We start from the raw sequence: 72089 nt of genomic DNA on the forward strand, positions 1-72089 counted from the left end.
ATTAAATATGCAATTAAAAAAAAGGTCCTTCGGTATTCTTGAAAAAGCCTAATTTAAGGATAACAAAACAACACCATTAATTAGCATGCAATACATATTCACTTTTTTACTTTTTTACCTTTTTAGTTGAAAAAAATCTCGAATATCTTATTATTTTCTACAAATAAAATCTGAAGTAACTCAAATGATTTATTTCCATTTGAATTAGTCAAAGATAATCTATTTAAGAAATTAAACAAAACTTTTTGGTAACAAATATACAACATTTTAATTATCATTTAAAAATAAATATTGCAATAACTTAAATGCTTTGTGTGATGCAAATTATTCAAAATGATACAAAATTTATAAGATAAATTAATAAATATCCATCACACATTTAATGTAAAATCGCGCTAAATAATATAATGATAAAACAATAATTAATCCAAGATAACACGAATTCATAATATAAATATAAAACTGCCCTCTAAAATGCATATATAATCTTACATATGTTGTCTAACTTTGAATTGTTTATAATTTGTTGCATACTCAAATATGTAATACGTAATATATACCTAATTATGCTATATAACATAACGTATGAATATTATGCATTGTCACAAAGTAAAGAAGTAGACATAAATATCTATAATAATAATTATTATGTATAATAATGCGTATTTAGTAACATTGAGGAAATCAACGAAGAGATCAAATAACTTCTAAACTTGCGCAATTAATAAGTCAACTTTATAATCACCTTTTCTCTCCTATATAAAGTGTTCCTTTGAGATTAACACAAACAAAACAACCAAAACAAATAACAAAATGAAACCCTCCTTCATCTTCATCCATCTCATTCCCTTGTTGCTATCCGTCACTAGCGTTGCATACAGAAACCCGATTCCACCAAAGTTCAACGTCTTACATTTCGGTGCAGTTCCTAACCGAATCACTGATAACACCAAGGTACATTCTTCTAGTCATTTTTTTTTCTTTTTGAACAACTAATATTCTACTCTTAAGTATTTTATTAATATATTATTCGGGTTTTACCAGGCGTTCATTTCAGCATGGAATAATGCGTGTAGTCATAGGGGTGGAGGTAGGGTTGTGGTCCCGAGAGGGACATATATGCTCGATGCGGTTATGTTCATCGGACCGTGTAGGGGACCTATGGAGTTTATTATAAGGGGTTCATTAGAAGCTTCAAATAATCCAGCAAACTTTTTTGTTGATCACTGGATTACTTTCAAATATATAGATCAACTGACAATCGGAGGCGGTGGTTCGTTGCTTGGTCACGGTGGTGCTGCCTGGCATTACAATGACTGTAACCACAATTCTCGTTGCAAGACTCTTCCGGTTGTAAGTTCATTTTTCTTAACTGAAAAACGTAATAATTTGGTAAAAAACAAAAATTGGATACGGAGAATATGGAAGGTGTGCATATTAATGTATTTTTAATAATTATTTTAATTTTAATTTTGTAGTTATTACGCAAGATTGTAACGGTTTTTGAAAAGTTAATGTAGTAATGATTAAAGGAATCAAACACACTTATAAAGAGATTTTTTTTACTATTTTTAGAGCATTTATGTTCTAGTAAATATAATTTAATAATAGAATAATTTGTATCTTAAATATTGTTCTCTCTTCTTATATTTATCTATATTCAATTAAAAACTTTTAATAATTATTTTACAATTATTACTGTTTTTCGTTCACTAGAAAGTATAAGAAACTTATAATAAATTTATAAATATAACAAAGTCATTATTCGACTATGGGTAACTAAATATTTAAATAAAAAATTGGGTGAGTTTCTTTATCCATATTTTTCTTATATTTTAAAGATTATAAAGAATATAAATGAATTTATAAATATAACAAAGTCATTATTCGACTATGGGTAACTAATATTTAAATAAAAAATTGGGTGAGTTTCTTTATCCATAGTTAAATAAAGATTATTATAAAGAATATGAATGAATTCCTTAAAATATTAAAAAAATTACTTTTGTTTGTTTTCTAACATATATTTTGTTTTAATTGGTATATTGTTTCTTAATTGGAATTAGACTATGCGGCTTGATTTTGTTACCAATTCAAGAATAAGCCACATTCGATCGATCAACAGCAAGAATGCTCATTTCAACCTTTTTGCATGCCGCAACTTGAACATGTCCAACATTCGGATCAATGCCCCTAAGGATAGCCCGAACACCGATGGTATCCACATCGGTGGCTCGCAGCAGATCCGGATCCAAGACTCAACCATAATGACCGGTGATGATTGTGTGTCAATTCTAGCGGGCAGTCACGATATCACGGTGACAGGAGTGCATTGTGGGCCAGGACACGGGTTTAGCATCGGTAGCTTGGGTGGGTCCCACAACAAAGAGTTTGTAACCGGTATAACTATACGTAACTCAACATTATACGGGACCCAAAATGGACTTCGGATTAAAACATGGGCACCCTCTAATCCTAGCCTTGCTTCGGATATTATGTTCGATGATATCACGATGGTTAACGTGAATAACCCGATTTTTATCGACCAACAATATTGCCCAAACGCCCCTTGCAATTATAAGGTAACTCTCCACCTATTATACTATCTCGTATTTATAATATAATTAATAATTTAATTTAACATTCGTGTTTTTAGGCACAATCAAATGTTCAAATAAGAAACGTGACATTTAGAAAAGTGCGTGGTACGTCGAGTTCTAAGATTGCAGTAAAGATCCAATGTAGCAAAACCGTGCCTTGTGAAGGGATCAAACTCGTGGACATTAACTTGGCTTATCACGGGCGAGAACAAGGACGCGCGGTGTCATCTTGCTGGAACGTCGAAGGAGAGTCGTATGGCCCGCAATTTCCCTCTGGTTGTCTATAGAACAAGAACTTTTACTTCTCTTTCTTATTTCAACCTGAGAAGGTTTTTAATGTTCTTTCCGGTTGTTTTTGTAAATGGAAGTTTATAGAACTAAGTAATGGGGCTCTATGAATCTCCATAAGGATTGGGAGTATAATGTCAATCCTTTTTAATTTGCATCGTAACTTTTATGTTATTGTTGAATTTCTTATTTAAATGTTTAAATTTAAGTTATCTTTACTTAAATTAATAAAAAAAAGCAATAACATTGTAAGGTTTGTTTAGGAAAAAAAAGTAATGTGGTTACATCGTACTTAAAGTTTTAAACGTGTTTCATACATAGTGGAACTCCCTTAAAACGCTCATATCTTTCTCTCAATGGCTCAAAATCCTCCTTGGTCCCGGGCCACCTAAGACCGAGAGACTTTTCGAAGGCCAATATGCCCAAAAAGCCCCCAAGGGCAGTGAACCCGGGCGATTTGAAGGAATATGACCCATTGAAAATGCCAACTGCGAAGGGCCTAATAATGCATTAAAATGATGATCCCCATTGTTATAATCATCACATTTTCCTTATGATGCTACCTTTAAAGTGATTTAATAATCACATTTTTATCAGTTTTACCTTTACTGATTTTTTTTTAATTTAATTCGTGCTGTTTTTCATTACTAATTAAAAAATCAATAGCCACTTCTCATGACATTTTAAGAAAAGTTTAAAACCTTCTATTACACTATAAGACTATAATAGCAAAATCACCGGTAACGAATAGAAATTTGAAATGATAAATAAAACGGATATAACAACGGATCGATAGAAATACAGACACACCACTCGATCAAACCGTAGGGCGTCTAACACGTGTTTAGGATACAGAAGTCACCACCTAAACTTGTGATTAGATTCCAAAGGTCACCATTTAAGTTGCCAAACTTGAACTAGCATTGGAGAATTAATTTCAACTCAAAAATTCATGGAGAGAAAATTAACACATTTTTTTAATCAAACTTCAACTGCTTTCATTACTTAAAATTATCGTACATATAGGAAAACACAAAAGGAAACTAACTAGAACATTGCCCATGTAATTGGCTAATAACTGACACAATGAAACATGCATGAAATTAAAAATAAGAAACTAGAAATATGTGACAAAATAAAAGAAAACAAAGCTGGATGTTGCATGGGAATTTAAATGTGGCATTATCTTGCCACCGGACAACAACATTGAGCATGGGTATCCGGTCTGACCCGATAGACCAAAATTAATGTCGACCCGTCTTTTGAATCCGATCCGGCCATATGACTATCCCTGAACCTATTGCACAAACGACTTGCGAATGTCAAATTGTGATGCTTTGCTAGGTCGTCATTGCTATCAGACTGTGTTATAAGGTGTGAGATGGGTGATGTGGAAGGGGCATTTTACGATATCCAAGTGTCACCTTGGCAAAAGGGACTTTCATATTTCACATCCAAAAACATGTGTTATGGTGAGTGAAATGTGATTGTGTTTGTGGAGTTTCGTGGATTGAAATAATTGATTTTATTATCAAATTAAAAAGAAAAAAAACTATTATGCCCTCAGCCTTGGCAAGCTACTCATCGCCAATGACGTCTTCGAGAATCGTTAAAAATTTTTAGCCAAGAGCGTATAAAATTCTGCCCTCTTAGTAAGTAAATAAATAAAAAATCATTTTTTATTATGTTTAAACAATTAAATTTGTAAATGGACTTTAATTGGGTAACCGGGTTATGGTATGAGCGACGCTTAACTTTTTTTTTAATCTTTCTTTTTAACAAAAATTTGGGCCTTCCGGCCTAGGAAGGTCACCTTCCCTAGGGTCAACGCTTCTCACAGCTACGGCCTTGCACCCAATTTGGCGCGTGTTCGTGGTGGTTTCACGCCCAGTCTTGCGCCCATTCTGCAACAATGGCGGGTTTCATGCTCCCTCTCAGTGGCATACATAACACATTCCCTAAAGGCAAATTCAATTTCAAGTATCGATCTGTCCTTTGTCCACTACACTATTAGTGTTAGGACTTATAGGATTCTAAAATAATGGTTCAGTTGTAGTATATTGTTTTTTTTTTTTTGCTTATGGTGAATGATCGAATGAATGATCTCTACTTTTAAAAAAGTAAATAAAATAAATATCATTCCATCACTTATTCAAGGCCTCAAGGAAACGTGTAACGAAGTTTAATCAAACGTTGTGCAATAGAATTTTGTAAACAATCAATTTTTAAGATACATTGAAGCAATGCATGCAAAATGTCTTATCAACAGTTCAACACTACACATTATACTATTATAGTGAAGCCATTTAATATTTTATGTTATCAAGGACTTCAAGCAACTAAAGAATCATGCTAGGATCCTAATGTGGTTGTTTAGCAGTATTGTATTCAAGAGAAAATGATTTATAGCGAAAATCGGTTACTCGTGACACCAAAACAAACAAGAACAAATTAACTATTGTAAGGAAAAACAACCAAATGATTTTATTGAATGATAAACTTCAAAATTTCAATGAGTACCTGCTTTCATTATGAAACCAGGTTCAACCACAAACACGATTAAAACAGAATTTAGATCATAATTGTGATGATCCAGAAACAATATCAAATCGCTCTTAACCAAGCAAAAACGAATCAACTTGTAAATCCTAATATAGAGATACCCAACAAGAGAGAGAAAGTAAGAATAGTATTGACCAAATTAGGGCCGTTCAAACTGCTCGTCACTCGAACTCGTTTGCCGCTCGTTAGGAAATTGCTCGGAAAATGTTCGCTCTTTTTTCGCTTGATTGAAAATAAGCCGCTCTACTCGGTTCGGTTTGTAAACGAGCCAAGCAACGAGCAAAGGTCTGCTCGGTTCGGTTCGGCTCGAATATTTTAAATTTATCTTATATATTAACAAATATATAAATATATAGACAAAACACATAAATATAAGCTTACAATTATTTTTACCTCTTTAAATTTTTCATACTCTGCCAATTTTATAGTTTTATTGTTCGTTTCAAGTTTTTAGAATAGTGGAAGTTTGTTTACATGATTATTATCTCACTTCAAACTTATTTTTAATAAAAATTTATAATCTATTACACGTTTGTCTAAAACTACCAATTTATTTTTAGAATATATTATTTACATCCTTTAAATTTGTTTCTTATTGAAAATTTTCAAGTGAAAAAGAAATAAATAATGCTCGAAATCGCTTGATGTTCGATCGAAAATTGCTCGATTTGATTTTGGCTCGTTTTGTTTCCGTTCGGTTCAGTTCGGTTGTAAACGAGCCAAGCAACGAGCAAGCCTTCGCTCAGTTTGGCTCGGCTCGTGAACAGCTCTACATCAAATAATCTGATGGGCCACCCTTGGACCAGCCTCCATCTTCTAGAAAGGCCCATATCTCCAAAGAAGCTTCTGGCCCAAATCTCCTGACCCAAAGCCACTCCGAATGAACACAAGGATTAAAAACACCAACAAAAACAAAAGGATTAAAAACATATCTAATTTAAACTAAAAACAAAGTAATGAATTGTAGGCAAATATTACCTTTTTAACAAATGTATATGCTTTGTTTGATATAACAATAATGACACAATCTGTGAATACTCGAACTATTGTTAAATTTTAATCAAGCCACAAATTTAAAGTGTGTGAACTTTCTTCATTTTTCTTTTTTACATAACTTTATTTATTTTTTTATGTGAGGGAGAATGGGAGGACTCAAGTTTGACAACCACCCTTGGAATAGTCATGAATCAAAATGCTAGGACATGCATGGATATGGATCATTATTATAAGTTGACAATTTTTGTATGATGATAAAATAAGAACATGTGATACCTATTAGTTAAAAATAATCATATGCTCATAGATTATCCCTGTATGCTGTAAACGAAATGCCGTACAAAAATGAAGAGAAATTAACTAACAACAATGGAATGATCAAAGAGATTTAAGAAAACTCATAAGAAAGGCACATAAGGCCCACGATCGATGGGAGGATCAACCGAATCGTTCATAACAGCTTGTAAGTCCCATAATAAACCGGATCTAACAACGTTTTTGGATCTAACGTGATTTGGGAGAAAGAAATACAACCAAAGTACCAAACCACGAACACGACGAAACTAAACACGATAGAAATAGTTGAAGAAAGTCTTGATCTTGAACGGGTAATAGATGACACATGTAGAGAGGTTGATGATCCAAATACATCTTAATGTGTGTGGTTTGTATAAATTATATGGAATCCACACTAGTTCATATACATCATGGCCATAGTCTAAGGTCTAATTACGTACTTTAGCCCCCTAACTATCCTTGTGCAACACTTCAACCCGCTAAGTCTTATTGTTATCTAGATGTAAGGCCCCGTTACCGGTAGCCCTACTTTAGTGTTGGATTTACTCATAAACGCGGTTCTAAATACCAGAGTTAATAAAAACTTTCGGGGAATAATATAAAAGTCAACCATTCATTACAACATCCATAACGTGTCTTTCAAAAACATAACATAAAACATAGCATTTCAAACATCATGACAATCTCCAGATGCCAGCCTCTTCAGATCTTGCCATGTGTCTTCCTCAAGCCAACTGCCTCAGTCGATTAGCCTGCGTGCATACTAAAAGTCAGCTACGCTGAGTGAGTTCTAATTAATCATACAACATACAATACATTCACATACTAGCATATGCACCCAGAGGTTCATACCTTCATATCTTCTTACACACTTACTTACATTCGTACTTTCATTCTTTCTTTCGTACTTACTTACATACTTTCATTCATACATATACGTTTTAAAGAGCATTCCGCCCTATAACCTTCGCCGATATTATTAGGGTCGGTTCCCTACGTTCGCCGATATTATTAGGGTCGATTCCCTACATTCGCCGATACTATTAGGGTCGGTTCCCTTCATTCGCCGACATTATTAGGGTCGGTTCCCTACATTCGCGCTACTATAACATACCTGTCATTTACATACTTTCCTTGACGATAAGTGCAATCTCCGAAGAGCGTTCACGTACCATCAACATTTCATACATATATTGTTCATACATCATGCATATTCATACATACGTCATTCATACATCATACATATCAATCATACCTTTAACTAACACTTGACGGCACATGCAATATCTGAAGATCGTTCACGCACCGTCAAACGATCGTCATACATAAATCATACAAGGCATACACTTACCACCTAAGGCAAGTGTATTGACTACCACATCGAGTATGCACACAACCCCGAAAACATAACAAGGAAGTTGGGCTAGAAACTCACCTCAATGCGGTTGCGTTCACCGTTTACGATTATTCCCTTCTTGAGCTGTGCACGACTAACTGTATAATAATTATACGTATCAATAAACTATCACTACACATATCGTCTTTCTAGTTTAATTATCACCCTCAACGAACGGGGTCCGGGGGCAGCGCCCCTGGTAGCAGGGTTCTAGGGGCGGCAGCCCCTAGCGGGGTCCAAGGGGCAGAGCCCCTGGCTGGCTGGGGTCCAGGTCAGCTTGGAAAAAATTTATTTTCATTAACTGTCTTAACACATTTTTCATTAGGATTTTAATTTATTTTTCTAATTCGCTATCTCATTCGCTATAACGAATTAAGACTAATTCGTTACTGATTCGTCACCTTACATGCCTGATTCGTTAGTTGATTCGTCCTTCTAGTTCGTTAGCTTAACATAGCGAATGAGGAGTAACGAATCAACTCTAAATATAACGAATTGGTCATTAACGAATCTCCTGATCCGCTGTCTGGTTCGCTGTCTTATTATAACGAGTTGACCAGTAGCGAATGACCTAGTTTGCTGTTGTAATCACAACGAATTGCGAATCACCTGATTCGTTATGTTAGCGTAACGAATTGGCTCCGTCTTATCCAACCTTGACGAATTAGCCTATATACTTATCCAGACTTTGACTCAAGGGTCAAAGTCAAAATCGTCAAGAACAATAACAGTCAACAGACCTTAGATATGTGATTAAACCTTCGTTTCTTAACCAAATAACATGATTTTGGTATCAACGGATTCGGAATTACAGCGCCTACAAACCCTAACCCTTAGTTCATCCAAATACTCATGTTTAAAGGGTGCGATTTAGGCATATAGGTTACGGGTTCTTTTAGGTTATCGATTAACATATCAAACGTTAATGGATTTCAGTATTACTTGTTGTATTTGATTCTTTTTCAACATACAAGAACAGATCTGTGATTTCCCAAGCCAATCTGAACCTAAACAAACGATTTCTAATTATAAACGTACCTTAAACGAGTCGAACTACGAGCACGGTTAAGCCTTGACGTTGTTTTGGTTCTTCACGACGATCTAGCACCAACGGGATCGGGTTTCCACCTTCGAATCTCGGCTCGGGTTATAGGATAGTGTTTTTGTGTGTGTTTTCCAAGGTGTAGGCTATGGTGTAGAGAATGGATAAAAATGGAAAGGTTTAGGGTTTAAGGGTATTTATACTCCCTTAAGCCCATGGACCTAAGGCCCATTCCATTTCTTATTTTCCATCTTCTAAAGTCAAAGCCCAACCGTGTACAGTTTGTTAACTAAACTGATAAACGACACAATATAAAATAAACGACATTTATTTTATTATTATAATCAAAAGTAGGATGTTACACTAGATCATGTTGTAGCTTGTTTGATACGCATCCGTCTCACTAATGTTAGACTTTCACAACTCTACTCAATAAGTTGCACAAGTTAAAGAAATGAAGTTCACAATCTAGGCTAAGATCGGACCATACATCTACCGTCAAAAGATCAGCTAAGGTCAATAGCATGAACGCAACAGAATACCACTATTGATACAACAATTAGCGTGCAACGACCATCCTATGATCAGACAACATTACTGGCAATGAACAAATCAACAACTTACGGTCTATGTCGCAGCCAACCATTTAACTTCTAAATAGTTTTAACAAAATAATGGCCCAACTCTAATATGCACCTTCAAGATCAAATAAAGCTAAGAACGTTGAAAGGTATATAATGAAAGATCACCTTGAGATTTTTAAACAAAGTTTTTATAAGCTTTAAAAAAAGTAGGGATTAAAGGGTGGACATAATTACAAAAGCTTTTTGGACAAGGTGATTTCAACAGATTGTAGGAGGTGATTGGAGTTGGCTCAATCTAGCTTATGGAGAGTAAAAAACAAATTAGATTTAATATAATTAAGTGCATGTTTTATATCATTAGTGTATTGATTAGTAACCAACACAATGCTTGGGATGGTAGTTACTCACATAGTCACATAACTGTTGCATGACAGTTATATATATGTATGTATAATGCCAGTAGAAATTATCTTGTTCTTATTTATTTAAAGCGTTTTTTAAACGGCAAATTACTCTATTGCTAAATACCCTATAAACCACTAAACCTGCACCTTGCAAAATTTGAAACATCCAACCTCTAGGATAGAAGAGAGACACCTTACCATGATTGCATGGCGGGTATATGACACCATGTCCCTTGGACAATTATCATGTTCTTATTACCAATAACATGCTACTTTAAATTAATTAAACCCTAATGCTAATACTAATACCTAATATGCATATTTAAGAATACGTAATCGTATTTGCTAGATCTAACTTTTTCTTGCTAACATATGTTCATGTATGATGACCATTCACTACACCAACATATCAGCAAACAGCAAATAACTCCTACCATTACATTCAAGCAACGTACAGTACTCAATCCTTCATGCCTTTTTGTTTCTTCAGGTCTTGGAGAAAAAGACTGCTAATCAACACACAAATTGATATGAAAAGATATAAATATAAGAGGCAATTAAGTTCTAACAATCCATCCCAATTCGTGAGGTTCATCAATGACTGATAATTACTAGCTAGTTGAATATATACAAAACGTTTTACTTCAAAATAAAAAATTGCTACTACCACAAAAGCAAGGAGTCACAATCATATTACTTGAACTTACAAGAATTGCAGAAGTAGAAGTTCTTGCAGATGATGAAAGCCGGATATTAATTTCAATATATATTCAATAATAGAAATTTAAAGTTCATATCCCTTTATGGAAATCAAGATACCAAGACAAATAACTCATACATTTAGGGTACTAAAAACAGTCTGCATATATATACACTACACACACTTGATATCTATTACAAGAATTCATATATTTATGTATCAGGTAATGAAAAATATAAGCATATGCGAAGTGATGTCTTTGCCGTCTCTGTTGAAGTGATTACTTATATTCATTTTTATGCGACGGAACCTTACAATGAGCACCCATAGCAAAGGGTACTTTCTCTTGAGAATCACTCATGTTAAACAGTGGCATGCGCGAGTTTGGTGGTACATGTTGGGAACTTGAGCTTAACAAATGGAAGTGATTATTTTGTGTAATAAAATCATGGTTCTCTCCCAAACTAGGCATGAAATATGGTGTCATGGCAGAAGGAGGATACAAAGAAAACTGGGAGGCAGATGGTAGGGTCATTGAAGATTCGGTTTGAGATGAAACTTGTACTTGGTTTCCAAATTGGGATATTGCTAGATTTGGAGAATGTTCCCAATTATTGTAAGGATTATATGAAAACAATCTTGGATAAGAATATTGAGGTATGGGGAAAAAGTTCAAACCTCCATTTCCGTCTCCATCTTCGTGTTCGCTCCATTTGTTTTCGACTAGTGCTTCCTTCCCTTTCTTTCTTTGATGATCTCCATTGATATCATTGTTGTTGTCAAGCTTGATTCCTTGTTTGGTATAGAGCGAGGTTCGATTTCCTACATCTTTCACAAATGTGGCATTCGGAGAACTAAGGAACTGCGAGAAAGAAACTTGAGATGAATTAAGATCTTGTGGCATTAAAGATGGTGGCTGCATAAATGGATGGAACTGATTGAAATCTCCAGGTAGCATTTGGAGTGGTGGAAGCTGATCGATATCATCTTTAGTTGAATCAAGTAACCAATCTATGACCTTGCTAGGCTGGTTTAATCCGAGCCTATCTTGAAGATCATACAATTGAATAGCTGTAGGAACTGAAAGCCTAATTCTTCGGTCTCTCAATCCTTTTACAGTGCAAACCTTGCTATGCCTGTCTTTACCTCCGAAAGCCTTAGATACCCTTACAATTCTTGGGTTCTTAAAACCAGCCCACTGTCTTGAAGATGATGTATACCTTGGTAACATCGGCTCATCGCCATCGCCTTCTTGCTTCGCTTGAAAGTCTTTTCCTCCTGAAGTATTGTTGAGCATCTTATTTCTTGCATCATAGGTTACTTATCTTCATCTGGGATGTACAAGATTCTTGTGTTTTATAACTTTCTGAAATATCAGGGTTTACCTAGGTTAATAAGTAACTAATTAAACTAGATAAATTGCTTCTCATGACTATCTTGATACGAAATACGAGTTGAATATTTTTCTTGAACATATCAACCGAAAACTAGGGTTTTTTCCAGATCTAAAACATGCAATTTTTTGTTATTATAAATTTATAACTTTATAAGTAGCAACTGATTATAGTTGACAAGATGAAAATGAACAAGAAAGTAAAACTAAGATCATTTGCATGTGATGGCTGATAAAAACCTGCAAATAATCAAATATCAATCTGTGGCCGTACTTTGATCAAAAGGTATTGATGGCCTTAAAAACTTACTGATCACAGAGAGTAAAGCTGTCATGTGCTTTTGGAACTGCAGATCAGACAGCATTCAATTGCAAAATATCTTATGTAGAGAGAGAAAAAGCTCCAGTCTCCAAATGGAATTGGATTGATGAAGAATCTGTATGCAAGTTCTTTGGAAGCTGTACTGATTCCTGTTATCTGCAAATAAAAGGAAGCACTATATATGTATATATGTCACATACTCATCTCTATATATTTATAATTCTTGAAACTTTCAACAAATAACTATTACTTTATTTTGCTTAATGTGAAAGGATAACATTTCAAAGAATCTTTACCATGTTGCACGCGAAAGTAAAGGAAAAGGAATGGTGAAATTGCAACCATGTGATGTCTTTGTCAACCGACACGTCTCAAGTTAGATAAGCGCAGCATACCACAACAATCTGGTTAGTGTAGAAACTTCTACTAGTCTTTCCATTAGTAATCACATAGTTATATATCAATGATATATGATGCAAACCAATCAGCCAAATATGTAGACAGTAGAAAAACTTCAATTATAAGGTGGACCATTCTAGCCTACTAAGAAAAAAGAGGCTTATTGGTTTATTGACAACCACATATATATAAACTAGCTTTGCTGGTCAATTCTAAGGTATACCTTGATTACCCACACTCAAAATACATAATGCAAAAAAGATGAATACATCTAGAGAAAAAGAAAGTGTGTTTGAACACTACACTATATTTTTGTGTAATTACATTCATTTCTTATTATTAGTGTCGCACTGTCGTGTGTGTTCCTTCTATACATTTCCACCACATTATATCCCTGCGCATTTTTGACAAAATAATTATTTCTTACATATTTCCTAAAAATGTTTGAGTTCTTAATTTCCTACCCATTTCCCTCAAAAGCATTTCTACACAATTGGCCTTAACCGTGTGATCACGTTCGATACATATCATTTAGGGTCATTTATGTATTTAAGTTTAGCCAAAGGGTCTTTGTGTTATATATGGCGGTGTTAGGTAGTTAGCGACGTTAGTTAGCTGGTTAACTTAGATATCTATCAAGTAGTTATAATTAGTAGTTATAAAACGTACCGACTGGTAGTTATTATCCACCATTCATGTTGTATATATAGGTGTCGATGTAAACTAATTACAAGTGTGTCTCTTGTTCGATCATTACACATATAGTTCATTTCGGGTTATTAATCCCGTCTTCTTCTTGTTCTTAAATTTAATTAATTCTTGATGGTTGATTCGTGATCCCCGGGTCCTATAAGGTCTTCTTCTGTTGTTACAAAATAATGTATCTCATGAATTTTCATTGGAATATGTTTGTTCATATATAAGCTAGCTAGCGTTTTTAGTGATATTTTTTTATTCGATATTTACATTCAAATAATCAATTCTAATTAAATGACGAGTTTTGCAGGATATGGATCTTGGAGAAAGCTGTGGTGTGAACCACAAAAGTATTGCAACGTATAGATAAAGCCAGCTACTGTATGTATAGAAGAGGGACCAAAGGAATAAGAAATTATAAAGATATCTCAGTACTGTTACATTGCTTATTGCTCTTGGGACCACCCAAGAGTGAGACAACCACATATCATATATATTGCAATATATAGGAGCTAAAGCTATAGAATTGAAGATATATTTGTTCAAATTTTGTTAATGTTAAAAGAGTAGGTGTGTGATCATGGCTGCTACAACACTTAAGTTCTGATGTTAATTATACATAATATTATATATCCTAATTAACAACTAATCAATTTTTTAGTTAGACTTGCTTGTTTAGGTCTTGTATAGACTGAGATAACACTCGACACTTATCGAAGAAGAAGGTCAAGCATGAAACCCTACATAGATAAGAATATTAATCTCAGAAAGAAGAAGATCCAACCCTTCAAACCTTGAAACAATACATACTAGAAAGAATTTGGTGTTTTAAATATTATTATTTTCAATCACCATGAAATCCTATAAAGATAAAAACAAAAAAATAGTTTCAGTAAAGAAGAACCCTGGAATTGATAAAATGTAAAGTTAGCATTCAATACGCCGGTGATACTTTTGTACATTGTAACGTAATTACGCTATTAAAATAATTACGAAAATGTCGTGCTTTTTTTCCTCCTTCACTTCGCATGCTTTGTACATTAATTCGATTTGTATTTGATCCAAACACTATATATATATAAATATATATACTAGTTTTTATCCCCCGTATTACAGGGGTTGTTTTATATTGTTTGTTCTAATATTTATTTATTTTTGAATTTATATCTTTTTTATTATATGAAAGTTAATAATGTACTTATGGTTTGATAATAAATTGTTTCACAAATAAATGAGATATTAAAACCCGGTTTAAAAGCTATATGGTTTTGATGAGACCAAATACCCGTTTATTTTTTTACTATAAAATTGGTTTTTTAATTATAAATAACATTTATGAAAGTTAATAATATACTTATGGTTTGATGAGACCCAATACCCGTTTATCTTTTTACTATCAAATTGGTTTTCTAATTTAAATAATATATATATATATATATATATATATATATATATATATATATATCTTTTTTTAAAATAAATAAGATATTAATTTTTATTATATCATATTTTATAGGATTTTTACATCAATAATTTGATGAGAATAATTTTTAATTTAATGAGATGTTATAACCCGTTTAAGGAATATCTGGGTTTGGTAAGACCCATACCCATGAATTCGGGTCAAATGCATGAGAAACCTCCATTTAAAAATCAAGCAAATCTGGTGACTCCAAAAAAAGGGGGAGCGACCACATCGCGACACATGGGATTTTTATATCTTCGTTTATATATATTATAGATATATATATATAGGGAATGATTCAAGAGAGAAATGATATTATTACGAGAAATGCGAGAAGTGAATATTAACCATTGATTAGTTGTAATCAATGGTCTAGATTTAAGATGACAAACTAAATAAGGAAAAAAGTTATGGAAGGTTTTAATAACAAGGGCATCATGGACTTTTTTGCTTGGACAACAAGCATTTATTCAAAGTTCAGTTTCTATAATCTCATTAATATATTCCTATTTTTAGTAAATTCTCCTGCTCAACAAATCAATCTTTTTTTGAGTTGGATTTTCATTACTAGTATATGCTTTTTGGTTAGCAGTAAAAACATACTAGAAAACAAGCGTTTGATTGCCCTACACAATACTATAAAATCAAACCCATTTACTAATCACAGTCTCATGTTCTTCTCGTTTGCTTTTTCCAAAAACAAGATCAACTATTTAAATCAAATTGGTGGAGAAAGGCAAGGGTTTTTGTCAAAAGCTAAGCACTTTATTCAATGTTTTATTATGAATGATTTCGGTATATCGTTGAAATGGATTTTAGAAAGAATCATTTTGTGTATGTTCTCATTTTGCCATTCAACACATCATTGAAAGTTAGATTATAGGGATTATTGTGTCTTTGCTTTGTGATTATTAATCCAAATTTTACATAAAGTTTTCATTTCTTTTTTGTGTGTAGGTTATGTAGGGAATATTTCATTATAGTGAGTAGTATTAATACTAATATTGGATTGTGTAGGAATTATTTCAACTCAATGAATAATATTAATATTAATATTAATATTAGACTATGTAGGGATTATTTCAATATGTTGGAGTGTATGGATAATTTCATTGTGTAGGGATTATTGCCCAGCTGATGAATGGTAATAACTTCACCTACACAAGTGACATAATTCAATTAAAAAAGAGAAAATAGGAAGTGGAGATAAAAAATAATATTAGTGTAGGTTATCATTATGATCCGTGTAGGTTAATACGAATCATGTGTAGGTTATTATTATGATCGGTGTAGGTTATTATTAATTATGTGTAGGTTGTTATTATGATCGGTTAATAGGAATAATGTGTAAGTTATTATTATGGTCGGTTAATATGAATAATGGTTTGTTTTTCAAATACTTAGTGATTTGATGATGTCCAAGAAAGCTGATTGTTTGTTTTATGTGAAATCGATGAGCTGACAGTAAACAAAAACATAAAAAAAAAATTGAACACAATGATTTTAATTGTGATTAAAGAATCGACGGATTTTATTACATTTTTAAATGCATAAAGCTTTCAAAATAAATAAAAAAAAGTATAGTTATGATCTGATAAATGTGAAATGGGATTCTTTGAATCCATAATAAAATTAACGTTTTTTATTTACAAATTAACAAAGATATAAAATAGTAATTTAGTGAAACTGAAACTTCAGAAAATATTAATAGTTACCAAAATAACGAAATTGAATTGATTACCATTATACCCTTGTATTTAATTAAATGAGAAAAAGGAAAAGAATAAATTTGATTGGTTGGTTTGACTTCTTGCATTTCTTGCAATATGATGACTTCTCTTATGAACTTAAACATATATATATATATATATATATATATATATATATATATATATAGCATATTTGTGTTACAAACCATCTTTGTGTCTTGTAAATTTTTGCTGGCACTAGTCTTTAGACATCTTAACTTCTATGTCTGAGTGAGATGCAGGTAGTATTGGATAGATAGAGACATGACACAAGAGAGAGAGAAATGACTTAAGTGTTCTGGGATACTGCACAATTTAATTCTAGCAGACAAAATAATAGAAGGTTAAGAAGAAATATAACGAGTCCAAAAGGATCTCAGTCATATGCATGCTACTATTCTCAATGAATTAGAAACCAGTTTTTAAATCATATCGGATTGAGCTGATCAGAAATGGTATAACCGGTTGAACTGGTTTGTGGTTTGTACCTGAATGTTCAACCGAGTGACCAGTTAAGTCAATAATTACAAAAAAATACAACTTCAATTTAAATATAATCGTACACGATTCATAATAAAAAAATTAATCCAGAAACACTAAATAATCCAAAAGTACATGTTTCCATAATAAAAAGTAGTTCGAGAATATATTCATTTAGAAACTTTCAGTTTTTTGCAATTTAGCCAGGTTAAAACTTTTAATCGCATGCTAAAAGTAAAAATTGGCCACAATTTTTATAAGAAAATCAAGACTTGGGCTTAAAACGGTTTGATAGTCAGTATTTAAGGAAAAACCAGTGGTTCAATGAACATACCTAAAAGTAAAAATTGGCCACAATTTTTATAAGAAAATCAAGACTTGGGCTTAAAACGGTTTGATAGTCAGTATTTAAGGAAAACCAGTGGTTCAATGAACATACCTAAAAGTAAAAATTGGCCCCAATTTTTATAAGAAAATCAAGACTTGGGCTTAAAACGGTTTGATAGTCAGTATTTAAGGAAAAACTAGTGGTTCAATGAACATACCTAAAAGTAAAAATTGGCCACAATTTTTATAAGAAAATCAAGACTTGGGCTTAAAACGGTTTGATAGTCGGTATTTAAGGAAAAACTAGTGGTTCAATGAACATACCGTATGCCCAAAAGACCGGGCTCAAAATTACCGGGAATCCGGTTTAACTGGTTTTTAAAACATTGACTATTCTTCAAGCCAAGAAACACAAACTATGACAATAAATTAACCCTTTAGAAAGGTGAATCCAAAAGTTTTACTCAAATTATATAGTTGATATCGCTCAAAAAAACAAAATTAATCTAAACAGTAAACACACAATCAAGTTATTCAAATAATGCTGAAACTGATTAAGTTGAAGGCAGTAAATTTTAGCCATAATGTGTTAAGATTGAAAGCTGGTAAAAATGTGTCAGAAAAAAATAATATGAGATTTAAGCATCAAGTAGTTTCAGTTAGTAGACAGTACCCACATATGCAGCAGCTAACAATAACTAACACCATCCATATTGAGAAAATTAAAATCATGAGAAAAATGATTACTGACATGATCCCCAAAAATGATGACGGTAAAAAAAAAGAAGAAAATGTAAAGTCATTTTCATGGTCAGAAGAAGACCTAAATAATCATATCTCCTTTTGTTGTTTTGCTTTGGCATGCTGCTTATATTCTTGGCAGGCGCAATGATCATAAATAAAAGGTTCACTGCTATAGATCATCCATGCGAACAAAAACACATAAACAAATACAACCACGCTAACAAAACAGAAAGTTGAGTGTATATAAAACCGTTAAAATGTGTGCTTTTGTCGGTTTTTGAAAAAGATGGCCGTACTCCCTGACAATCATTAATTTTTTTTGGGTCGAATGTTAAGTAAATGGTGTTTTCATCGGGTTTAAAAAAATTAAATTTTTAAATGATCTTATTGAGTTATGGTTTTGGCTGTTCAAATATTTTTTTTCTATATTAATGGGCTTAAATCAATTGTGTAATTGATTTAAACATTAATAATACATATTTATTTATTTTTTTCAAACAAATATACATATAAAACATAACTTATTTATTTTTTTAATTGCGGACCGTCGCACTCTAAGCCGTCCCTGTTAAAAATCTTATTAATTGGTCCAAAGAATTTTCTTATGTGAATTTACCACCTAAAGAACCTTTCTTAATGGTGTAATATGCATGTTCATATGTGCATGCAGGATTTAGCTGGTTTCTAGTCTGCATCGCTGCATTTGAGACTAGTTGACCAGATGTAGGTTATGAACAGTGGAGTACACTGCAGTGTACATACGAGGCTGATCTTGCAGTTGGTTGGTCACTAAACATGTGTGTGATGTCGCAATCTTTGGGATGCGTTTGCGCGAATTTAAAATTTAGTGATTGAGGGTGAACTGATGATAAAAGAACATATAAAAGAAATAACATAATTTAGTATAAATGCAACTATGCATGTCTTTATTTTGTTTTCAATGGTAAATGTTATACGTGTGTTTGCTGTAAAAACGACCACCTAGCCACGAACGGTAAACAAAAATGCAGAATTAATCTTTGTTTGGCTAAACGTTCGTGGAGGCCTAAAACGAATTTAAATGTTGAGGACTTTTTCAAAAATCTATTTGATGTAAACCCTCTTCCTTTTCCCGGGCTTGGGACCGACAATAAAAAACTAATAAGTTTAGTTGGCGGAGTTATAATTTTATTGTTTCTGTAACCTTTTAGAATGACCCGATTCAAACTTTTGAATTCTATTTGACATTATAAAATATTTAACTATAAATGATCTAAGATTCTAACTATCGGCCACCATTAGCTTATGTCCTTGTTTTATTTTAATTTTTATACCATAACACAAGGATGAATCATTTATCTCATGGGTCTCACTCTTAACTAGTGGCTCATCAACAAGTTCTTAATAATAAAGCTAGTTTTAAAAGATATAGTATATAACATATAATTGAGGCCCAAAGCCACTGCCTTATTTGGCTGGCCCACGGGCCTGGCCTGAAATGCATGTCTTTATTTTGTTTTCAATGATAAATGTAATACGTGTGTTATGACTTTTAGGACCTACAACGTTGCCTGAACAATAGTAGAGTTGTAAATGAACCAGGCGTTTAGCAACCCGCTCGACGAGAAGTTCTTTTATTTATTAACATGAACAAGATTTTTCATTTGCGTTTAGTCAAAGGAATGCATATATACAAAGCTTTTCGTTCATTCATTTAAATTAAACAATATTACATAAAGTCATAAACGTAAAAAAGACTTAAACCAAATAACCAATAGCTTCAGTTGTTGGTGTTTCGGCTGTATAAATGAACGGAACTAAACTGTTAGCTAGTGTCGCCTGAGGCTTTATGTTCAACACGGATCCTTTCAAATAGATTTTGTGTCTCGCTCAATATGAATGCGTTCCAATATTGGTACAATTGGAGTAGTAGTTGTACTGTTAAAGATGACTCACACACCCAAGATAACACCTGAACTTTGGTGTTTTGTAATTAATTTGGCGAAAGAAGGTAGTAGCGCATGATACATAAAATTTAGGTGATTTAGGATCTAGGAAGGTGTTTACATACGGTGTGGAAAATGGAACCACACGTGTTTCTTTGCGAAAAGAGTGTGGAAATGACATGGTGCCTACGTAACAGTTTTCACACCCTATTTCCATACCACGACATGCCTTATGGCTAGCCTTTACTACCTTCTAATTAATCGATTTTCAACATGATCTGAATCACTTGATCTTGCTTCTATGGGAGTTATATATTCACTATATATAAACAGAAGAATTTTGCATTGTAGAGATATGTAATATCCTTTTTAAGGGGTTAATTTGAGTTCACATTCATACATTACCACCAGAGATAGTGGTAGTAGAGGGAAGGTTAACGTACAGATGAAATTAACGTGCTAAACGTGAGAATCAAGTAGAGTAATTATATATACAAGTAGAGTAATTATGTAATTACATCATAGAGTAATTATCATAGAGTAATTACATAATTACTGTACTTGTATATATAAATACTCTACTTGATTCTCATGTTTAGCACGTTAATTTCATTTGTATTTGATCTAAACCCTTGGTAGTAGTTTGTGCTTGTTATCTTGTAGAATAGAAGGAATGCATATATCTGAGATCCTTTTGGTCCCATTCGTTTTCTTCTTAACCATCTATTATTTTGTCTGCTAAATATAATTTCTGCATTATCCCAGCACAGTCATAAGTCTTGAAACACTTTCTCTTCATAAAAGTTACGGGATCTAAAGACTAGTACCAGCAAGAATTGATGGACTAAACCAATACCTACTTTGTAACAGAAACATATATATAGATATAGGGTGAAAATGTACCAGGCATAGTTTTCTGAAAAAAACCGCTTAAACAAATTCGAACCATTGATCTGTTACATTAATTAGATCTATTAGATCATTTTATTATCACTGTTAGCAGATGTTAGATCTTTAATTAATTATTATGATCGACGTGAGAAACAACGCATAAATTTACGTTTATTCTGACAAACTTTTACAACTAAACAAAATTATGCATAACTTTTCACGCTTTTATATTGTTAACTGTTCATGAACAGTATACTGAACACTTTGTTCGTTTATAATTAACTTAGTTTTATGAAAAAATTATAAAATAAAATAATATAATATAATAATAATAATAGTAAATAAGTTACAATGTGAAGAGTTTAAAAGCCTAAAACTAAACTTCAAAGTGCTTTTAATCAGATTTTAAACTGTTACTTAATGTTACTTTAATTAAAAATTTCAAACATATATAACACATTATATATAAAGAACTGAAATTAAATTATAAAATTTTGAATGAAAAACACATTGCATAAATAAGAGAACAGGGGTGGCAATCTTGACCCAAACCCTTTCAAATGGATCAATTTAAGTTGTTTTAAAAATTAAATGAGTTGATTTGGGTAAAAGGTTTTAACTAAATGGGTCATTTTAAATTCCATCCTTTTATTTTTGAGTCAAAATGGGTCTACAAGTTCAAAGAATTGGGTCGATGTGGGTTAGCGTCCTAAGGAAATGTGACAGTCAGACAGGTCTCAGATCGGAACGGGTTTTCATACAAGACAGGTTTCAACACGAAACGGGTTTCAGATTGGAACGTGTTCGGTTCATGTTTCAAGCCAACGCGAGTTTTCACTCGTGACGGGTTGGGTTTTGGTTTCTTTTTGGTCGACTCGGGACTCGTTTTTGTCCGCTTTTTCGGTTTCGGTTCGATTCTCGGGGTTTTTTTTTATGGAATGAGGTCAACGTAGGAAACATTTTAGTGTTTTTACTTTTTTTGTTTATACTTAATATTTTGAGTTATAATTTTTTTATTATTATTTTTGAATATTTTTTTGAGGGTTTTTTATTTTAATAGAAAACCCCTCAAAAAAATTCAAAAAAAATAATAAAAAAAATCATAACTTAAAATATAAATAAAAAACAAAAATTTAAAAAAAAAAACTAAAATGCTTCCGCCATTATTCCCGTTCATAAAAATAAAAAAAAATAAAAAAACTCGAAACCCGGTTCGACCCTAACCTATTCTGGCCCAAACCAAAAAACCCTTTTTTTAATTGACCCGTTCTGACTCAAACTCATTCTGACCCAAACTCGTTTTGAACCATGACTCATTTCAACCCATGACTAGTTCGACCCGACCCAACCCATTTGCCACCTCTATAAAAGAAGTTACTCAGTTAGACTAGCTCAAGTTAATTTGTTTTTAAATTATTTGCGATTCAAAAGGGGATAGCGGCGCAGCTTGTTGTTCGCTTATCCATTATCCAGATGTAGTTCGGTTTGTGTTTATATGTCAAAGTTCTATATTTGATAAAAAAAAATAATATAATAAAAATTAAAAATGTTAAATAGGGATTTAAACTTCTAGGTGGAGTTAAAAAAAGAATTTAAATGATAATGGGCCAACATAGTACACTCCATGAATACAATATATTAACTCCTGCAACGGGCCGGAGAGTTTTATATGTATTGAATACTGTGAGTGGATTTCATGCTGATTTAAATAATACTGAAAGCACCAAATACTTTCTGGTATATATAATGATTGCTATAAGGTGAAATATCATTGATTCCGCTAGGGTTTGAACTGCTCGATTTTTTCCTTTCTGAAAATTATTAATAGTTATGTTACATGTATATTTGGTTTTTATATATGCTTACTCAAAAATTTACATTATATGGAAATCACCCACTTAAGTGATTTCTTTTTATTAATTTTCTTCACTAATTGCAATAATATGCGGTCCTGAGAGAAAGAAGCAAAAAACTACTTGGACGATTTTTTTTTCTTCGTGTTTAGGCTGTTTAAAGCGACTATAGGCCGGTGGTCAACCAATTTTTAACCAAATACAGGTACCCCCTTTTGGGGTAAGCGGGCTAGCTTGGGCGAGAGACACTTATTATGCATTAAAATTTGAATTTAGCGAATTCTAAGGTAGATGTCAGAATCAATCTAGGTAATGTTCATTCTGATTAAGCTGCAGAATCGGTTAATCAGGAGGTGAAAGATTCAAGCAAACACGAAGATGTGAATATAACCTGTTGTTGTGTTAGAATGTGAACCGTGCGTTACAAGATATGAAATGAAAGTGTACTACAAAGAGTCTAACTGCACCTGGACTTATCTATAGTCCCGGTCTAATAACAACATAAACATAAAAGGTGGTCTTCATCCGTGAAACACTTGATTTTAAATGATTAAAAGAACGCTCGGTGTGGTTCCCATCTAGCTTAGGAGTGAATGTTAAAATTATAAGCTAGACGGTTAGAAAGTCCTTAATTAGATTACTACATATATATATTAGTAACAGTCATGGTCGGCCCCTTCTAATTAAGGGTTGTGTCGGTTAGCCATTAACTTCCATCGTCTTCATGTATATGTATCAGACATATCCTAAACATTCATTATAAATAATTTACGAACAAATTTTACATAGAAACATTATTGTTATGCATAGATACTTTGCTGTTTTAACCACCTTATTTAACATAAAGCAAGTTATATGTGGTTGTCAATATTAATAAACCATTAAGCATCTTTTTCTAAATAGGCCCGAATGGTCCACCATATAATTGGAGTTATTTAAGATGTCTACATATGTGAGATTGGTTTAACCATACACCATCATATATTAATATATTATTGATATATAATTCTATGTGATTGATAATAGGAATTCATTGGAAAGTTTGAGAATTATACATATGCAGATCAATATTTGACATACATATAATGCATCCTTTTGTTTTTGCAGATAACATGAATCCGATTTTTACAGTTTCTTAAGAACTTGCTTACAGATTCTTCATCAATTCAATTTCAACTGGAGTCTGGAGTTTTTTTCTCTCTCTACACAAGAAACTTTGTAATTGAATGCTGTCTGATTTGCAGTACTAAAAGCACATGATATGGTTTACTCCCTGTGAATTAGTTTTATGGCCTTTAATACCTTTTGATCAAAGTACATGGCCACAGATTAAGTTTTGATTTGCACGTATTTATCAAGAATCAACCATCACATGTAAATCATCTCAATTTTACTTTCTTGTTCATATTCATCTTCTCAACTATAATCAGTTGCTATTTATAATAATAATAATTGCATGTTTTAGATCTGGAAAGAAAACCCTAGTTTTTGGTTGATATGTTCAAGAAAAATATTTAACTCAGATTTCATTCATCTACTTTTCTGATCTTCTTAATTCATATCAAGATAGTCATAAGAAGCAATTTATCGAGTTTAATTAGTTACTTATTAACCTACGCAAACCTTGATATTTCAGAAAATTGTGAAACACAGAAATCTTGTACATCCCAGATGAAGATAAGTAACCTATGATGCAAGAAATAAGATGTTCAGCAATACTTCAGGAGGAAAAGACTTTCAAGCGAAGCAAGAAGGCGATGGCGATGAGCCGATGTTACCAAGGTATGCATCATCTTCCAGACTATGGGCTGGTTTTAAGAACCCGAGAATCGTAAGGGTGTCTAAGGCTTTTGGAGGTAAAGATAGGCATAGCAAGGTTTACACTGTAAAAGGATTGAGAGACCGAAGAATTAGGCTTTCTGTTCCTACGGCTATTCAATTGTATGATCTTCAAGAGAGGCTCGGATTGAACCAACCTAGTAAGGTCATAGATTGGTTACTTGATGCAACTAAAGATGATATCGATCAGCTTCCACCCCTCCAAATGCTACCAAATATTGCCACCATCCTAATGCCACAAGAAGCAGTCGAAAACAAGTGGAACAAGCAAGAAAATGGAGATGGTAATAGAGCCTATAGAGGTTTGAACTTATTTCCTGTACCTCAATATTCTTATCCATATATGTTTCCATACAACCCTTACTATAATTGGGAGCCTTCTTCAAACCTATCAATATCCCAGTTTGGAAACCAAGGACGAGTTTCATCTCAAACCGATTCGTTAATGTCTCTACCATTTGAATCCCATTTTTCATGGTGTCCTCCGTCCACCATCACGCAATCACCTTACCCACCGTATCTCATGCCTAGTTTGAGAGAGCACCATGATCTCATTAGACAGAATAATCACTTCCATTTGTTAAGCTCAACTTCCCAAGATGTACCACCAAATTCGCTCATGCCACGGTTTAACTTGAGTGATTCTCAAGACGAAGTACCATTTGCTTTGGATGCCCGTCTCATGATTTGGCCACAAAAAAATGATGATAGTTGATCACTTCAATGGAGTGTATTTAAGACATCACTTTACTATATATGCTTATAAATTTCAATACACAAATACGTATATATGATTTCTTGTAATGGATATCAAGAGTGTGTAGTATATATATGATGACTAGTACTTGATGTTTCAGTTATTTGTTTCGGTTTCTTCATTTTCGTAAAGGGGTATGAGCCTAACTTTAATATTAGTGAGGATACGGAGACTAATCTTGTTCTTGAGTTTTTTAAGCATAGAAAGAAAAGGAAATGAGAGGTAAGGATAAGAAAGGGAAGGGAAGGGAAGGAAATTATTCTTAATTAGATGTGTTCTTGAGTTAGAAGGAAATTAGAGGAAAGGAAATGATAACTATGTTAAAAAATAGTTATCCTTAGTAATCATCCCATTTTTTGGAGGATAAGTTATTGGGAAAATACATTAATTTAATCCATCCTAACCCCTCCTACTCTTTTTCTTTCCATCCTAAAAAAAACTCAAAAACACCCATTTTTTAACTATCCTTAGTTTTTCTTTTCATTTCCCTCCTTTAAAAAAACTCAAGAACAGCTAGCTTGCATCATCTACAAGAACTTCTACTTCTACAATTCTTGTAAGTGCAAGTATTTTAATTGTGAATACTATTTTCCGCATCGTGATCCCGGCTCCTTGTTTTTGTGGTTATATTTATTTCGTAACTATGTTAAATCGATTCTCGTCGACAAGCAATGTTTGATTTTGGAGTAAAGGGGTTTGTTTATTGTTTGCATTTCAGCTAGCTAGTATTTATCAGTTATTGATGAGTTCTCATGAGATGGATTAACATTTGTATTTATGTTTTGGGCTAGTCCCAAGCCCAACGGGCTCTCTGTAACTTTAATCTATTACGGGTTTACCCTAATGGAAAAGATGATCAAATCACTATTACCATAACCAATTTTATGATCTTAAAGTCAAGGCTCTCAACCAAAACTCTAATGTTTGGGATTGAGTTTGAAAATGTTTTGAGTTTGAAATACGTTTATTGTCTTATTGAAAAACCATTTTGAAAAGTCATGATTTTGGGCTTGTAGAAAAATGTTTTTTAACTCTTTCAAAAATCTAAAATAAAAAGGATTTTTTGTGATTGTTAAACACCTTTTAACATACTGGCTTTTTAAGAAAGCCAATAAGACAATAAGGTGTTTAAAAACTCAATCCCAGACATGTTGAAAGGGTTAAACACCTTTAGCATGTGACAATGCGTCGAGCCACCTTTAGTCACTGATTTTCAGAGGTTTGTCAGAATCATGGTCTATTAGGTTGGATTTCGTTTTGATGAAGTTTCTTTTTTGGTATGTCTCGGTTAGTTTGCGGGTGTTCAAGTTTTATCAATGACTGACGAGATCGGTTTAATATATATTGAGGCAATTTCATATAATAGTAACCAAGTTTAAAAGTGTTCTAATTATGTCACTCAAGTTTAAAAAGTGTTATTATCATTTAATGTTTATACCCAACCTATTATTTATGTACACGGCCCATATTTTGTCCCCCTACTAGGGTTTCATGTATCCGTCGCTATGCCAGGGTATATCTAGAAACAAGCTTAGGGTATGATGCACCTTTAATAACATAAAATAGTTCATTCAAATCAAATTTCATGCCTTCCGCTAAGCCAAGATGTAAATATATAAGTAACGTCAATTTAATAATTTCCCATATTTGAAACAAGTATAATTACATTTCATAAAACTCTAGATAAAATATCATTAAGTGTGACAACAATATCCTGATACAAACTCCACACACGTGGCACATCTTTATCCCTTGCTGCATAATCCAATCCCATAACACCATTGAAAAGTTTGGAATATAGATTCCGGAGTTGAGCTCTTTCCATTCCAGGCTTCCCTTGAATTATGGTATATATGTCTTGTTTCAAGTAAGAAGCACTCTTTCTCAATTCCTTTTGAGCCTCTTTCCATGATTCCAATTCCAAAAGCTTTTTCACTTGTACCAAACTCATTGCATGCTCCCTTATTCCATTCTCGGCTTCTTCTACCGTCTGGTCGGGTACGGTCATTCTAAACATGTCTAGAAATGAGGATTCGGTTGCGCATGCCAGTTGGATGTGGGAAGGAATTGGAGAACATATTAGGAGGAATAATGATGATGCTTTTCTTCTTGTGATGTGTGTGTGTTTGGACTTCAGTTTGGTTTGTTTCATGCGGTTTTCATTTGGGTATTTTGTGTACGAGCATGTCAACGACAACACGTTAGTGCTTGTCGCGCTCATGTGGGTTTGATTCGGTTTCGGTAAATGGCTTTAAGGTGTTTGTGAAGGGAAAAGAGAAGAGGATATAGAGGGTTTATCGTATTTAGAAGTTAAGATAATGAACTTGTTGTTTAAATTATATAATAAATTGTTTGTATATGAGAAAGAAATTAAAATACGAGGCTCTACTTTATATGTATGATGATATGGACACCTTTGTTTTTGTATATTATATCGTTGGGACCATGGGCCAAAACATTGCATGTGATCACTGTGATGAGAATGTGAAGGGTATTCATTTTAGTTGTTTTATTATTATCAGTTAATAAAATAATAAGATTTAAAACATTTTTGTTTATTTCTTCCATCAAATACTGATTTGATGATACTATTTTGGGTCATATATTCTTTAATAATGTTTGGGAACATAATGTCAATTGACCAAAATTACAATTAAATGTTATGTTATCCTTTTCAAAAAGTAATCAATTTTATTGTCAAATTAACTATTACACTTTATTGATTAGTTATTTATTACTTTTCTATAACATTAGATATATTTTGCTTTATTTTCTGTTTTGAATATATTTATATTCTAATTTTTTTGTACAAGAAATTATTTATTATCCTATCTATAAACTGTAAACCGGAAAAAGAAAACTATTTCATCTGATTAAACTAAATAAATAAAAATTTATTAGACATAACCGAATGAAATAAAAATTATTTGATTTGATTAACAACATTGCAAACCACACGTTGTATAAAAATCTAGCCATCCAAATAGAAAGTCACGTAGCACATCTTGAGTCGTCCCTAAATCATTAACAAGCGTGTGTATAGTGATAATGTGGAAGAAAGAATCCAAAGAAGAAAACAAATTCTTTCAAATTGACTGGTAACATTGTATCAAAGCAGTAGTTTGAGAAACTTAACATTCGTGTAACGATTATTTAAACTTAAACCATCAACGACCCAACACATATGGTTAAATCGGTGAGGTGTTCGATCCAATGCTCAAGTTGGAAACAAACGATGTGCCTTGTCTAAACGGTTCCCCAACGTTTATAAACGTGAGTGAATATACATATACAGTATAACTTACGAGATACAACAACAATGTATACAAACCAAAACGTTAAAATTTGAAAAGAGTTATATAACTAGTTAGAACAAAGTTTAGGGTCTTCAGTGTAACATACCAAAAGTATACATACTTTTTCCAAAACGGAAACCATCAAACTCAAAACACTAACGCTTTAATAGATTGTACAATTTGCATAATAAACAGTACAATTATCTGGTTTAAATAGTTATTGTCTGTCATAAAGGATAACACGAATAATAATATATACACCGACAAGTACAGTTAGCTGTTGTGTTCCTCTATCTCTATCTTGGCTTCCATCTAGATCTGATCAAAAACCCAGTTGGGTAAGTACTTACTCTATGTTATGTTTCGATTCATGTAATGTTTCAAATCCATACGGATCTGTAATTTGGTCTTGTGTTAGAGCAAATGTTGGTGTGTGTTGCTTTTAAATTTGTGAATATTTGTTAAGATCTTGGATAAATATAATAATGATGTTTAATTTAGTTGATTTTGAAGAAAATCTAAAAAGAATATTGTGTTTGTTTGTTTGTTTGTTTGTTTGTTAGATAGCTTGTGTTTGAAGCATATATATGTTGTAACTTAATTATTAGATAGATGGTGGATTGAACATGAATAAAGGATATAGAGATTATGTTATGGTTGTAAACGAGTCGAGCTAATGTGGGTTCGAACTCGAGCTTGAGCTTAAAGTTAAACGAGCCTAAGAGCGAGCAAACGAGCTCTTTGCTCGGTTACAAAAATGAGTAGACTTGGCCAGGTCATTTCAAATTAAGTTTTCTTAGCTAGCTTTATTTGAGCTTTTATCGAGCGTGCTACGAGCTGCTAGCTTTTTCAAAAAGGGCCAGCGACGCAACTTGTTGCCTGTTTGACTTATGTCTTGATGTAAACACTACTTTTTGTTATTATTTAAAATCCCAATTTGGGTAAAAAAACTATAGGTGAAAAACCTATATGTAAACAAATAATATGTGGAATGGATTCCCGAGTCTCATTTAACGAGAGAAAAGAGGATGGTTTGGAAGGATGTAAATGGAAGGAAAGGATTTTTAAAACATACATAGTTTACTTTTCTTCTAAATTCCTTTGAGCTCAACGGCGGTTGATTAAATCTTTCCCGAGTCTCGTTAAATAAAAACTTGGGGATACATTTGTTGATTTTTTTGTTGGTGAATGTATAAGCAGAGTAATGGGGCGTGGAGTTAGTAGTGGTGGTGGACAAAGTTCACTTGACTATCTGTTTGGAAGCGGTGAGCCAAAGCCCACCACAGGCAGGACAGAGGTGGCGGCTGCAGCTCCACCTCCGACAAAGCTGGCCGCAAGTGAGCCGCCTCCTAAGCCAACCGCCACTGTCCCCCAGCCAGATACTACAAAACAGATTCCTGCCGGGATTCAAGGTACTCAGACCAACAACTATTTCCGAGCCGAGGGTCAGAATACTGGAAACTTCCTCACGGTATGCTTAATTGTTGTCATTTTACGACTTTATGCTGTGTGTTTTGGTGGTGGTTTTAAATGTTATACACTGGTGATTGTTATGCGTACAGGATCGACCCTCGACCAAGGTTCATGCGGCACCAGGTGGTGGCTCGTCTTTGGGTTACCTGTTTGGTGATGGTAGCAAGTGATAATACTATGTCTGCCACTTGCCAACAAGTGATGTTTGATGTCAATGTAGACCCTAGTAATGGTTTAAACAACTTCTACTTTCCATTTCTTGGTACTTGTTGACTTCACATTTGTAATATATTTTATCAACCATTGCAGTCATGTTCTTATGATTAAAATGTAGTCAATTTGTTCATGATTTTAGCAATCAAAATCTAAAACTTTCTGCATTTCAAAACATAAAATAAAAAGGGTGCTTGTCCTTTGAGAAACAATGAGCGTTTCAGGAACGTGTGGAGGTGCTTGAGCAACACCTTCGTGAGTTTGTCATTGAGGACCGACGAGCTTTCAAAGAATGTGTGGAGGTGATTGAGCAGTACCTCCAAGAACGATGAGCTTGACTCCGCACATGACCCTCTTATAACACTTTTAATGCCAGATCATGAAACCTGTATTTTTGTAGCATACTACATATATCATTTCTAGTCTTTATATCAAGAGACGGGTTAATGTTTGATGAAGATTGGCCTTCCAATTCTGATAAACATGTCTATAAAACTAGCAACAAGCAAATGATGGATCTGAACTTGCTATTGATTTGATAAATGCGAAGGTTGAACAAAGGCTAATAGTGATAAAATGTGAAAATGATATTAACAAAGGCAAAACATAATCAGTGGTGGACCCGGAAAATTTTTTTCACACGGATAGGAAATTTTTTGGGTCGGTAATCAGTTGACTATCTCTATATAATTTTTTTTCGTCTGCACCTGTTGTTCGAGTCGGGGTAATTGCTATATATTTTTTTTTGCTTTGGTTCGGTCGTTCCAGTCGGGTCAAATCGGGTTGGGTCATATATATATATATATATATATATATATATATATATATATATATATATATATAATCATACAAAATATCTAAAGTTGTTTTCTACAATTTTTATTTTTTATAACTTAACCAAAATATCATCTAGTTTAACATTACTAAATAAGTCTTTCTTATTGAAATAAATAAAAAAAATTATTTAAATCTTATCACCCATTTAGTTACGCAAATTTGAATTCACATGCTTCGTCACCGATAAGCATTGTTTAATGCTGGCGGTTGTGACGGTTAATACAATAGCTAACTTCAATAAAAGATATACCAATGCAAATGAAGGTGGTGAGTAAAACAACGTATATATAAAGCATAAACATTTTCTTTTAAGATTAAAGCTCTTAATTCAATTAACTTACCCGACATATAACTTGTGTCATCGTGACCTTTTTTTTTAATTAAATAACATGTAATTTGGGTTGAGAGTTTAAGACTTGGGCTTAAAAATTAGACATAGATTGATGGATATTTGGGCTTATATTTGTATTAAAATTCTTTATCTTAAACTCAAATTTAATTAGATAAATTATTTATATACATTATAATTGTAAATATGTAAATTTATTTTTATTTTATTAGGGTTGGTATCGAAATACCATTGGTTCTTTTCAAATTTTCCACAGGGGTCTTTTAGTGGTTCTCAAAATTTCCTAAGGGTCAGTGTTAAAATTTTACATGGGTCGATCGAAATTTTAAAACATATATACCACAAAAGAGTTTTTTTACTGGGATCAACGAACACCCCTACCTAAAAGGTAGGTCCGCCACTGAACATAATGATATTGACATTTGTTAATGTAAAACTAATGTCGTCTCTTTATATAACCTACACACATGTGTGAATATTTTTTAACGCAAAATATTCTCTAGCTACTAATGTTTCCACATTAATTTTTTGGCTTTTGAACAATGCTTGATTTTTTGTATTTATCTTAGCTTGCATCAAGAAAGCTCAATTTATGGTCAAGCTTACCCAAACATAAAAGCAAGATTGTAAACGAATCGAAATGAATCGAACTATTTGTTCATGTTCGTTTATTTATTAAATGAATGAACATAAATAAACTTCTCGCCGAATGGTTCGCCAAATGTTCGGGTCATTTATAGCCCTACATACAAGTCAACACGATATATGACACCACACGCCTAAATCTCCCCTAGCCTGTAGGGTAGGTCTCATGCCCAATGTACGTTGTGTTTTATATGATCCGAATGACAAGTTGAGAGTGGAGTGGTATTTGGTTCGACACAGACCGCACCAACGACTTTACAACTTCGACACTGAAATAATAAAGCATGTCGACTTGCAAATAGAAGCCGCTCTCATGAGATTTTTCACTAATATTATATTTTTTTTATTATAATTTTGACCGTTTACCTAATTGTTTACTATAATTGTGTTTGAACTATGTTAATTGCGTTCTAGTTACTTACAGTTTTTATTGATGGAAGAGATCCATACACATATGCATACGCATACTTATAGTGGGAGGGTCCGACGGGACGTAATTGTGTCGTCTAATTCTTCAACTTATGTTGAATGCACGATGGTTCTCATTTCCCTATATTTCGACTTCGGTTAGAAGAAGGGGATAATCTTTTTTTTTTGTTATTCATTTACTTTATGGTTAAATGTTACATAATTGGCAAGTGAATTGTGATTCGATTTTACATAGTATACATGTATCAAACTTATGAATTCTTACCAACATCATTGTTAACAAATTATATTATTTTCAACGTGCTACAGGTTATGTGACGCAAGCATGAAGAAAACTTAGTTGGACTTTTAGGTTTATATAATTAAAGCATATTTATGTATTTATCGACAGTGGCGGAGCCACATTCAAACCACCGGGTTCGGCCGAACCCGGTTTATTTTCGGTTTTATATATAACTTATAGGTACGTTTAATGAGCGAACCCATTCTTTTTCGACGAACGAACCCGGTGTCACGAAATCTCTGGAAACATTTCACTGTTCGCCGGTGAAAAAACAAAAACTTGAATTTTAGAGAGAAACAACAATGTCGTTTTCTTCAGCTTTGAGTACATGTCATTTAATTTTAAGGAATCCATGGAGAAGAAGAAGGTATGAGGGAAGTCTTGTCAATTTCTTTGCGCTCGCAAAATATATGTCTAGACAAATATTGTTTTCGTTATAATAATATATGTAGCACCGTATTTTGTTTAATGGTCGTCATCATTGATCTATATTTATTTTTATTATTTCTAACGGTTAAATATTATTAGAAAACTCCAATACCTAGCAAGAAGCTAGAAATGAATGAACGTACAACACGAAACTTCAATTTTTTGTAAATGTACAATTACACAAACTCGATCAATCAAGTTTCTCTCATCGCCCCCTATTCTTATCCATAAGAATATACTCCTTTAGTTTTGATTTCCTCCATCATCATTTAAAATTTTTTTTGAACTAATCGTATGTGTAGCGGTTATATGAACAATGATTGCATTTTTATATTGAAAATAAGTTCTTTCTGATAGTCGCGATCGGAGATTTTATGATTCGTTTTCAATACATGAAAACGCGTATGAAACAATTATAATATGTTAACATTTTTATTTAATTTGACTGTGTTTTATTTTAATGTTTACGATTTACTTTGGTTATGGTTGCGATATTGCTTGTTATTTATTTGGCCGAATGACGGGCTTGGCCCATCCGGGCCTGAAAACTTTGACGACGAAAAAATATCGAACACCGAAAATTCCGAACCCATAAGAAAAAATTCCTGGCTCCGTCACTGTTTATCGATGTAATGTTATTTGCTTTTGAGAACAATTGAGTACCTCCAAATATTTGAAATGAAATAACTATAATTAATATCACTTTAAATAGTCTTACGAGTTTGTGAGCAATCTTTAACGTATCGTCTCGGCTTATAATCCACCCGAGGTCGGGGTCTTACATGAATAATTTGTATTGTAGTACTTAACCTAGTGATTACTGTACATAATTTTTTTTTTAAATTTTTTAATCAATACTTATCATCATCATTAACTGGGTGTTGGGGTGTTGGGGTGGGTGGGTAAGCAGATATATTTATATCTCAAACACATGACCTTAAGCCCATACTCTATTCTCAAGCCCAGATCCATAACTTATTATTTATAAATTAATCCTTATAATTATAGTTAAAATCCTTATTCATATACAAATTCTTGGATTTTACATATGAAAATGCTTGTGATAAAACTATAAATTTTGTTTATAAGTTTTTTTTTTCAAATTTGTTAAATTGAGATTCTAAACTTTTTATCGTATAGACTAATAGATACATAATCATTTCTTTTTAACCTTTAAAACTCATGTAACACACGCAGTACTTCAAATAATACAATCAAAATAAAAGTAAACACTAGATACATAATTATATGGAAAAAGTGTTGCATATTACTTCTCTATGTAGTTTTACATTTAAATTTACAATTAAAAAAAACTGTTTGTTTAAAACATTTGAGGTTTCATTAATAATATAATAAAATTTGAATATAGTTAAATATTCATATTATTTGTATATTTTTTACTCAAACAATCGTACACCCCATAACGTTGGAAAAGTATAAAATAATGAGCGCATGGAGTACTATGTACTTTCGACAAGTGATGTCAATAGTCATGCATTTTATGTACCTTATCAAACATACACCTTTCATTTTTCTTTACACGATCATAGTATCCAGAGAAAATCTAGGTAGTATTTCATTTTTTGGACTTTCTCATATTTTAGATTATCACACACTTATAGTCATATAACTTATATGATAACATGATAGTATATCATTTTTCACTTTGACTATGTTATAGAAAAGTACATCTAGCATAAATATTACATGAATAAAATTAGGCTGTCTACATTGTTATTGTGTATTGTCAAGAAACGTCTTTTATGTCTCCAACATGTCGAGTTTTGCGACTTTAATTGTTGCATCATCGATCAAACTAGATGCTTCTTGCTTGATTTAGGCACCTAAACAACCGGCACCAATTTCTTGTATAACGGTCCTAGTAAATACATGCGCTTTCTAGAATAGGGCCTTTTAGGATATGATTACAATCTTCAGTTATGATTGACATTGGTCCAATAGGAAATCAAAACGTAAGTCGATTTTTCGGTGTGATTGCCGAGGAATTGAGACAGATTCATTTTACTAAAATATAGTTTCAATAGCTCCTTGGGTGTTATAAGATAAGACCAGAACGAAACATTCAGTTGTCAACCTATATACTTTGCGAACATCGACCCCAAATGAAGGATTGCCAGTTCCCAGGGTTAGGGTATTCCCTATTATGTTATAAGCCTGCTCAGTATGATTATATTCCAAATACATGTACTTACTTGGTTGCAAGTACAAGTTTTGTAGTATGACTGAATCTCTACAGTTCGGATCTAAGCAACACGTGTGTGTAACAATTCCGAAAACCTAAAGATTTGATATTTGAAGACAGAAGTATAAAACACCTTTCGATTCTCTTGTTTCGGTTTCTTATTTATGGTTTTCTTCTCATAATTGTAATTTTAATTTGAATTGAGTAGCATGGTTAAGAAACCCGACGGATTTCTCCCCACGTCAGGGTCGTAGAGATGGTATAACTAATAGTCATAATAATCACATTTGGCCCGACTTTAATTTTTTTTTAAAAATATATATATATATATATATTATAATGTTATACACTATTTCAATTTTTAGACATATTTATAAAGCTTGAGTTTGATTAACAAGATTCAATAAATGATTTGAAGCCAAAAGTCTAATACCCATTAGCATTTAATAATAATAATAATAATAATAATAATAATAATAATAATAATAATAAAGAACCGGCACTAACGTTACACAAAGAGATCAGTCATCAATCCATTGTATACCAGTGTTCACTCGGAAAGTCGAAAGCCAGAAGGTCGCTTAGTCGCTCTCCTTCATTCACCCACCAACCCTTTATTTTTTTAGGCCGTTGTTTTACATGTCCCAGACCTCTGAAGTTTTTTTTTATTCTCATGGGCGATCTTGTTTCTACTTTTAAGCATATTCATATTGAACTTTTTTTTATAAATATATAGAGAGAATTGCCAAATGAGTCCATGTGGTTTTTCTACGGAGTCACATTTAGTCCCTGCTAAAATTATGAACTTCTTACATCCCCATGGTTTACAAACTGAACTATATGAGTCCCTTTGTCTAACATCTGTTAAGTTTTCCATCCAAATAAATATGAAATTACTCTCCTACCCTTACTGATTATAACAAATAAATTATGCCCCTTTCTTGTTCACTGATCAATTCACAGATCCGCCCTGTTCAGATATGGAACCCTAACAACCATTCTTGTTCATCGATCAGGTAATGCTCCAGCCCGTCATCGCCTTGTTCACAGCCCGTCAACAGCCCGTCAAGCAATCCTTCAGCAGCCACAATCCTCCGTCAACAGCCCGTCAAGCAATCCTCCACAGCCCATCACCCTCAAACCCTTACAGCTACGATCAGGCAACCTCACGTGTTTACATAATCAGTTCATCACTTATGTATATTTATTTCTGGTTTGAGATTTAATTTCGGTTTTTGTTACTCTGATATTTTGATTGCTTTTTATTAATTGATTGTGTGTTTATGGTGTTGATTAATCAGGAGTATATCACAAGGTGCCACGGTCAATATTTTTGCGAAAATGTCACAATTCTCTTCATCTTCGTCAGCGAAATCGAGGTCGCAAGGTGTCGGTGCATCAAATTTGTTTTGCTCATGTGATGCGGGCCCCTCGCACCACCAATATTGTCCGCTCTGCCCACGAAGAGCTCACGAATTTGTTTTTGGTTACCCAAAACGCGTTGGTGATTGAAGAGGCAGGACATTTACTTATGAACCAAGAATCTCTCTTGTCCACGGCCGATGTGGGATAGCCTAAGAGTGGGGCAATGTTGTGTTTGTCAAGGGTGTTACAGAAAACCCCCCTTTGGACTCATCGTCCTCGATGAGGCGTGTCCCATCATCCCGAACGGCACAAGAGTGGATCTGATACCACCTGTAACATCCGGCCCCTCGCACCACCAATATTGTCCGCTCGGACCACGAAGAGCTCATGGATTTGTTTTTGGTTACCCAAAACGCGTTGGTGGTTGAAGAGGCCGGACATTTACTTATGAACCAAGAATCTCTCTTGTCCACGGCCGATATGGCAAAGCCTAAGAGTGGGACGATGTTGTGTTTGTCAAGGGTGTTACAGCGGGTACGTGTTATCGTATATCTCGGACGGATGCTAACCCCGGCCGACGTTTTTTGTGTTGTGTAAGTGTTGTGAATGTATTCAACTGATTTTTAACTTAATTTTGAATGATATTAGTTGGTATTTTTGTTAATTCCGAAAGAAATTAGTTGATTATATTGGATGGTTGACTGTGGTTGCTCATTACAGAAGAGTTCTTGTGGATGGCTAAGGTGGGCGGATACGCCTACTTGTCCCGGGTGTGAAAGGATCCCTGCATTGGTGAAAAGTATGAACAAGAAAGACGAGTATGCAAGAACCAAAGCCAAGGAAGTCACCAAGTTGAAGATTGTTTTAGGAATTAGTTGGGTGTTTTTCCTTGTTTACGTTTGTACGTTTTGATTCTTGTGTTGTTTTTATTTGTACATTGTAAACATTTAATGGTTGAATGTTAATGGTAGTTGTTTATGTTCACTCTATTTATAGTTTTTGATGTTTATAAAGTAGACCATGGTTAATGTTTCATTTGAATAACAGTTTGTATGAAGTGAACCATATTTATAGTTTGTATTGTTACAAACTAACAATAACACATTGTTTTATAGCATTCATACAAAGTTAATACCATCAAACAAAACCAAGTTCATAAACAAAGTCAATACCATTACACAAAACCAAGTTCAAAACAAAGTAAATACCATTACACATAACCAAGTCCAAAACAAAGTCAATACCATTACACATAACCAAGTCCAAAACAAAGTCAATATCACATAACCATCACAAAACTATAAAAAGTCAAGACCATCACCCAAGTAGCGCACCGGTGCAGGTTTTACGATTATGGCCAAAACCACCACAGTTGCCGCATTTTGCCGTGCCTCCTTTTCTTGTCATTCGTCCTCCCTCAGAAAACACTTTCTCAACCTCATCAACCCTTTTTTTCCTCTTCTCCTCAGCAACTCTATTTGTCCTCTCATACCATGACTTATTTCTCTTTTTCTTGGCCTACCAATCTATGCAAAAGACGTAATAACATGTAGAATTAATATTTTTCTAATATATGCAAAAGACATAATAACATTTGAATTGTTACCTGTTTATGATGTTTTGGTGGAATGAGTGTTGTTGGACACCGTGAAGGCATCCAATAATCTTCACTTGGGAATGGCATTATTTGGTTGTCATACACCTTTTTCCAAGTATTTAACCAGTAAGCCTCAGACACCCATTGCTCGGGTATTCCAACATTATTTGGTTGTCATTTATTGTAACATCACGGAAATTTCGGGCCAAAAATGTCAACTTTCCAAAGTTAAGGGACTAATTCTGCCAAATCCAAAACTCCAAGGTTAAAAATGAAAAAAACCTATTTTTTGTCCTATCGTGCTACGTGATGGGGACAAAGGACAAGCCATCGCGTATTGCGAAGGGGCTTGGTCAAACCTTCTGAAGGGTCAACAACGATACGCGATCGCTGGTTGAACCTACGTCATGGCTTATCGCGATGACGTGTCCTGACACCTCTGGCACAAGACTGCCACGCGTCCACACGTGGCACACCTCTCGCCACGTGTCCCGACACGTGGCACAACGTTCGCCACGTGTTAACATGTGGCACACCGTCTGCCACGTAGCAACACGTGGCAGACCTACGTTGTGACTGTGCGAAGCTACATCGCGCTACGCGATGGGTGACAATAAGCCTATCGCGTATCGCGATAGGATCCAAAATTTTTCCTATAAATAGCAGATCCGGGGTCTTCATAAACCACACCAAAACACAGCTTACAATCATCTCTCTACTCTCAAACTACACCTCGAAATTCGTGCCAACGATCCACCTCGAAAACCGTGCCCCGATTCCTCGATAAACGTGCCATACCTCGATATTCGTACCACTCCCCGACGACGTTCCGATCAAGTAGGTGATCCCGTACCGACGTCTCGACGATCATCTCGAAGCGCGTGCCGTGAAAAGTTGGTGTCTCGAGAAGCGTGCCGAAGTGAAGTGGCGATAAAAGCGAGTGTTGAAAAGACTAAGCGGCGTAGAAGTGCTGCTCGAGTATCTGGGAAATATTAAGCCGAGGAAAGGTAAGGCTTACTACCGACTAAAATAATAATAATATATTATAAAGGCTTATTGCCCTAAGTCGGAATTATACTCGATGTTATGAAAAGAAATTATACAACAAAGAAAAGAAAAGAAGGAAATATAAAATTATAGGTATATATATATGTGTGTGTGATTATATATATATATAACTCTTTGTTGTGAATATTATTTAAGTAATAGGATATTCTTAAATAATAAAAGAAAAAGAATACGTTTCTTAGAAAAGTAGAAACGTCGGGTTTTTATAATAAACTAAAGGTTTATAAATATTGCTTTTAAAACTAAAGGTTTTAAAGTAAAAGAAATGAACTAAAGGTTCATCGTGATAATAAGACTAAAGGTCTTAAGCCGGATTGTATATCCGACTAATAAAAGTTATACTCGTACTATAGGTGCGAGATAGCAAGAAAGATTACGCAAGGACGGTGTTGGAAACCGATCCCGATCAAAGGTGAATACGCCCCACTTTTACAAACTTGTTTTCAACGTGTTATGTGTAAAACTTTACATGAGACTAAGTGTCTCTAAAAACATTATTAATAAGAGTAAAAGCCTAGCCCTTAGGTTGTAATATACGTTTGTCTGGATCCTTACATATGTGGTAAAATGCGGTGGGCACATCGCACCATGCCTGGTCACGATCTCCAGCCACGATGGGCCGAACCAAAGTATGTTCGAGTGAGAATGACCTTGTGTATATTTATGGTACCTAAGTACGTCGGGACGCTGCGGTGTCTTGCTGGGGTGACCTAGGTAGAGACTCGAGTTTATAATGATATTGTTTTAACTTTGTTATTCCTAAGCCAAGATGGGCCGAGGCACGCGTAACCCTCGAGGGGTAGCAAAGTAAAAGAAAATATTTTCGCGTCAACATATTCACTAGCATTCGTTGCTGACGTTTTATTATAACATTTTTGCAGGTAACCAAGATTAGAGCTAAAGGACGAAGGCTCAATGTCACACCCTCACTTAGGGCCTAGGTGTGTGACCAATAGTTGGTACCTGTTTTGAAAATATATCAGAGTTTTAGCGGAAGTCTGTAGTTTATAATAAAATATTAATTTATATTTTGTAACATTAGTTTATTTGTAAAATCTTTATTTATAATAATAATATTTGATTTATTATAAAGCTTTTCGAATAATAAATATTCGAGAGTTTGATTTGTAAACCTCGTTTGATTTATAAAACTTGTTTAAATATTGTTTACAATATTTTAATAATTTTAAAACTGAGTCATCTCTACCTTACGAGTGTCTATCTCCTTGAATGGCTCTAATTCCTTGCTACCTGTACTAACTTTTATATCCTGTAATAATGGGGGGAAAATACGTCAGCGATATGCTGGTGAAACGTTGACTCTAAAAACATTTTATAAATCTTGCTTTGACTGACAAGATAGTTTTCATGAAACAATCTCAGCAGAAACGTCTATTATTTATGGGATTGTGCCACTGCCATACACACACAATTATGGTTCTTAGGGAATTGACACCCTTTGGAGAACTTTTATTATGACCTCTAGTCTGCGGCCACGTAGCCTTGACTGATAGACTAGATTTATTATGTTTGGATCCAGACACATGTGTACTTGGTCTGAGTTGTTTTTATTTTCTATCTTGTATTTTAATAGAGAACACGTAATCCCATAAATCCTTATTTGACTGTCTTTGTTTAAGATAAACAACCCGTTTATCTTGACTGAAAAAGGTTTAACGTATTCACCTGTGACTGTCTGTTCTGAATGATGTGGTGATCTCGTTTGAAAACCTTTGTGAATGAATGAATGATTGACCTATAATAAAATAGGTTTATATAAATACCCGGATCGTCTTTTAATCCGGCTACAGACCTTTAGTCTGGTTTTGATAGCTTAAACCTTGATTGATCTTTTGTTTGAATGAAATATTTTGATATGAAATCTTTCTCTATATTTTCTAACTATGTGATATGTTTCTTCTTCAGGAGGAAACATCAATTATCTCTATCCTTTGTTAATATCTTATATATCTTTAAAATGAAGAAATAATGTATTAACTATATCCTTTAAAAATTCTATCTTTCTTAAAGAAACATTATTTAATTTATTCATTATATTTATAATTCTTTGATCAAGGTCTAGGCTATACCCCTGACTAGGGTCTAAGCCTTTATTATTTTAATAATATTTTATTCGGACAGAACTCTTACCTTGCTTAGCTTATCATTTTCTAGATTCTCGGGCAACACTTCGACGTATGCACGTACTTTGAGAATCTTGATCAACAACTCCTCGGCACGCAAATCGAGGCAACGTTCGGGGGTTGCCGGGTCGTGCACGTACTTCGAGGCAGAATGTCGGGTCGGAATGGCTTACGAGGTCGTCACGCGTTACGAGGTCGGCACGTAAAACGGGGTGCGCCGACTGTAGGGATTGTCAGTACGAACTTCGAGGTGTCGTCAGTATATGGTGCGGATAACGAGGTTATAATTGTCGGGGTCGGTGGCACGGAAAATGAGGTAGAGAGAGAAAGTTTCTAGAGAGAGAGAGATTTTGGTGTGCAAATGAAGGTGCCAAGCACCCCTATTTATAAGCTGAAAAACGAACCCATCGCGGTACGCGATGGTTGATGAAAACCCCGTCGCGTATCGCGACGTAGGTTTGATGAATCACCGGTAGCGTCGCCACGTGGCGGACGCGATGCCACGTGGTGACACGTGGCAAGACATGGTGCGACCATGTGACACGTGGCGGGGTACGTGTCACCTCGTCATGCCTTTATGTCACGTGGTGGACACGTGTCCTAACACGTGTCATCCTGTCAGACCTCGTAATCGCGGTACGCGATGACGTTGGGTTTTGGTTCGTCGCGTATCGCCGTCTGCCCATTTCTTGGGTTTAGAAAACATACCCATCTCGGTACGCGATGGGCCTCCTTCTGATCCGTCGCGTATCACGATCGGACAGCAGAACATAATTTTCTCTTTTGGTCCTTGGACTTTGCTATTTGGTATTTTTAGTCCGAAGTTTTTGTGATGTTACATCCTCCCCACCTTGGAATGAATCTCGTCCTAGAGATTCGTTGTGAGTGATTCTTTGCTTATTGATTTGCTATCAGACTTTTTCTAATCTTCTTGTTTGAGCTTAACTTGAACTGTTTGAATAATTGCAATTCCTTATATTCGTCGTTAACTTACATCTTTGGGTGACGTATTTAGTCAATAGTTCAGAAAATCATAGGTAATTGTAAATTGTTAAGCACAGTGGCCAGTAGTGTTTAACTATTTACCTTATTTTTGTATTCTAAACATTTACTGATGTTAACAAGATTGCTTTTTGAATTCAGTCTATCGAATTCTTATACTCGTTTCGATTTCTTTCAAGGTTTCCATACTTGAGTAATAATATTCTTTTACTTCTTGATTTTAACGGATTGTTTCCGTTTATTTCTATCAATTATACTCTTGAACCTTTAAAGTTCGAATAATTGATTTTTCTTTAATAGACATATTCTTGTGTCCGAGTTTAATTCATTCCTTTCATCTTTCTTTAGATGATTGTTTTCGTGTATTTCAAAAATTTTACTATCTCTTTTCCTTTGCGTGTAAGCATTCTTGTGTAAGACACGATCTATATGCTAATATCTTTCTTTATATACATTAGGGATTTAAATACCCTTATACGATTACAAAATTTCTCATTTTATAACGAGATTACAAGCAGTTTACAAGAGTTAACTAAACTATTAGTTATTTCTAATGCCTTTGGATCTTGAACATTCAGTTGGCATACTCTTGTCTACTTCTATTCTTGGTTGGATGCATCTTGTATGTTTAACATATTAGCCTTTCCTTTCTTAACACCACTTCCAATAACGTTGTTTGTCTTATTCGGACATTCTGAGCTGAAGTGTCCGTTTTCTCCACAATTAAAACATACAACTGTTTTCCTTTTGCAATCGTCTTCCGAATGACCGAGTTTATTGCAAAAGTTGCATGTGATTAATGGAATATTTTTGGGAAAGTTTGTTGGTCTTAAACATTTCCCGTGATGTCTCTTGCCACAGCTTTGGCAGATTGGTCTTGTATATTTAAAAGACCCTTCCTCCTTTTCTTTGCCTTTCTTTGTTTTCCTTTCCTCAATTTCTTCTCTCTTTCCCTTGTCATTCTTATCCTCTTCTTGATTTCTAATAAGACCATTCATAAGATAACCGGATAATTCCATGGCTAAATCAGCGGTTTGAGGCAAATGAGATCTTACCATATCTCTAATTTCCTGAGGTAAACCCCATATGTAGCGGGTTACTTTGTTGGATTCGGGCATTACCAAATGTGGTACCAATCTACAATACTCATGAAACTTAGTATTGTATTCTCTGAGATTAGTGTCTTCCACCTTGAGGTTCAAAAACTTTGTTTGAATAAGATCGATTTCATGCATGGGAGAGAACTTTCGTAACACCAGTTCTCTGAATTCTTCCCACTTCAATTGGTACATAGTTTCTCTACCCTTTGACATGATCAGGGTATTCCACCACTCTAAAGCCTCACCTTTAAAGTATTGAGAGGAGTATTGAATTTTTTGAATATCAGTACAATTGCTGATGATAACAATGGACTCGATTTCTTCAAGCCATTGTACAGCTGATATGGCACCTTTATCGCCATAGAATTCTTTTGGTCCAAATTCCTTGAAGTTCTTAAAACTATTGCCTTGAATTACTAGTTGTTTCTTGAATTTACGATTGAGTTTGCTCTCAGCGTTGGAGCTATGAACACTTTCTTCATGATGAGAAGGTTTCTTATACGGATGAGTTCTTGATGATTTATTTGAATGTTCTATTTTATGTTTGTGTGACCCTTCTTTCATTGCATCGATGAAGGGAGTCATTGCATTATGAATCATGTCTTGAATTTTTACTAGATACTGCTCAGGAATCTCCTGTGCAGGTTTTGTCGTATCCTTGTTGCTTCTATGAGTTGAAGCTTCATCATTATTCTCTTGATTGTTTGGATTCGACATTCTATAAACAGAATTGATTTTAGTATGAACCAAATTCTTTATTTATATACTAACAATAAAATGTTTGTTACTAGTGTGTGACATTCTTATTGATTTGTTTATAGAATGTTTAATTAAGTCTACCGCATTTTGAGTATATTTCTTTCTAATCTCTCTTGAGATTGCTCGTCTCGTAATGACACAATCTAATTGTTTACTCTTTGTTTTCAGAATTTTGAGATAAACGTATAAAACGATAATTATATTTTCCAAGTCGATCAATACTTTCTTGTTGTGTATTCTTGAAGTGGTTAGTACAAACCTTGTGTACAAATAGACCACGAGAATTTCTATACTTCTCCTTTTAGGTCTGGTTCTTTTAATCTTTGCTTAATTTGTCCACCTGAACTTTTCCATTATTTATAGCTATTACTCTCATACTTCCAGATGTACTTGGAAGAATTATCTTGAGAGTTTGTGCAATCTTTTCTTAACATAATTCCTTAAAAGATACATTACAAATTTCGAGGAAATTTAAATACATCTCTTATTTATGTTGTTACAAGATTGCACGATATTTATTACAATTGCATTGTTTACAACTACTAAGAATTCTTATTTCTTCCATCGAATAATCAGCTTCTTGATCTGGTTGTCATTCTTGGTATTTTCTACTTTCTCCTTTTCTTTTCGCCTTTCCTTAGCATCCATTGCTTTAGTTAGTTTGGTGACATTGACTTCATAATGAGTTGGATCATCTTCAATGTCATACATCTCCATGTTCGGACCTTCACCTTCAATGTAGGTTAAGTATAGATCTTGCATTGTTGAATAATATTCCTATCCCTGAGGATTTTCTTTTGAATAAGTCATTACTTCCTTTCCTTTCGACACCATTGGTTTCTTGGATCTACTTGATACGTCTCCATACGTGTTCCGATTTGGAATAATCTGGGCTAGCCGAATGTTAGAATCAAACGAATCTGAATCTTCCTTCATTGCCGTTTGGTATGCACTTTCATCACTGGATATAGAAATTGGGAGAAAAGATGTTCCCATATAGCCTTTCCCTTTTCCGGATCGAAGTTGAACGGACTCTTCGCTAGATTGACGATCGCACATCCATACGAGGTTATATAAGGGATAGGAGCGTGTTTTCCTATCTTATCCGTACTTGTTATATTTTATTCGTATTTTTAATCATTCAATTATTTCTTTGATATCCTTACTTGGATACTAATGATTATTATAAACTTATTTCTGATCGGAGCCTAGGTATGATTAAATACCTAATTCACTAATATCGATGGCTCTGATACCAACCTGTCACACCCTCACTTAGGGCATAGGTGTGTGACCAATAGTTGGTACCTGTTTTGAAAATACATCAGAGTTTTAGCGGAAGTCTTTAGTTTATAGTAAAATATTAATTTATATTTTGTAACATTAGTTTATTTGTAAAATCTTTATTTATAATAATAATATTTGATTTATTATAAAGCTTTTCGAATAATAAATATTCGAGAGTTGATTTGTAAACCTCGTTTGATATATAAAACTTGTTTAAATATTGTTTGCAATATTTTAATAATTTTAAAACTGAGCCATCTCTACCTTGCGAGTGTCTATCTCCTTGAATGGCTCTAATTCCTTGCTACCTGTACTAACTTTTATATCCTGTAATAATGGGGGGAAAATACGTTAACGATATGCTGGTGAAACGTTGACTCTAAAAACATTTTATAAATCTTTCTTTGTCTGACAAGATAGTTTTCATGAAACAATCTCAGCAGAAACGTCTATTATTTATGGGATTGTGCCACTGTCATACACACACAATTATGGTTCTTAGGGAATTGACACCCTTTGGAGAACTTTTATTATGACCTCTAGTCTGCAGCCACATAGCCATGACTAATAGACTAGATTGATTATGTTTGGATCCAGACACATGTGTACTCGGTTTGAGTTGTTTTTATTTTCTATCTTGTATTTTAATAGGGAACACGTAATCCCATAAATCTTTATTTGACTGTCTTTGTTTAAGATAAACAACCCGTTTATCTTGACTGAAAAAGGTTTAACGTATTCACCTGTGACTGTCTGTTCTGAATGATGTGGTGATCTCGTTTGAAAACCTTTGTGAATGAATGAATGATTGATTGAATGATTGACCTATAATAAAATTGGTTTATATAAATACCCGGATCGTCTTTTAATCCGGCTACAGACCTTTAGTCTGGTTTTGATAGCTTAAACCTGAATTGATCTTTTGTTTGAATGAAATATTTTGATATGAAATCTTTCTCTTTATTTGCTAACTATGTAATATGTTTCTTCTTCAGAAAGAAACGTCAATTATCTCTATCCTTTGTTAATATCTTATATTTCTTTAAAATGAAGAAAATTATTCATTATATTTATAATTCTTTGATCAAGGTCTAGACTATACCCCTAACTAGGGTCTAAGCCTTTATTATTTTATTAATATTTTATTCGGACAGAACTCTTACCTTGCTTAGCTTATTATTTTTTAGATTCTCGGGCAACACTTCGACGTTTGCACGTACTTTGAAAATCTTGATCAACAACTCCTCGGCACTCAAATCGAGGCAACGTTCGGGGGTTGCCGGGTCATGCACGTACTTCGAGGCAGAATGTCGGGTCGGCACGGTTTACGAGGTCGGCACGCGTTACGAGGTCGGCACGCAAAACGGGATGCGCCGATTGTCGGGATTGTCGGTACGAACTTCGAGGTGTCGTTGGTATATGGTGCGGATAACGAAGTTATAATTTATCGGGTCGGTGGCACGGAAAACGAGGTAGAGAGAGAAAGTTTCTAGAGAGAGAGAGAGAGATATTTTGGTGCGCAAATGAAGGTGCCAAGCACCCCTATTTATAAGCTGAAAAACGATTGATGAAAACCCAGTCGCGTATCGCGACGTAGGTTGGATGAATCAATGGTAGCGTCGCCACGTGGCGGACGCGGTGCCACGTGGCAAGACATGGTGCCACCATGTGACACGTGGCAGGGCACGTGTCACCTCGTCATGCCTTTATTCCACATGGTGACACGTGTCCTGACACGTGTCATCCTGTCAGACCTCGTCATCGCGGTACGCGATGATTTTGGGTTTTGGTTCGTCGCGTATCGCCGTCTGCCCATTTCTTGGGTTTAGAAAACATACCTATCGCGGTACGCGATGGGCCTCCTTCTGATCCATCGTTTATCGCGATCGGACAGGAGACTATAATTTTCTCTTTTGGTCCTTGGACTTTGCTATTTGGTATTTTTAGTCCGAAGTTTTTGTGATGTTACACTCAAGAATCCGATGGCTCGGATAATTTTGTTTAAATATAAAATACGATGTTTTTGTGAAACTTATAAACAAGTAAATCCAATCGAGACTTTTGTCTCGACTTTTGTAATGTAAATATTTTACAACTTTAACCCTTATATTTTAAAGTCTTCCGCTAACAATCGTAACTCTGATTTATTTACAAATGTGGTACCAACTATCGAGTCACACGCCTAGTCCTAAGATGGGGGTGTGTGTCACACCCTCAAAATCCACTAACGGAGTTTTACCGTCAGAGGGTGTGAACTAACAGGATCGGAATCATTAGTTATAATCAAACACCATATTCAAAGTTTTTAAACCACGAATATTGAAGTTTAAATAAGTGCGGAAGCGTAAATCATAAACCAAGTGTTGCGTCACGCAGGACGACTTAAAACCCAATTAATAAAAGTTTAAAAACAAGTTTTCAAAACGATAGTGTTCAATGAAATGCATGTTCCTATATCGCGCGCCCGCCTCGGCTACCTGAGAATAACATACTAAAAGTGTCAACACAGGGTTGGTGAGTTCACATATATATATATAAAGAAAACGTTTGCGTTTAAGTGTTTGCGTTTGCGTTACCAGATAATGTTAAGTCAATTATATATCAATAGGTAGCTAGCCTATAAAACAAGTATTACTAAGTGTTCGACACTGAAGCTGACTGTTTATCATATGCCTTGCCACCATGTCAACCACGACCATGGTAATGTGTTAGCCAAGATTACACCCACTCGACCTACAGTCGAGTTTAGAGTTGGGTGGGGTTTGTCAAACCCAGTAGTACTACTCAACAGTGACTCGCTATTATACAAATACTAAGCGGTTCGATGTTATGAAGGACTTTAGTTGGTTTGTTTGCCACTTAGCCTTACAAGCGATATATAACCAATAACAAAATCTAATGTGTTTGGAGTATGTTATCTCCCCCAATTAGAAAGCGTTTAAAAGAGTAAAAGGGGAACGTGAAACTCACTGTTTGCGAAGAATTCAAAAACAAATCCGAGAGATGCGCGTCAAAGAAAATCCTCACTAGTGCCCTAAAACAAAAATGAGATTCTCTAAGTATTTAAACTACTATTGAGTCTCTAGACTCGGCACATAATACCTATGCATGAGATACGTTTCGTTTTTCGTTTGTGAATTATGTGTGACTCGACAAACACATTGGTGACACGTTACATGTGTATACAACTACTTAAGCATCAAATACTAACATTGTACATTACTAGTAAATTATCTACCCACAAGGGCAATTTAGTCAAAAAATGGCAATTATCTATTAACAAACACGTTTCATGTATTTTCATATAGTTCCGCAGCTAGTTTTATCAAGACATATTTCTACTTGAAAGATTACTTTATTCAACAGATCATAACATATCAATTAATTCATCAAAAATCGTCACAAAAGCACACATGAGTTAGGTTTCCAGAACTATTTTTATTGTATTTTTATTCCACATGGTTTTCTCACAAAGACCAAAACATTACAGTAAACTCACAGCAGTCAAAATCGTGCGTAACAGAATGATATTTGTTATTCCCGTTAAATGGTAAATTCAATTAATGCAAGACCAATTGGGTTAGATTCTTAACTCAAAATTTTAACTTCCAGAAGTAGAACCAACCCATTTGGTCTTGTAGTTTATGAGGTATGATAATTTCAAAACATCCTAACAGCAGACCTCACAATTCAGACTTGCATTACGGTTTTGTAAAATAATAAAAGTTAACTTTTACACGTCCAAAAATTATAAATTTGGACTATTTAGAAACTAGACTCAACCTAGTATATTATAGAATCAGAAATCGCAACAAAACATGTAATTAACATCGAGTTACAGTCATCCAAACATGAATTAAATAATCTATCCAGCATCAGTTTTGACCTTTGATCACATTTAAATCGTTTGAGTAACCACAACACCCCCAAATCAGGCGTGGTTGGGTTTTCTGAAAACTAGACTCAAAGTACTACCTTTTAGACTCAAAAATAGTCCAGTTTGGTTTCATATTTAGCAAGTTACACCTCGTTCAAGTTTAACTATCTCTGCTGTCAAAAATCAGCAAGCACACACAATCATCTAGCATGCATCCTAAGCATCGACACATCCCCAAACATGCGATAAACATTGTAATCATGAAAAAACACTTTATATTCAGTTGTAACACTAATCATCCATAAAGATATGACAATTTTTCACCGTTCAAAATCACACACGATCATTTAAATCAACAACCGAAGCATAATCAAGCATCATCTAATCAAAACAAAGCATATGAACACTTAACACATAATTTTCAAAAACTAGGGTTTATGTTTATACCTCAAAAACGCATAAACAAGCAAGAGGAAGGTGAGGGATGACAAGAAACAAGTGCGGGATGCTCCGATTATGAAAAACGAGGTCAAACGGAAGTAGTATGGTGGTGGTTGGTGATTGCCGTCGCCAAGGGGGTGTGAGGAGGGGGGGGGGCGATTGATTGTAAGGGAGAGGGAGGGAGGTTAGGGTTTTTGTTAATATTAAATATGAACTTGTTACACTTAAGTCCATCTACTTCTTGTTATTCACTTTCTAGTATAATTAATAACCCTTGTCTCTTGTGTTTAGTATTTCACATACTTATCAAGTAACATATAGATTATAACACATACTTATCAAGTATTTATTGTTTTGATGTTTGTCGTTTGTTCACCAATGGTTTGAGTCGACTCATGTGCGTTTCGGTGCAATCCCGAAAGACTACATGTGTAGTGATTGTCATGCGTCATTTAAAACCCTAGTTTAAATGTAATGAGATGTGCCGTATAGATCAAGTGATCTTAAGTATGAATTGACGGAGTTTGGATTAACGGAATTAACCTGAAATTGACGAGTGTCTCATTATTCCCATGTTGAAAGAATTTTCGTCCCGAAAATTTGAGTCAAGTCACGATGGGTGTCTGAAAAAGCAAGAAAAATTTTCAGTTTGTCATATCATCCCCTAGTAGAAAGAAATTTCGTCCCGAAATTTAATTCATACCTCTGGTGATTTCTAACTGTTTGACGGCTTTCGCGGTTTTCGGTGTTTGGTCAACCCTTCAAAAAGGTGAGGATACTTTTTCATCATTTGGACCAGAGTTCCCACGTGAACTCTGGTCCACGTCTCGAGTTCCAACGAACCTTAACGATTGGAATTTTGCTGTGCTTGAGTGTTTTGGTTTCCCAATCCAAAACTTCGACTGGTTCTTCGATGAAGCGTAGTTGTTCATCAACTTGCAACTCGCCCAGGGGAACTGCTTGGGTTTCATCGGAAAGGCATTTCTTCAAATTGGATACATGGAATACATTGTGTACGCTACTGAGTTCTGTTGGTAAATCCAGTCGGTATGCTACCGGACCAATGCGCTCAGTTATCCGATAGGGGCCAACGTATCGTGGATTGAGTTTGTTTCGCCTTCCGAAGCGAACTACACCTTTCCAAGGTGAGACTTTGAGTAAAACTTGGTCGTTCACTTGAAATTCAAGAGGCTTTCGGCGCTTGTCGGCGTAACTCTTTTGGCGATCTCGTGCTGCTGCCATGCGGTTTCGGATTTGAACAATCTTTTCAGAGGTTTCAAATACTAATTCTGGACCAGTGATTTGGCTATCACCCACCTCTGCCCAGCAGAGAGGTGATCGACACTTTCGTCCGTACAACGCTTCAAACGGCGCTGCTTTAATGCTTGAGTGGTAGCTGTTATTATACGAAAACTCTACCAAAGGCAGGTGAGGTTCCCAACTTTTTCCGAAATCCAACACGCATGCACGCAACATGCCCTCCAAGGTCTGAATGGTGCGCTCACTTTGCCCATCCGTCTGAGGGTGGTATGCTGTGCTCATATCAAGGCGGGTTCCTAGTGCACTCTGTAGTGACTTCCAGAAGTGCGAAGTGAAACGGGAATCTCGATCAGATATGATCGAGATAGGCACTCCGTGTCTAGACACTACTTCTTTCATATAGATGCGAGTCAGTCTTTCCATTTTGTCCGATTCCTTGATTGCTAAGAAGTGTGCAGACTTAGTCAACCGGTCAATGATCACCCAGATGGTACCGCATCCTGTCGGTGTTTTGGGTAATCCCGTGATGAAATCCATGGAAATGTGTTCCCATTTCCACGTTGGAAGTTCCGGTTGCTGTAGCAGACCAGATGGTTTCTGATATTCCACTTTGGCGTTTGCACAAGTCAAGCATTTGCTCACGTAGGTGGCAATGTCGGCTTTCATGTTTGGCCACCAGTAAAGTGCCTTTAGGTCATGGTACATTTTATCTGAGCCAGGGTGAATGGAATATCGGGACTTGTGTGCTTCGTCCATCACTAGAGTTCTCAACTCTCCGTATCAAGGGACCCAATCCGGTTTTCGAAATATCGGACCCCGTCCGATTTGGTTTCAAGTTGCTTGTTCATGCCTCGCATGAGTTCTGATGGGAGATTATCGTCTTTCAAGGCTTCGAGTTGAGCATCATGAATCTGATCGGGTAAGTTGGCGTGAATCGTGAGTTGTAATGCTCGCACTCGTCTAGGTTTATCGGTTTCTTTTCTCCTGAGAGCATCGGCCACTACATTGGCCTTGCCAGGGTGGTACTTGATGGCACAGTCATAATCCTTAAGTAGCTCGACCCAACGACGTTGTCGCATGTTCAGCTCCTTCTGATCGTAGATATGTTGGAGACTCTTGTGGTCGGTGTAAATGGTAAACTTGGTACCGTACAAGTAATGCCTCCATATCTTAAGAGCAAACACCACAGCTCCGAGTTCCAAGTCATGGGTCGTGTAGTTCTCTCTCGTGAATCCGTAGTTATCGAGAGGCATAGGCTATAACCTTCTCGAGTTGCATCAACACGCAACCGAGACCTTGTATCGATGCATCACAGTGCACTTCAAAGTTTTCCGTTCCCTCGGGGAGGGCTAGGATAGGGGCGCTACAGAGTTTGGTTTTCAGCAGTTGGAAGGCAGATTCCTGCGCGTCACCCCAGTTGTACTTAGTACCCTTGTGAGTCAAAGCGGTGAGGGGTTGAGCAATCTTTGAAAATCCCTTGATGAAACGTCGGTAGTAGCCAGCCAGTCCTAGGAATTTTCGCACCTCAGACGGAGTCTTAGGTGCTTCCCAGTTTTTGATGGCCTCTACCTTGCCGGGTTCGACATGGATTCCATTCTCATTGATCATATGTCCTAAGAAGTGAACCTCGCGAAGCCAAAATTCGCATTTCGAGAGTTTAGCGTACAGTTGTTCCTTCTTCAGCAATTCTAAGATCAACCTCAGGTGTTCTTCATGGTCGGTCTTGTTCTTGGAGTAGACGAGGATATCATCAATAAAAACAATCACAAACTTGTCGAGGTACGCCTTGCATACTCTGTTCATGAGATCCATGAATACGGCTGGTGCGTTGGTTAAGCCATAAGGCATAACTGAAAACTCGTAGTGACCGTACCGAGTTCTGAAAGCCGTCTTTGAAATTTCTTCTTCGCGCACTCTTAATTGATGGTAACCAGATCTCAGATCGATCTTCAAGTAGTAACTCGATCCTTGCAGCTGGTCGAAGAGATCATCAATTCGGGGTAAGGGATAACGGTTCTTAACCGTCACCTTGTTCAGTTCTCGGGAGTCGATGCACATGCGGAAAGTCTCGTCCTTCTTTCGAACAAATAAGACAGGAGCTCCCCATGGTGATGAGTTGGGTCGGATATAACCTTTATCCAACAAATCTTGTAATTGAGTGGACAACTCTTGAAGCTACGCCGGTGTGAGCCGATACGGGGCTCGTTCTATGGGTGCTGCACCGGGGGCCAATTCGATTTGGAACTCAACTTGTCGAATAGGTGGGAGTCCAGACAAATCCTCCGGGAAGACTTCCGGAAAATCTCGCACAATCGGTATGTCTTCGATTCGCTTCTCCTCTGCGGGTTTCTCGACAATATGGGCTAAAATTGTTGGATGACCCTTTCGTAAATATTTATGCGCCTTCATGAGGGTGATGATGCTGGTGGTCATGCCGCTCTTCTCGCCCTGGATCGAAATGATTTCGCCGGAAGGGTAAGTGATGTGGACTATCTTGTCGTGACATATAATCTCCGCTCGGTTCTCGGATAGCCAGTCCACGCCGACAACGACATCGAAACTACCAAGTGTAAAAGGTATGAGGTCGATATCAAAAGTATGACCCGACAGTTTCAACTTACATCCCGCTAGTACATGAGTTGTTTCTATAGACTTACCGTCGGCTAATTCAACAGGAAACTTAGCATCTAACGGGGTTGGAGTTAAGTCTAAGAGTTTACTAAAGGCTTCCGATATAAAACTCCTATCAGCTCCAGTGTCAAACAAAACAGAAGCAAAACAATTGTTCACAGGAAACTTACCGGTAACCACATTCGGATCATTGCGGGCCTGGCCCAACCCAATGACGAAAGCTCTACCTTTACCACTGCTTCCGCCCCTGTTGTTGCCTCCATTGTTCTCATTCTGCTTTAGTTTGGGGAAATCCTTCCTGAAATGACCCTCTTGACCACACTCGAAGAACCCTTTAGTCGCCGTAGGCTGTTTAGGAGCACCCTTTGCCGCTAGGTCTCCCCTACAGTCTTTGCCCTGATGACCCAATTTTCCGCATCTCAAACACTTGATACGGTCGCATGAGCCAGCATGGTGACAGTTGCACTTGTTGCATTTCGGGTACTTCCCAGCATAGCCACTCGAACCCTGCCCGCCACCGTTGTTGTTATTGTTGGAACCCTGATTATAGAAGTTCCGAGCGAGTTCAGGTTTACGTTAGTGTTGATTCTGTGGGGGGTTCGATGATGAGGACCTCGTGCTGTCGAATTTCCTCTTTCCATTACCCGAGTTGTTGTTGTTGTCAGTGCTTGAGTTTTCTCGGGTTTTAGAGGTGGAACCTCTAGGTGGTAACGCACCTTGTGCCACTGCCTGGTCCGTCAGTTTGTGAGCTAGTCGAATCGCTTGTTGAATTGTAGCCGGTTTGGAAGACGTCACCATACCCTGAATTTGTGGTACCAACCCATCGATATACATCTCGATTCTCTTACTCGGCGGGTCTACCATCCGTGGACACATTACTACTAGCTCATGGGAACGGGTGGTATAGGCTTCAATCTCGGAACCCACCATTTTCAACGACCAAAATTCAGATTCCAACTTCGCGATTTCCTCTCTAGGACAATACTCTTCCCGCATCATATTCTTAAACTCTTCCCAGTTCATAGCGTTCGCCAAATCCAACCCAAGAATTTGCACATTGGAGTTCTACCAAGTGAGGGAAGAATCCTCCAGTATCCCAGCAGCGAACTTAACCCTGCTGGCGGGTGGACAGTTACACATCTCGAAAGCTGACTCTACCTTCTCAGCCCAACGCAGGAAACCTATGGCTCCCTCAGTGCCCTTAAACGAGTTGGGCTTGCAATCCAGGTAGTTCTTGAAAGTAAAGGCTCAGGCTGGGCCTCCGATTCCTCTTCGGGTTCCTCCTCGGGTCTTCCTCGGGTTCTTCCTCAGGTTCTGCTGCATTCTGGGAAATTTGCGTCTGTAAGATATCGCAACGCTCTAGAGCTATCTCTGTCCGGGATCTCGCCACAAGGAGTTGCTCTTGCAAATCTATCATCTCTGCTTGCATTTTTCTCATTATCTTCATTTGTTGATCGTTAGCTTCCTGCGCTTCCCTCACAGCTTCCTTCAGGCGGAAAATTTCTTTCCTAGTCTCGGTTCCATCTCTTAATAATTCGGGAACGTTCACTTTCGCCGAGCAAATAAAATCCGCGTCACGCTCTAGACAGGAAACAACAGCTGTGAGAACACGCTCTATCGATTCGGTTGTGGGTGGTAGGGTGTTGGAGTATACAGGACGGCTCGGGTGAGGTAGTGGGTGAACTTGCTCGCGGTAAACCATACGCCTGATCAGACTCGGGTACCACTCCCAGCTAATATCATCGTCGTACATGCCTCCAGATAGGCGATGCCTCTTCGGTGCAGGGGCTTCTAGTTCTGGGGCTACTCGGGGTGGCGATGAGGTAAGTAGTTGCGGTTCCTTTCCATGGGCATAAGTCACCTGGTCGGATGATGATGATGTTGGCGTCGACATCCCTACGGGGTAAGTCGTGTATGCGCGCGTATGAGTGAATAAGGTAAAGAGATAAAGATAACGAAAGTCTAAATATAATATATATATATATATGCAGTGCGTAAAAATTATAACTAATGGGTCGTTGCGGTTATAGTCTAGTATGCATGCAATTCTAGTTCGCTATAACCAATGGCTCTGATACCAATCTGTCACACCCTCAAAATCCACTAACGGAGTTTTACCGTCAGAGAGTGTGAACTAACAGGATTGGAATCATTAGTTATAATCAAACACCATATTCAAAGTTTTTAAACCACGAATATTAAAGTTTAAATAAGTGCGGAAGCGTAAATCATAAACCAAGTGTTGCGTCACGCAGGACGACTTAAAACCCAATTAATAAAAGTTTAAAAACAAGTTTTCAAAACGATAGTGTTCAATGAAATGCATGTTCCTATACCGCGCGCCCGCCTCGGCTACCTGAGAATAACATACTAAAAGTGTCAACACAGGGTTGGTAAGTTCACATATATATATATATATATATATATATAAAGAAAACGTTTGCGTTTAAGTGTTTGCGTTTGCGTTACCAGATAATGTTAAGTCAATTATATATCAATAGGTAGCTAGCCTATAAAACAAGTATTACTAAGTGTTCGACACCGAAGCTGACTGTTTATCATATGCCTTGCCACCATGTCAACCACGACCATGGTAATGTGTTAGCCAAGATTACACCCACTCGACCTACAGTCGATTTTAGAGTTGGGTGTGGTTTGTCAAACCCAGTAGTACTACTCAACAGTGACTTGCTATTATACAAATACTAAACGGTTCGATGTTATGAAGGACTTTAGTTGGTTTGTTTGCCACTTAGCCTTACAAGTGATATATAACCAATAACAAAATCTAAAGTGTTTGGAGTATGTTATCTCCCCCAAGTAAAATGCGTTTAAAAGAGTAAAAGGGGAACGCGAAACTCACTGTTTGCGAATAATTCAAAAACAAATCCGAGAGATGCGCGTCAAAGAAAATCCTCACTAGTGCCCTAAAACAAAAATGAGATTCTCTAAGTATTTAAACTACTATTGAGTCTCTAGACTCGGCACATAATACCTATGCATGAGATACGTTTCGTTTTTCGTTTGTGAATTATGTGTGACTCGACAAACACATTGGTGACACGTTACATGTGTATACAACTACTTAAGCATCAAATACTAACATTGTACATTACTAGTAAATTATCTACCCACAAGGGCAATTTAGTCAAAAAATGGCAATTATCTATTAACAAACACGTTTCATGTATTTTCATATAGTTCCGCAGCTAGTTTTATCAAGACATATTTCTACTTGAAAGATTACTTTATTCAACAGATCATAACATATCAATTAATTCATCAAAAATCGTCACAAAAGCACACATGAGTTAGGTTTCCAGAACTATTTTTATTGTATTTTTATTCCACATGGTTTTCTCACAAAGACCAAAACATTACAGTAAACTCACAGCAGTCAAAATCGTGCGCAACAGAATGATATTTGTTATTCCTGTTAAATGGTAAATTCAATTAATGCAAGACCAATTGGGTTAGATTCTTAACTCAAAATGTTAACTTCCAGAAGTGGAATCAACCCATTTGGTCTTGTAGTTTATGAGGTATGATAATTTCAAAACATCCTAACAGCAGACCTCACAATTCAGACTTGCACTACGGTTTTGTAAAATAATAAAAGTTAACTTTTACACGTCCAAAAATTATAAATTTGGACTCTTTAGAAACTAGACTCAACCTAGTATATTATAGAATCAGAAATCGCAACAAAACATGTAATTAACATCGAGTTACAGTCATCCAAACATGAATTAAATAATCTATCCAGCATCAGTTTTGACCTTTGATCACATTTAAATCGTTTGAGTAACCACAACACCCCCAAATCAGGCGTGGTTGGGTTTTCTGAAAACTAGACTCAGAGTACTACCTTTTAGACTCAAAAATAGTCCAGTTTGGTTTCATATTTAGCAAGTTACACCTCGTTCAAATTTAACTATCTCTGCTGTCAAAAATCAGCAAGCACACACAATCATCTAGCATGCATCCTAAGCATACGACACATCCCCAAACATGCGATAAACATTGTAATCATGCAAAAACACTTTATATTCAGTTGTAACACTAATCATCCATAAAGATATGACAATTTTTCACCGTTCAAAATCACACACGATCATTTAAATCAACAACCGAAGCATAATCAAGCATCAACTAATCAAAACAAAGCATATGAACACTTAACACACAATTTTCGAAAACTAGGGTTTATGTTTATACCTCAAAAACGCATAAACATGCAAGAGGAAGGTCAAGGATGACTAGAAACAAGTGCGGGATGCTCTGATTATGAAAAACGAGGTCAAACGGAAGTAGTATGGTGGTGGTTGGTGATTGCCGTCGCCAAGGGGGTGTGAGGGGGGGGGGGGGCGATTGATTGTAAGGGAGAGGGAGGGAGGTTAGGGTTTTGTTAATATTAAATATGAACTTGTTACACTTAAGTCCCTCTACTTCTTGTTATTCACTTTCTAGTATAATTAATAACCCTTGTCTCTTGTGTTTAGTATTTCACATACTTATCAAGTAACATATAGATTATAACACATACTTATCAAGTATTTATTGTTTTGATGTTTGTCGTTTGTTCACCAATGGTTTGAGTCGACTCGTGTGCGTTTCGGTGCAATCCTGAAACACTACATGTGTAGTGATTGTCATGTGTCATTTAAAACCCTAGTTTAAATGTAATGAGATGTGCATTATAGATCCACTGATCTTAAGTTTGAATTGACGGAGTTTGGATTAACGGAGTTAACCTGAAATTGACGAGTGTCACAGTGTGACAGGTTGGTATCAGAGCCATCGATCTTAGCGAATTGGGTATCATAAAACAATACCCAAGCTTCGATCCAAGCATAGGAAAATTATCTTACTTGTTTATTTGAATAGGGATAAGATTGGCTGGTAACATTTTCTTTCCCTCTCTACATTCTAAACCACCCAAAGATGTCTTATGAGAAATTAATGGAGTATTATGATAATGAAGCAAGAATAGCGAGAAAATACTACAAGTTCCCAAAAGACGTCATGGATGAAGATTACTTTGAGGCCTTCTTTAGCCGAGACCAATACATTGAACGTCCTAAACCAATATACTTTCCCGGGACTGAGCAATGCTCAATTAAATTACCCGATAGTCCACCACCACAAAGAATCGAACCCTCAAGACACTCGAGCTATCATCCACCGACAATGCCTATGTATCAACCCACGAAAATACCAGCATACCGCCCCTCGGAAATTCCCACCTACCAACCACCACAGGTACCACAATACTACCCAACCGGATATTTTCCAAATGCACACCCATCCTATACCTTCCTTTCAAACCGACCCATAAAGGAAGAGCCAAAATCCCAATCCTCTGATTGGATGCAGTGCCACTCCGACCAGCGAAGGTGGCATACTGGAAGCTTTACCGCTCATGAAGTCAACTCACAACCCAACAATGGCGAAGGATCATCCGGTAAACCAAGAATGAGGGTGACGATGCCTTACGAGAGTTTCAAGATGCCTGCGATAATCAACGAAGCCACTCCATATATGAAAGAGGAGGAAGAGCCTATGGAGGAAGAAGAGGAGGATCCCGAAGAGGAGGATCCTATGGAAGAAACCGAACCGGAAGAAGAGCATCCCGACAACCCTAATGATATATCAACATCCATTGATGGATCACTCACTTCCAACAACCCAAGTTACGGTTCTGTCGATCCGTATGTGCAGTATCTTGAGCAGTTAAGGAACCAAGCTTCATCAAGCTTCCCACCATTTCAAGGAAGGATTCCTTCAATTCAAGAACAAGTTGATGAGATTCGCGAGCAAAATCAAGCCGCCAAGACATACCTCTACTTTGCAGCTGATCAGACTTACGTCCCGTATCCTGAACCGAGAAACCACTTCGAGATGGTGACGCTGGGTTACCGAGACCCACCGCCATAAAATGGATACCACGACGTTATTCCGCAATCATATGAAGAACACCTGGATCACGCGTTACATGAGACGGATGATTGGAGGAAGAAGGTGGCTGAAGAAGGGAAAAAGAAGAAGAAGATAGGATTGAAGCTTCTTCACAAATGCAACAAACTGACAGGGGTTGTTAAGAAGTTTCTGAAGGACTGAGATGATGGTAGTAATGGTGTGTTTCAAGAGAAGAAGCGTATGCGTGCTCAAACATTTGTGTGTAATGTAGTTTGTTGTAATGTGTTGTATGGATAAGAAAATATATATACATCGGATATGAATGTATATATATAAGTGTGTGTTGTAATAACCCTTGTATATACCGTGTATGGTATATACAAATGTTGGAATAAATGTGTGTTTAATAAAGAAATTCGATAAATTTCAGAAATAAAAGAATAGAAAGAAAAAGATAAATGTCTCAACAAAGTAATAACGTTGAGGTTTCCCGAAAGGAATCCGAAAAACAAAAAGAAAAAGGAAAAGGACCTGAGAAAGAACAAGATGATCCAATTCCCGAGAAATTTATGGATCGAATCCAAAAGATGATTAAAGATGCCGTTAGGGAAGAATCAATGGCTAGGTCCCAATCTCGACAAATACTCGTGTACCACTGGGATGTCTTCTATTCGCTTTTCATCGGGGTCTTTGACTGTTACGCTCGCCAAGTATAATGTACAACCTTGACGCAAATACTTTAATGCCTTAAGTTGGGATACGAGAGGCAACATAGTACCAGATTTCTCACCTTGAACAGTCATAGCCTCATCATTCGGAAGAGGTATCCTAACAGTCTTATCCTTACAGACAATTTCAGCTTTATACTTAGATAGCCAATCTATACCGACTATAATATCAAAACTTCCTATTACTACATGTGGGTCTTGTCACGCTTCGCCCGATCCATTTACGGAAGCGCATCCCCTAGCCGGATAGGAAGTTGATGTTGCCCTTGATTTTGTCGTTTTACTATATCGGGATTCAATTTGGGGCAGTGTCTTCTAAAGTGTTTCGTACTACCGCACTTATAACATGTCTGGAGGCTCATTGAAGATGGGGTTTGTTGATTAGATTGTTGTCGAAATGGTTGGGACTAGGTGTTTATGGATAACGAGGTTGGGTTGTTTGAGACTGTCGGTTTGAAGTATTCATTATAGTTCAACAACTTGTGGTATAATGCCCAATCATTCCGCATATTTGACATATGGTCGTTCGACATTCACCAGTGTGATGCAAATTACACTTTCTACACTTTGGCAACAACCCTTTGTATGCATCTTGTTTCATGTCGGAACTGGTCTTAGCATAGTTCTGAGTTGTAGGGCAGATTTGTTTATTCTGAGATTTCACTTGTGTTCTAGAGATATAACTAGTTCGTTTTAAACCGGACGATTCTTCTAGTACTCTTAATACACCATTTGTTGTAAGGTCAAAGGTAATAACGCTGGATTGTGACACAACACTTTCTAAAGTTGGGTGGGTTGTGGAATTGACTATACTTCTCACGGCTGGGGTCAGTCCCCAAATATAACGCTCAATACGCTTGAATTCTGGAATAATTGACCATGATACTAAACGAGTCAATTCATTGAAACGATTTGTGTAACTTAAATGATCAGCGTCTCTCATTTCCAAATTCCAAAGTTCGTATTCTAATTTCAGGATCTCATTTCTTGGGCAAAAATGTTCTAATACTTTAAGTTCGGTCCAGGACATATGGTTTATAGCATCTTGTCCCCTTAATTATATCACTGTGTTCCACCACATCAAGGAATGATCCAGAAACATAGTAGTGGTGAATTTGCCTATACGGTCCGGTGGACATTCACTAATGTTGATTACAGACTCGGTTTTCTCAATCCATTTCACCAATCCGCTAGGTCATCAGTACCACTGAAATTTATAGGTCTACACGACATAAACTTTTCATACGAACATTCTCGCGGGGAATTCGTGTTACCAGAAATATTAGAATACAGTGGGGGAGTTATATTCGTGACATTATTTGTATTCAACGGGGAAATACTATTCGTAGCTGTATTAGTGTTCGGCAGAGGTGTAGTATTAGCGGTTGTATCTTAGGGTATCCTAAGGGATAACCTAATTCTTTATAACCAATGGCTCTGATACCAACTTCTGTCACACCCCGACTAGGTAGTTTCGGAAGCGTAATACGGGAATGTAACAGATAACACTGATATCAACCACATTGTTTATAAAGAAATTCAACAAACTAATTTACATCATATTACATTGGTAGGTACTAAGTTTACAAACTAGATGAAAATCACATAACCGGTTCACGGGCTTCTTATTCATTACTACGTATTTGCATCTATTCACAGCTATTCAACTTTCCTTTTAACACCAAGCACGTAAGCAAATCATTCCAACTTCGGCTTACCTGAAAAGCATGTTAAAACGGGTCAACTACGTCTAGTTTGTGAGTTTCAAGTTTCACGAGTATCAACGAAATCAGTATACGAGTTCGTAAAGTTTACAGTGTGTATGTATACATGTATGTGTATGATGTATTGTACTAAGCCATAAGTGAAACCGAAACGAGCTAAAACACATGGCCACCCCTGCCCATGCATTCCCGTTGGCATTTAACAGCCACTTTGCCCCAAGTATGTATGTGTATGATGTATTGTACTAAGCCATAAGTGAAGTTTACAGTGTGTATGTATACATGTATGTGTATGATGTATTGTACTAAGCCATAAGTGAAACCGAAACGAGCTAAAACACATGGCCACCCCTGCCCATGCATTCCCGTTGGCATTTAACAGCCACTTTGCCCCAAGTATGTACTATGTCTAACACCACATAGCAGTATGTAATAAGTTTAAATGACAATGTGCATCTGGGTTAACATGTTCCGGCATACCCCATCGGCCCTGTCAGTTGGGTTTGTCAAACCGATAGTACGATCCACACGTCACCCGGCACGAAGTTAATCACTTGTGTTTGTGGGGACTTTCAAGTGTTAGTACTTAGATAATTCACATCATCACACGTTTTCAAGTATATAAGTATATGCAAACATGCTTTCCACCCCAAAAGTTCGTAAAACAGTTTAGAAAGTGGGGTCGTGAAACTCACCTTATTGTAGTTCGAGCAGGTAATATACGTCAATAAGTGTTATGCCTCGATTATAACTCGTATCCTATAATCAGTATCGTACTGTTAATACTAGTACAGTGTTTAAACCAAATTGGGCTGTATAACTAGTATGGTTATAGCTGTTAGGCCCAAAACATGACCATAGTCTAAGATTGTGACGTTGTATACTGTAAAATACTTAAAATCAGATTTGACTCAGTTTCACCGTTTTCCGAGCCTAGCCAAGTTGATCGTTTACGCGTTTCGGGAATAGGTAAGATCATAAAAATTTAAGTAAACATATTGATTGATAAAATGATTTAATTTATAAAAGAATTTTAAGGTTTCGGTATCTGGATTGATCGCAAGGTTCGTTTCCGTTTTCACACGGGTTTGATTATACAAGACGCGTACAATCCACCCGAATTGTCAGAATTCTCGTAAAAAGTTCGTTTTTATCAATTTCATCCAAAAATAAAATATTTGACCACTTTTGATATTTTGACGTACCAGTCAGTCCGTTAAACATCAAACTGCCGGTTTCGTTAAAACAATAATAATTTAAATCTTTGATTAATCATAACTAAATATGTACTTATATATAAATTATGTAAATTTTTATAAAAATACATTAAAATATGGAGAATTTTATAAAAATATTTTCAGAAATTTTATGATTAATTATTTATTTATAAAAATTCATTTAATAGGTTATAATCGTGTAATAAATGGCCCGTTTATATCAAACGACCTCCGAAATATCCGATAATTTTTACAAATGGCCTCAATGTTATTACATAGCCCCTGAAAAATCTCCAGAACCTAACTCTTTTGACAAAATGCCTTTTTGTGCGTTTTTCGGCTGTTAAAATTCGGTTAAATCATAATTGCACATACCATAGTTAGGAATTTCCAATGATCCCCAAACTTTACCAGTATTCTTACCATCACATATTAATCTCCTAAACCAAATTTCATAATTTTTCAATATGTTTAGCTAGTTTTACCAAATAAACGCTCATAAACGGAAAATAAATTAACCAAATATTCTCCGTTTGTCGAAAAATTACCAAATTTGAACAGGGACTCATTTATATGATCCCTAATGTCCCTGAAAATTTTCACAAGCTAACAAAAATCACGTCACAACCTAATACTAAACAGCCCTTAAACGAGTGTTACGGGTTTACCTTGTCGGTTTTCGATGAGTTTTGCTAGCTTAAACGACTTTCCGGGTCTCGGGTTGCAAACTCAGTGTATCTACATATCATATAACATCAAACCAAGCATAAATAATCCATTGAACAGCCTTGTTAACTGGGGTTTCGGTTTTGGTATCAAACCGAACTTTCAAACCGTAAAAACGTTGTATTCATGTTCTAATCCGTGTTTTTGACCAAAAATCAATATGTTTCTGATTTGTAGACATGTTTAACATCAAAACATGATTTTACTTGATTTTTATGGTTTTTGGATGGTTAAACATGTTTAATACTAATCAAGAACTAATTTTCTATGTTTAAATCTTACTAAACAAGCTTGAAATCTTCATGAATTTAATGTTTACCTTTAGGGTTTTGGACAAGAAATGAAGATGATCAGCTGGATATTGAGTTGCTTGGTGTTTGGAATGAGAAAATATCTTTCTCCTTAGCTTATTTAACATGCTAATCAAAAGGCCCCCCCCCCAAGTTGCGACCGGAAACATTAAGGGCCCATTGGGCCTCCTATTTGGCCCAATGGTTCCTCGGTATTCGTACCATACGCAAACTTCGGTCCAAAATTTAGTTCGGGTTTGGTTTTTTGCAAGAAAACTAGTTCGAGTGCGAAAACCAGCGTGAAAACGAGTGTTTTTCAGCTTCTTTTTGTTAAATAAGAAAAACGTACTGACTCGTTGTAAAAATCCAAAATATTTTCACGGATTGCCTAGAACATGTCATATAAGTGTTTTATAAATCTTTTTCGGCTTAACGGATTCTACAATGCTCGTTTTGATGTTAACGATTGTGTTTAAACTTATAGCGTATCAATAAACGAAACCTTTTTCGTTTAAAGAGTTTTAAATGTACTAGGGCCTAAATATCAATATGTTAACCTCTACAATATATCTACAACTCGTATATGACCCCTCAGTATATATATACGGGTTATAATTAGTTTCGGTCGGTTACTCGTTTAAGCACTACGAATTAACCGATTTATCGTTTACTTGTTACGTAGTGAATATAGTATACCTCGTTTTGTCACGAATGTCACTGCTGACATGCGTCACACTGTCTGACAAACTCGTGCGAGTCTTTGAAAATCGATGGCCAATAAAAGCCGGAATCTAGAACTTTCCTAGCGGTGGAAGATGAACCATGGTGTCCTCCAGTTAAACCCTCATGACAATGCCTAAGAATCTCACGGATCTCTTCCCTACTCACACACCTCCTCAACACTCGATCGGCGCCTACACGAAACAAATACTGCGAATCCCATATGTAGTGGCTGGAGTCTGCGAAAAACTTCCTCCTCTGCTGATAACTCATGCCCTTGACCACTACTCCTTCGGCCAGATAATTTGCAATGTCGGAGAACCATGGAAGACCCTCATCTTCAGCACTCACGTATAAAACTGGCTCTCTCTCAAACCTCACTCTCACCATCATCCACGACTCGTGGGGAAACTTATCCCCGATGGCATCCTCTCTAATCTCCTCTCTCTTCGGATCCTCCAGACGTGATAAGTGATCCGTAGCTACATTCTCCGCTCCCTTTTTATCTCTAATCTCAATATCGAACTCGGAAAGCAAGAGAATCCATCGTATCAGGCGAGGTTTGGCATCTTTATTGGCGAACAGGTATCGCAATGCCGCATGATCAGTATAAACGATGGTTTTGGACAGCACGAGATAAGAACGGAATTTGTCGAACGCGAAGACTACTGCTAGAAGCTCCTTCTCAGTAGTCGTGTAATTCTCCTGAGTATCATTGAGGGTCTTACTCGCGTAATAGATAAGATGGAAGTGCTTGTCCTTCCTCTGACCTAAAACAGCCCCGACTGCAAAATCACTAGCGTCGCACATGAGCTCGAAGGGTAAGCTCCAGTCGGGTGCTACTAAGATAGGGGCATTAACCAACTGCCCCTTGAGAAACTCAAACGCCTTCAGACAATCAGCATCGAAGTCGAATGCGACGTCCTTCTCTAGAAGACGAGTCATGGGCCGGGTGATCTTAAAAAAATCTCAAATGAACCTACGATAAAAACCCGCATGCCCGAGAAAACTACGAACGGATTTCACACTAGTCGGTGGAGGAAGTTTACTAATAGTGTCGATTTTAGCTCTGTCTACCTCAATACCATCTCGAGAAATCTTGTGCCCGAGCACAATGCCTTCAGTCACCATAAAGTGGCACTTCTCCCAGTTCAACATCAACTTAGTCTCTATGCACCGCTTCATCATCCTCTCAAGATTATAAAGACATTGATCAAATGAGTCCCCATATACTGAAAAATCATCCATGAAAACCTCCATGGAACTCTCAATCATGTCCTGAAATATCGCTACCATGCAACGCTGGAAAGTAGCCGGAGCATTACATAACCCGAAAGGCATACGTTTGTACGCAAAGGTACCGTATGGGCATGTAAATGTGGTCTTTTCCTGATCCTCATGTGCGACCGGGATCTGGAAATAACCTGAAAATCCATCAAGAAAACAGTAAAACTGTCGTCCCGACAGACGCTCCAACATCTTATCAATGAACGGAAGAGGAAACTGGTCTTTCCTAGTAGCGTTATTAAGCCTCCTGTAGTCTATGCACACCCGCCAACCTGTGACTGTCCTAGTTGGAATAAGCTCGTTACGTTCGTTAGTGACAACTGTCATCCCTCCCTTTTTAGGGACGACCTGAACGGGACTCACCCATGAAGAACGGAGATAGGATAGATCAGGCCTGCGTCGAGGAGTTTGATAATCTCCTTTTTGACCACCTCTAACATGTTAGGGTTGAGCCTCCTTTGAGGTTGGATTACAGGCTTGTACTCATCCTCCATGAGTATCCTGTGCATGCAAAAGTTCGGCCTGATGCCCTAAATATCCATGAGTTTCCACGCAATAGCCTGTTTGTGGGCCTTGAGCACATCAACCAACCTTTACTTCTCATCATCCGTCAACTGAGAAGAAATGATGACGGGCAAATCGGCGTCACCGTCCAAGAAAAAGGACTCCAAATGAAGAGGTAGCTCTTTAAGCTCGAGGGACGGTAGCGCCTCAATCGATGGTCTCTCCTTCGGTCCCTCGGTACTATCGGCAACCGTGAACACCTCGGGGTGTTCAGGAGGTGATCCAACAAGAATGCTCAGGTCGTGCTCCGTGGGAACATCAACCTCGTCCTCCTGATTGAGCAAATCTGCTCTAGAGATGTAGTCAAGACAGCGCTCAAACTGAGATATGAACGTGTCAAGAAAGTAAACAGAATCGTCCTGACTACTAGAGTTCCTCGTCGATTTGACGACATCGAATGTGACGTTCTCCTCTCCTACACGAAGTGTAATTTTGTCGTCGAAGACGTCAATAAGCGCTTTAGCAATATACAGGAAGGGTCGTCCCAAAATGAGTGGGACCTAATCGTCAGCCTCCATGTCGAGAATAACAAAATCCACAGGAAAAACGAATTTATCGACTTTAACGAGAACGTTTTCCACGATTCCCCGCGGATATTTGACCGAGCAGTCGGCCAAGGATAAAATCATGCGCGTCGGGACTGGCTCGCCAAGGTCTAGCTTTTTATATAGAGAATATGGCATCAGATTTATGCTAGCACCTAAATCGGCCAACGCGTAGCTCTCAGTTGAGCTGCCAAACAAACACGGGACCGTGAAGTGTCCTGGGTCTGCTAATTTCTCCGGCAGCTTGTTCTGGACTACCGCAGAGCATCCTTCATTTAGAAAAACTGTCGAAAGTCCCTCCAGCTTCTTCTTATTAGAAAGAAGATCTTTTAAGAATTTGGCATATTTAGGCATATGCTGAAGTGCCTCGATAAACGGAAGATTGATTTTTAGTTGTTTAAACATGTCCAAGAAATGTCCATATTCTTGCACATACTTCTGTCGCAGAAGACGAGCAGGGTACGGAACACGAGTAAGATCGACTTCGGGACTCTTCTTATCTTCAATCTTCTTCTCAACAACTTTCTCAGTGGGAGACTCACTGTTTGATGCGGTACTTGCTGGGACTCTCCTCTCGTGTGTCCTCATAGGAGTCTACATCTCTATTTCCTCGTCCACCGGCTCTTCATCATCTGCCGGTGAATGCTCTCGATCACCTCCTCTGCCACTACGGGTGGTCACCGCCTTCAACTGTGCCTTCGGATTAAGCTTAGTGCTTCCCTGAAACGCTCCGACCTGTTTATTAGGTAGCATCTGCTTCATCATCTCATCCACCTTTCGAGACATCTCCAAAAATGAGGACTGCTGGTTCTTCAATAAGGTGTCGTGCTCAGCCAGTCTCTGCTGTGTATTATTATCTCTGTCAATAAGGTGAGAAAGCATCGTAGATTGCTTAGTTAGAAGCTCCTTAAGATCCAGATCCATACCGCTACTCTTCCCTGCACTCGAACTTCCTGCTGCCTCTGGGTCACTAACCTGAACTTGCTCCTGCCGAAAACCCTGAGCATTACCTCCCGACCTCCAACCATAATTTGAGTTATTTCTCCATCCTGAGTTTCCGTAGGCATTCGCTCCTCGATTCTGATTACCCAAGTAGTCCACCTTCTCCTGTTGATCGACCGGACAATCAACTGTATCGTGCCCTCCGCGACAGATTTCGCATTTCTGAGCGGTCTTCTTCAATTCTCGGATATCTTTCTGCATTGCTTCTAGGGCAGCCGCAATGCTAGTATCATTCGAGACCTGATAAATGCCTCGAGCGGAAGAGGTGGTGGTTTTAGAAGTACCACGGGCGGACGGCTCCTGCTGCTCGGCTAGGGCGAAACTCTCAAACAACGACTCACACTCATCTATATCCAACTTCTCTAACATGTTTCCTCCAGCTGACGTATTGAATCTCTTCTGCATCTCAAAAGTCAGCCCGTTATGGAATTTCTCGACTACAGCCCATTCAAGTAGACCATGTTGGGGGCATCTACTAAGAAGATTATGGAACCTTTCCCAAGCCAAAGAGTATGGCTCGTCAGGATCCATGCGGAAGGAACAGATCTGATCACGAAGTCGCGAGGCTTTCGATGGCGGAAAATATTTCTTAAGGAATTCGGCTTGAAGATTCTCCCATGTAGTGATGGACCCAGGGGGAAGGTTTTCCAACCATGATGAAGCACGACCCTCTAGAGAAAATGGAAAAAGATGAAGGTAGATAGAAGCACGAGTGACGTTGGCAATATTAAAAGTGTCGCAAATACGAGTGAATTTGTTCAGATGGCCAGGCGCGTCCTCGTCTTCAAGTCCGTGAAATGGGGCAGAATTAGTGATGGAATTCATGACGTTGGTCGAAATCTGCCAGTTATTGGCATCGGGCATCGCCGGGCGAGTGATAGCAGGCCGTCTCCCCATAACTCCCTCATTCTCTCTCGAGTGTACCGTATGCCTAGGGGGTTAACGTCACCCATATCTAATTTAGAATCAGAAACGTGTACCTTGTTTTCGCGTAGAGCACGTGCAATCTCTCGAAACTCCTTACGACGCTCACGAAAATCTCTCTCGGGTTCGTCAGAAGCAGTGAACTCTGGTGGTCCTAGTGAACGAGTACATCGCATACGCTGAAAAACAAGTAAAATAGTGAGGACCCAAGCTTATCCCTAAAGCACACACGTTAAAATCAAGGCACAAATAACAATCAAGAGCAATTAAATAATAAAATAAAATAAACTAATTAATTAACTTAAAACTAAAACTAAAACTAAAAACAAATAAAAGCAAATAGAAACTAGTTCGCTATTACCAAGCATCCCCGGCAACGGCGCCAAAAACTTGATGTGCGTAAAGTGGTATATAAAATTTTAGCAATTAATGACCAAGCACAACGAGTAATAAAAACCTAGAATACCCTAAACCAAACCACTAGCAACAGGCAAGAGAACCTATCGGGTGTAGAATAGCTATGGGAAGACCGGGAATATCGAACCCTAGAGACACTAATTTAAATAACGAGACTAGTTCTAAAAGCTAATTTAAAATAATAATTAAGAAAATATATAGTTTTGGATTTTTATTTATTTTATTTTAAAAACTAATAATTAATTAAACTAATTACTTAATTAAATTAAAGTAAACTAGAAAATTAAATTACCGAATAAAAACTTTAGTAAATTCAAATGAGAGCAAGAGTTACCTAGACAAGGAATCTGAATTGTGACGACTCAAGCTTTTTTCGGTTACGGGAAAATGCTATGTGAACCGGGAATATAAAGATATGAAAATCTATGAATATTAATGGATCCTTAATCACTCTCAAGGTGTCACCGAAAAAGAAATCTTAGAAATCATGTAAAAACATCGGCTTATTAGTTCACCTGTGAGTTCACCAATTATGATTAATTACCCTAGAAAACAGCTAACCCGTCGATTTCACTATCTCAATGCACCTAAGTACACGGGGTGGTTTATGAACAATTTAAAGGACACGGGTGAACAATGAAATTAAGGCAAAAATAGGCAAACCTCCTGTCAGATAATTTAACCTAAAACCCAAACAACGCAGACAAACCCGACAACTTATCACCCGTCGGATATTTAAGCTAGTAAGAATATAAACTTTTAATAATATGCCAAAAATCAGTTTCTATGGTGAATGAGCTCAATAAACCATAAACAAGTTGCAAAGACACAGTAAACAACCCTAACATGCAACCTATAATCGAAAAACAATCAATCAAATAACATGTGAAACATTCATTCGGACACAAATCAAAAGTAAATACGCATGAGACACATCCAATAAAACTAATCAAAACTTTTAATTAATCAAAATCCCATAAACAAAACCCGAAGACCGACAAGTCCAAACCAATCAACAAAACATCATCCAAGCCTAAGTAACTAAAAAGGTTTAGCCAACAATCATGTTCAAAACAATAAAATAAATAGGTTTAATAATGGAGTTCATAATAAAAATAATAAAATCAGACCAAACTCGAAGTAGATCTGAACCAAGATGCTCCCTCTAACGGATAGTAAGCTATAATAATAATAAAATAATGTTACGCTTCTTTGCTGTTGGTGACTCCTTTCTCTCGTCACTTAACACCAACCCAAAAACAATAATATAATAATATGGTGATGTTTTCTGCGGCTGATATGCTTCACGTAGGGATCTCCCTTCAAAACCAAAATACTCTACTAATTATAATATTATGTTTTATGTGGCTGTGGTGGTTTTTCCGCCTCCTTCAAACCTCTCGTAGGTTTTTTTTATATTAACTCTAGATTATGGCACCTAACTCTAGATCGTGAGTTGTATAATTCTTTTCGTGCATCTTAAGTTGACGAGAGGCGTAAGCGATTACTTTCTTTCGTTGCATCAATACACATCCCAAGCCGGAATGAGACGCGTCGCAAAAGACCACGAAGTCTTCAATTCCTTCTGGCAGGGCCAGTATAGGAGCTTGGGTAAGATTTTGTTTAAGTA

The 72089-nt window shown here is 36.3% G+C and overlaps 5 protein-coding genes across 5 annotated transcripts; 3 read left to right on the forward strand and 2 right to left on the reverse strand.

Moving 5' to 3' along the window:
- Positions 1-795: 795 nt before the first annotated feature.
- LOC143586087 (exopolygalacturonase-like) lies at positions 796-3031 on the forward strand. Its single transcript, XM_077067711.1, has 4 exons — positions 796-954; positions 1045-1353; positions 2067-2582; positions 2657-3031. The coding sequence occupies exons 1-4, from the start codon at positions 814-816 to the stop codon at positions 2885-2887; spliced, it is 1197 nt and encodes a 398-aa protein (XP_076923826.1). The 5' UTR covers positions 796-813; the 3' UTR covers positions 2888-3031.
- A 7826-nt stretch (positions 3032-10857) lies between these two features.
- LOC143586088 (uncharacterized) lies at positions 10858-12245 on the reverse strand. The gene has a single exon (XM_077067712.1). It carries the CDS (start codon positions 12164-12166, stop codon positions 11150-11152), a length of 1017 nt encoding a protein of 338 aa, XP_076923827.1. The 5' UTR covers positions 12167-12245; the 3' UTR covers positions 10858-11149.
- An 11966-nt stretch (positions 12246-24211) lies between these two features.
- Positions 24212-25666, forward strand: LOC143586089 (uncharacterized). The gene is made up of 2 exons (XM_077067713.1): positions 24212-24459; positions 24749-25666. The coding sequence occupies exon 2, from the start codon at positions 24818-24820 to the stop codon at positions 25664-25666; it is 849 nt and encodes a 282-aa protein (XP_076923828.1). The 5' UTR covers positions 24212-24459; positions 24749-24817.
- Positions 25667-27377: 1711 nt separating this feature from the next.
- Positions 27378-28253, reverse strand: LOC143586080 (psbQ-like protein 3, chloroplastic). The gene has a single exon (XM_077067706.1). It carries the CDS (start codon positions 27927-27929, stop codon positions 27378-27380), a length of 552 nt encoding a protein of 183 aa, XP_076923821.1. The 5' UTR covers positions 27930-28253.
- A 982-nt stretch (positions 28254-29235) lies between these two features.
- Positions 29236-30826, forward strand: LOC143586090 (protein SPIRAL1-like 2). The gene is made up of 3 exons (XM_077067714.1): positions 29236-29342; positions 30205-30475; positions 30567-30826. Exons 2-3 carry the CDS (start codon positions 30209-30211, stop codon positions 30645-30647), a joined length of 348 nt encoding a protein of 115 aa, XP_076923829.1. The 5' UTR covers positions 29236-29342; positions 30205-30208; the 3' UTR covers positions 30648-30826.
- Positions 30827-72089: the final 41263 nt, after the last annotated feature.

Source organism: Bidens hawaiensis, unplaced genomic scaffold (genome assembly GCF_021521415.1).
Source record: "Bidens hawaiensis isolate Kalapana, Puna unplaced genomic scaffold, B.hawaiensis_p1.1 tig00034298_1, whole genome shotgun sequence".
In the NCBI taxonomy this organism is placed as follows: domain Eukaryota; kingdom Viridiplantae; phylum Streptophyta; class Magnoliopsida; order Asterales; family Asteraceae; genus Bidens; species Bidens hawaiensis.

Excerpts from the sequence above, each read along its gene's own strand:
- LOC143586090 (XM_077067714.1), top strand. The coding sequence starts at position 30,209 with ATGGGGCGTGGAGTTAGTAGTGGTGGTGGACAAAGTTCACTTGACTAT. Across the intron at positions 30,476-30,566 it reads ATACTGGAAACTTCCTCACG|GATCGACCCTCGACCAAGGT; the intron begins GTATGCTTAATT and ends TTATGCGTACAG.
- LOC143586080 (XM_077067706.1), bottom strand. The coding sequence starts at position 27,929 with ATGAGCGCGACAAGCACTAACGTGTTGTCGTTGACATGCTCGTACACA.
- LOC143586088 (XM_077067712.1), bottom strand. The coding sequence starts at position 12,166 with ATGCTCAACAATACTTCAGGAGGAAAAGACTTTCAAGCGAAGCAAGAA.
- LOC143586089 (XM_077067713.1), top strand. The coding sequence starts at position 24,818 with ATGTTCAGCAATACTTCAGGAGGAAAAGACTTTCAAGCGAAGCAAGAA.
- LOC143586087 (XM_077067711.1), top strand. The coding sequence starts at position 814 with ATGAAACCCTCCTTCATCTTCATCCATCTCATTCCCTTGTTGCTATCC. Across the intron at positions 1,354-2,066 it reads GTTGCAAGACTCTTCCGGTT|ACTATGCGGCTTGATTTTGT; the intron begins GTAAGTTCATTT and ends AATTGGAATTAG. Across the intron at positions 2,583-2,656 it reads ACGCCCCTTGCAATTATAAG|GCACAATCAAATGTTCAAAT; the intron begins GTAACTCTCCAC and ends TCGTGTTTTTAG.